This window comes from Rutidosis leptorrhynchoides, chromosome 2, assembly GCF_046630445.1.
Source record: "Rutidosis leptorrhynchoides isolate AG116_Rl617_1_P2 chromosome 2, CSIRO_AGI_Rlap_v1, whole genome shotgun sequence".
In the NCBI taxonomy this organism is placed as follows: Eukaryota; Viridiplantae; Streptophyta; class Magnoliopsida; order Asterales; family Asteraceae; genus Rutidosis; species Rutidosis leptorrhynchoides.
The window spans coordinates 345,513,393-345,585,481 of NC_092334.1; positions in this window are offsets into that span (position 1 = coordinate 345,513,393).

Genomic DNA, 72,089 nt, shown 5'->3' on the forward strand with positions numbered 1-72,089 from the left:
AAGTCAAACTTATTCTTTGTGATTTGTCCATGGCTTCCTTCATAGTTTCGTATAATCCGCTTTTCGGTACAAAATTTTCTATTGAATGTTTCCCAATACTCCATTCTTTATCATCAAACTTTCGACGGTTAAGGTCATGTACAGTTGCCCACAGTTTCTGCTGCTTCATTCAGCTTTTTCAAAGTTCAATGTATTGATTGTTAGGCTGGGTGTTTTTCAAAATTTCAGAATTGAAAGTCGTAATTCTAGGAGATAAATGTTATAATTGTACATATAACTGTTGATGTAGACATGCTGCGAGATTTCAAAATACTGATTGCTGATTCTCGATATTTGGTACGGCAATTCTCGTTATCAGATGTAGATGAGTAGATGATAGGATTTCAATGAATATAATAACTTTTCATAAATTCAAAGATCAATGATGTTGCTGGTAAGTTTACTGCTAATGTAGTGAGATATAAACGGTTTTTCGGTATCGATGACGAAAGGTAACTTATATATCAGGGTTATAATAAGCTAATCTGAGTTAAAAGTCGAAGTTGACTTGTTGGAGCTGTGACAAAATTAGCTAATTTGAAAAGGAAATTTCAAAGTTATTTTGGGTAATAATAACAATAAGGAATTAGCACAACTACGTGTTAAACGTTTATTCAATTTCCGAGAGTTTTTCAAGTGCATTACTATATGCATCAATATTTTCTTCCGTAGATGAAGTGCGGTTGGTTCATCCTTTCTATTGAGGTGTTTTCAAGAATCATGAAATATTTTAAACGCAGATTGTAATTGTCAAGATACAAATGAAGTTTAGGATGAAATCAAGTGGCAGACTTGAAGAATTGTTTAGTTTCATATGTTATAATCAATATTTTAATTCATTTTAATTGTCCAATGTTGGTAGTTCTCAATTGATAGTCCACAGTTAGCAATTCACTAATTCATATATAATATTCGAATTAATTAATACGTATCGTGGCCCGTGTACATGTCTCAGACTCGATCACAACTCAAAGTATATATATTATTATAGAATCAACCTAACCCTGTATAGCTAACTCCCGCATTACTGCATATAGAGTGTCTATGGTTATTCCAAATAATATATATATATGGGTCGATATAATATGTCAAAACGTTGTATACGTGTCCCGATATTTAAAGTGCATAAAATAAATAACAGAAATTAAATGACGATAAATAAAATTGTGAGAATATAAATTGCGATAAATAAACTGCGATAAATAAATTGTGATAAAATAAAATGTAATACAGAATTAACAGTTAGCTAAGAACAGTTAGCTAGGATTTTGTTAGCGTGGATTCTTAACAAAATTTCCCATAGTTAATTAGTCTGTTTCTAACAAATTTTATTTTATCAAATGTTTTCTTCATTATGCCACTTGTTGGATTCTGATAGGCCAAAATCCAAATTTAAAATTGAATGAAAATGGTTATTCTGCGGTGAACGGATACGGATGCCGGTGGATGTAAGTAGGATAGTGAATAACTGTTGAATCAGATTCGAAGAATATACAGTGTAACTTATTAATGTGAAATTTAAATATTTCTCGGGTATTACCTGCCCGTTAAAATATTTTCACCATTAACAGTTTGTACAAAAGAATTTTTAATTACAATCTTTATGAAAACATATATACATATATATTTTCTTCAGATGTAATCATGGATTTAATGAGTCAATATGATATTAAACTCATTTGATTTATCATTAGAACAAGAATATATAATCTCTAACATATTAGAGATTACAAAATCGCCATGTCGAACGAAGATAAATGATGTAGAACGATTCGTAGAACAATAATTATATTCGAGGTACAGAATGAGATGTCGAGGCATGGATTGTTGATGGTACTGGTGTTGTTACTGATGGTTCTGTTGACGCCGATGATGTTGCTGAAGCTGGTAAGTTTTGCACCATGTTCTTCAAATTGATTACTCGAGCGCGAAGCTCGTTGACTTCTTCGATTACCCCGGGATGATTGTCGGTCGGAACGAGCGGATGAATAAGGTTTAGAATCTGAATTATGATATAGTCGTGGCGAGATATTTGGGAAATGAGGGTGAAATGGTGTTACGAACAGGTTCGCCGGTAAGTGCTTCTGGTTCTTCGCCAAAAGGTGAATTCGGTTAGTGGATGGGATCGTCTTCTGCGCGTCTCCATTGATTAAGTTGACTATGAATCCATTAGATGAATTGGGGATGGATGATTGGTTGATTCATTCTGGTGTCGTTGCTTCCGGAGCTTAGATGACTATCCATTCTGAATAACTGTCGGGATAACTATCGGAATAGCTGTCAGAATCTGAGGGACTCGATCTAGTTGAGGGATTCATCTCGTACGATCAGATAAAGGATTTTCGATAAGAAATAGATTATAGGATGTAGATTAGTATCCTGCAATACATAATTTACATATACATATATAATACTAAAATCTCATAAGTTACGGAGGAATCTACGGAAGCTGTCAGGCAAAGATAACAATAACAGATACGCTAAGATATGAATTAGCAGATACCTTAAGATATGAATTTTGTCTATACACTTTTCATGCATTCAATGCAATAAGATGTGTCTAGACTAAGAATAATGAGCAGGTAATTTACTAGGGATGATAAGCAAATGATTTCCGACTAGAAATGATAAGCAAAACTTATGACATGCAGACACGGTCGAAGTCCAGACTCACTAATGCCTCCTAACGACTTATCAGTTAGACACACTAATGCAGACCTGGTTCGCTAAGACCTCTGCTCTGATACCAACTGAAGCGACCCGCCCTAATCCATTCGGACAAAGTCCATATCGATTATAAACGATTCACAATAGTTGATTACATCACGAGGTACTTGACCTCTATATGATACATTTTACAAACATTGCATTCGTTTTTAAAAAGATAATCTTTCATAACATTGAAAGTTGACAGCATGCATACCACTTCTTAATATATTCAACTATAAATGACTTAATACTAATCTTGATGAACTCAACGAATCGAATGCAACGTCTTTTGAAATATGTCATGAATGACTCCAAGTAATATCTCTAATTGAGCAAATGCACAGTGGAAGATTTCTTTTGTACCTGAGAATAATCATGCTTTAAAGTGTCAACTAAAAGGTTGGTGAGTTCATTAGTTTAACGTAAATAATCATTTCATAATTTTAATAGACCACAAGATTTCATATTTCCATTTCTCATAAACATACGTCCTATGCATAGAGACAAAAATATCATTCATATGGATTGAACACCTGTTAACCGACATTCACAATATGCATATAAGAATATCCCCATCATTCCGGGATCCTCCTTCGGACATGATATAAATTTCGAAGTACTAAAGCATCTGGTACTTTGGATGGGGCTTGTTGGGCCCGATAGATCTATCTTTAGAGTTCGCGTCAATTAGGGTGTATGTTCCCTAATTCTTAGATTACCAGACTAAAAAGGGGGCATATTCAGTTTCGATCATTCAACCATAGAACGTAATTTCGATTACTTGTGTCTATTTCGTAAAACAGTTATAAAAATTGCGCATGTATTCTCAGCCAAAAAATATAAAGGGTAAAAAGGTAAATGAAACTCACCTAATGTATTTTGTAGTAAAAATACATATGACTATATTGAACAATGCAGGGCTGGCCTCGGATTCACGAACCTATATCATTTGTATTTATATTAAAACATATTCTTGTAATTGAACAATTATGTATATATTATTATTGGTAATACAACTTTTTATATTAATAACTTATATATATTTCACTATTATTATATATCCATTTTTATATATTAAATATAAATTTTTGTCATGTTATGTGTATTAAATATCTTATATATATATTTCTTTTGTTTGTTAATATAGTAATTATAATAATTCTAAACAATATTAGTAGTGATTAAAATAACAATAATGATAACACTAGTATTAATAATAATGATAATAGTGTTAATGATTCTATAATAATATTAATGTGAGTTTTAATAATAAATCTTATAATAATGATAATAACAATAATTTTTAATAAAATGAAAAATTTATTAGTAATGTTAATGAAAATAATAACTTTTATATTAGTACATAATACTTAATAATAAGCAATATTTATATCAATACTTATGTTAACCGTAATCATAATTTTCATGTTAAATTTCTAAAGTAATATCTAAAACTGCTATAACATCAATTCGTAATCCTAATAATAATAATATTTAGTAATAATACTAGTACTAATAATAATGATATTAATTATTAGTGATAATAACAATAATACTAAATAATAATACTTTGTAAGGATAATAATATTAATAATATTAGTAATAATTATAATAATCCTACTTGTAATTATGATATTAATAATAAATGATAACTAATACATATTTTAGTAATACTAATAAGGATAATAACTATAATACTTATATTAATAACAATTATTAATAATAACAATAATAATAATAATAATCATAATAATAATAATAATAATAATAATAATAATAATAATAATAATAATAATAATAATAATAATAATAATAATAATAATAATAATAATAATAATAATAATAATAATAATAATAATAATAATAAAGAAGAAGATAAAGTGTCACAACCTTGAAGAAAAGCTCAAAAAGAATGCCACCGTCGGGACTCGAACCCGAGACCTCTCGTCCACACAAACACTCACACAACCATTCAGCCATTTTAATTTTTCTGAAAAAATACCCTTCGAATTCTTTATAGCCCGTTTTATGTTTTCCCTTTTTCCTATTATCTTCATAAAACTCTTCCACCAGGCCACATAGAATGATCTTGGCCCAAATAGAAAGATTGAAACATTTCGGCGCAATTACAATTTAATCAAGCCCAACGACATACTTGTATATATTGATCCGGTACCGGGAACAAGAAAAGGAAAAGAAGAAAAAAAAATAAAGTAGATCACGGATTCATCAATCGCTCAACCAGGTCACAAATTCATCAATCGATCTAGCCAGTTATCGATTTAGCAACCACAATTAGAACAGTAACAGTCGAGAGAGAAAAGGAAAATTTGAACTCTCTTTGATGATGCTTATCGACAAGATAGGAGCCGAAGTAGATCGATTAGGGCATCAACACAATCAATCGATCTAGTAGCTGTTGATAATTAAACAGAAAGATAGGAATACCAGGTAACCAGTTTATTGTCTTTTCTTATAACAATAATAATATTTTTAGGTTTTATATTGGTATTGTTGTGTTGGTTTTTAATAGAGGTATATTTAGCAATCGATGATGATAATTGGTGGTTGAAAGGGGTGATTGTTAATGGTTGTCTTTGATTGTCGAACAGTTGAACAAGTAATTGAGATGGGGTGTTGGGTGTTCTCGGCCATAGTGGTTAGTCGAAGGTGATTGCAGGGTGTTTGGTTGTTATTCAATCGAAACAGAAACAGGTGGGGCTGTGGTGGTGTTTATTGGTAAAAGTTAGTGATTCTTGGGTGGTTAAATGGGTGCTAGCTCATAACTTAACATTAGAAATCGAAAGTGTTCTAACTTGATAGTTTGCAGGTGTAGCAGCAGCATAACAGTTTGCAGAGGTGATGGTTGTCGTGGTAGACTGGAACAGGATGACTATTGCAGTAGCAGCAAAGAACTAGGAGGATGTTTTAAACAACGGTGTGTGACTGTTTGAATTTCTGATGGTTATTGAATAATAGAAATGGAACAAGGTGATGGTAGGGTTAGGAATGATCATGGTTGTCTTGTGGTGTATGCCAGAGATGGTGTGGTCCGGTTGATTGAGCTGTGAACGGTGGTTGGTTCATGGTTCTGAGCTAACTACAAAATAGAAGTGCAGCAGTAGCAACAACCGTGATAGTAGCAGGTTTGACGGTTCTCAATTGTGGTAGTGGTATTGTGTTTGTGTAGAATAAGGTGTTTGATTAAACTTGCATTATGTGTATGTATATAATATAATAAAGAATATATAGATGGAAGAAACACCACACAACTCTCGTGATATCAATTTTGTATGGGTGTGGCTAAAGTAGTAACAACTTGATATAAATAATAATACATATTATATAAATGTGGGAATATGTAAATCATTTAAGCAGCCTTTTAACTTATTGACATAATTAAATAAGTAAATATAATAACAATAACTAATGAGATCAAGAAAGGCTCTTTTTTTTAAAAAAAAAAGAAAGGAAATGACGTGTGTGGGTTTCAAGTTGTTAATTAGGTGGGGTTTGACACAATGACTCCCGTAATATAAGGAATTAATGTTTCGTGTCCAAAACTGATTAATCAAGTATATCATATTATTATTAAAGTTTCATATATTATATATATTAATTGTGACGGTGAAAATGAAATCGTGAACCATATCTATCTGCAATTCATTTTAGATAGCTATTGATAATCAATGATATTACTTAATAACTAGTGTTAATTTGTGATCATATTATTTAAATGATCGCAATTATAAATTAGACTTTTAATTTAAATTTTGTGATATTACAAATTATCATTATATATATATATATATATATATATATATATATATATATATATTTAAGTATATACATTTCTATTCACAAATAAACGTTCGTGAATCCTCGGGAATGGTCGAAGGTCAATTGAATATATATAAAACAGTTCAAAATTTTAAGATTCAACATTACAGACTTTGCTTAACATGTCGAAACCATTTAAAGATTAAGTTTAAATTTGGTCGGAAATTCCCGGGTCGTCACACACAAATGGGGCCCAACCACACCATTTTGGTCGTCCATATCCCATATCCATCCCCATTTCATTTTTTAATTCATTTTATTCATTTACACTTTAATTTCCCTAAAAACCTAAAACTAGCAAGTCATATTTTTCTCTTCCTCTTTTTTTTTTCCTTTTTGGCCGTCACCCTCATCACCAACATCATCATCATTCTTAATCAATTATTGCTTGGATTTTAGGGCTTTCAACATAATCGGATTCATCTCTTCGATCTCTACGCGTTCATACTAATCAATTCTTGATTAGGGTATAAACCCTAACCCTAGCTTTTTAATTTTTTTCATTTATTTTTCTATTTTTATGTGATATTATGATAGTATGATGCTTATATGTTATTGTATTATTGATTGTATGCGTAGAAATGCTCGATTATATATGTTTTCGGTTTGATTGTTTTGGGACAGCGGTTTGTTTGTTATTTTCTGAGAACATAACTGATATAAAAGTGAAATTAAAGTGTTTAGATGAGTTCCTCTCATCAAGACATTAATTTTAGACTCCGGATTCATGTTATTTCGATTCCCGGAGCTATAGATATGATTAAAATGGTGTTTAATTGAAATTAAAATGTAAGAACGAATTGGTACAGGTATGGTCCGACTTTGTGACCACTTTTGGAGTCTTTAGGGTGTACTACTGTGTTAGGATTGATGATTGGATGAACTTTCATGTTCGGGTCATCGAAATCCGAGCCACGGATCACCCGTTATGGCTAAAACATGTTTTTGAATGGATTAAAGCTCCAAGTTGAATAATGGCTGTAGGTCACGACTTGGTGGCTGTTCTTGGGGTGTTCTTGAGCACACTAATGTGTCAGGTGGGTTGGTTAGGCGAAGATATATATAAGACTCGCCGAAAACTGATTCCCGGAGCTCAAGTTATGACCCGATGAACTTTTAATTAAAACTTATGGTTATTAAATAAGACTTATGATATAAATAATGAATTTCATTATTAATAAATTACTTATGATATAAAAAGTAATTATTTAATTTAATACTTATGCTATATATATTTATTATATCATTTATTAATTACTTATAATTTAATTAAACATTTAATTAAACTTATGACTAATAATACTTTTATTATTAATGAAAAATACTTATGGTAAGTATTAAACTTATATTATGAGATTATTATAATAAGACTTATAATAAGGAATAATTAATCATTTAATTATTATAAGGCTTAGTTATTATTTAATTATTAAATACTTATGAGTTAATAATTTTAATTAGAAACTTGTGATATTATTAATAATTCATTATTAATTAATAATACTTATGATATGATTTAAAATCTATTATTAATTAATAATACTTATATTATGACTAATATTTAATTAATTAATTAAATACTTATGCTATATTAATTATATCATTTAAACTTATGTTAGCTTTAATAATCTATTTAATTTAATTAAACTTATGTTATGACATAGTTATACATATATGACTTTAATTAACATTATAACCTATATTATTAATATAACTTATACTTTTAAAATTAACGTTGACTATGTTTGACCAAGGTTGACTTTTAAGTTGACTTTCGGTTGACTTTGACTTTTAGTTGACTTTTGTTGACTTTCTAATTAAGGAAACTTTCCTAACTTATAAACTTTCCAAAAATAGCAACTTTCTAAATATGGAAACTTTCTAAATTTGGAAACTTTCCAAAAATAGAAACTTTCCTAAACTAGAAACTTTTCAAAAATAGAAACTTTCCTAAAATAGAAATTTTCCAAAAATAGAAACTTTTCTAAAATAGAAACTTTCCTAAAATAGAAACTTTCCCAATATGGAAACCTGCTAAAAATATAAACTTTCAAAAAATAGAAAGTGTGTGTCCGTACGATGTTCTGATCAAACCGATGCATGTTGAGTATTGTTCTATGTCTACTTGCAACATGTACCATAGCTATCATATAAAGACTTGACCTAATTTAGTTATTTATATCGATCTGCTTTATTTATAGGTCGGCGTTGTGATCATCCCTGATCACTTTACTTCGTTTGCTGTTCGCATTTTTGTGTGGTTACTTCATTTGCTTTAAGGTGAGTTATAGTCCCATTTTTCTATTTTAAATCTTTCGGGATGAGAATACATGCATTTTATTTTTACGTATTGGACACAAGTGGAAGTTAGTTTAAATTATTTATTGTGAGTCGAACAAAAATATTCCCTAATCTGGTAATTTTAATCACTGGTTTCTACTGGTGAACGCGAATCCGATGGATAGATCTATCGGGTTTGACAACCCCATTTCGAGCTAGTCGCGCTAGCAATTTATAATCAGAATGCTTAGTACTTCGTATTTAGTTGAAGATACACTTGTTCGGTGTATATTATTTATTGTGTTTGGCAAGGGTAAATAAATGGTTAAGTGGTTACCAGGTGGCACACGGAAAATGGAATAATATTTTTATGTGTTTTCTAGCATATAATTTTGTGGTCCAAAAAGGGAGTTTTTATGTTTTCAAACATAAATTTTTATGGTTTAAATTAAATATTGTTTGCAATATTAAACCTGTAATTCACTCAACATTTTTGTTGACAGTTACTCGCATGTTTTATTCTCAGATTCATGATTGATTGCTTCCGCTGTGCTTAGAGAGTCTACATATTTATGATGGCAGCTTTTGTTAAACATTAACTTGCATTCTATTTTGATACATTTAATAGTGGATGTTGTTGACTTGTTTTGATCAACTTTTGGTTAAGTAATAATGTATGGTTTTTCTAAACTTACACATTTTGGTAGGTTTCCTTTATAGGAAATCGTTTTTAAATAAAGAATGCAAGGTTATTTATCAAATTCATATAGAGATTGATCAAGTTGTGGGACCAAGATAACGATGGTCGTCAAGTGTACTTTGACTGGTCGTTTTAGTTGGTATCAGAGCGTTGGTTGTAGGGAATTAGGCTGCATTGATGTCGTTACCCGAGTCAATAGGGTGCATTAGTGAGTCTAGTCTACAGCCCGGCCTATAATATATTATTATATGTTATTATTTGTATCGTATTGGTATGTATATTGTTATATTGTTATCATACATACATCTCTATTATATTCTGAATTCGGGAGGAACTCCCATTCCGATTTAAACGTATTCTCCGACTCATGCGAACTATCCTTATAAGAACACCTCGGGTAGTGAAACCGAGGGATGTCATTCTTGACTTCTAAATGCTCAGCATTTCAATGTCAGCTATTATGTTTAGGTATATAACATTCTTGTTATATTACGTGCCTTTGTGCCGTTGTGCCTATGTGCTTTGGTTTTTGAACCAAAAAACGTCATTCTTGACTTTTAGAGATTTTTGGTACTTCGAAGACATTTCTATGTCATCGTTACTCCTATTCGTTACTTATGGTGTTTTGTCTCTTGTGCTATCCTTAGCACATTGTTTAAGAAATTGATTTAGAGAAATTGTGTGGAAATCTGAGGTTGATCGCGTGTCCTGACCTCATGTAGTGCTATTGGAATGGAACTATGAATTAGTGAAATATAATGGCGTCATGCCAACGTGATTATATTACGTTAATTCATAAAGAAGTCCCAATATTGTGACACGAGCAATAGAAAGCGAGACAAAGAAAAATTTTACACTTCTCATTCAGAAGTTCCGATGTATTACATAGATAGGGAAAATATTCATTATCTTATTTGTTGATATACGAGAAGCTCGTTCAAACCAGATTATCTATCTCATGCTCTATCCTTCATAACTCGCTTGTTAGCAACAGCTTCCCTCGGGAACAGTTTTGGCCCAAGGACTTATGTCCTGATAATAGTCAAAACAACATTTAACTCATTGGTTTTCATGACCTCGTAACATTTGTTGGTTAAAGGTCGCACGACGATTCAAGTCCTTTACTCGATCTTCCACGATCTTACTTCAACTTGTAACCTCTACAACACAGATACTCTGTTTATCATCGGGAGTTTTACACATTTGTTTAATTGGGCGGTTCTCACGAGATTTATGGGCAAATAGAAGTAATGAAATATTTTGTCATGTATACAATTTATAAAATCATATATGTATGTATGAATTCAAATGAATAAATTTACCCTTACCTATTTTGGCTAGTATATACTAAATTATACCTTCAAAATTATTTTAAGACCACTCATTTATTGAGCTGTTTGACTAAGTCAATTTGTTTTACATAAAATGGTACACGTTGTACATACTTCTAAATTTACTAAGAACTTCGTTCCGTTTATGTTGTCACATCAAACGTTTAAAGCTTTTTTTTCAAAACTCCTTTCATTGATTTTATCAAATTTTCGCATTACTCTACAGAATGTTTAGATCACAGTTCTTCTCATCCTCCGTTTAAGGATGAAACTTACCATTAAGTTCATTGATAGAAACTCTTACACCACTTTGGATTCCGGTTTTATAAAATTTGTTGGAAAGTCTTTGCGCTCATAAAATTTTCCCTCTTATGGTTGGACATGGCTGAAACGCGGACCGATAAACCAATTTTCTAGGGTACACTCGGTGGTCACCCTATTGTAGAAAAGGCGGGTTTCTACCCCAACTGTTGTTATAGTGGGTATCATGGATATATATTACACTAGACCGTTTGAGGAGTTTCTACTCTCAATATTCACTGTCAACCGCAACACCCTCGTAAATATCAATCCTAGGATTCAATACTTTGAGGTACACAAAATTATTTTTGGAGATTCATCTCACCTGGAGTCGACCATTCTTTATAAACCATGATTCGCGTTCTTTTCATCCGCACATAAATTTAAGAATATGGATGAATCCTAGATTTCCTCGCTCATTGTACAAGGAAGTTCACTCTCATTGAAATATCACACCTTTCGTACGTCATCCTTTCGAAAATGTAATGAAAATTTACTTTGAAGTCCATGATCCTCGTTATCTCCTTGGAGAGAATTGCCTTATATATCTATGCCACCGATGTGACTACTCCATATATTTCTTCCTTCATTATTGCAACTATATTTCATTCGTCCCAGTCCGTCCCCTTGGGGAGCTCCTGTTTTGTTCGTTAAGAAGAAAGGTGGTTCGTTTCGATTGTGTATTGATTATCGCGAGTTGAACAAGCTTACGGTTAAGAACCGTTACCCTCTTCTGAGAATCGATGATCTGTTCGATCAACTTTAAGGTTCGTCCGTTTATTCTAAGATTGATCTTCGTTCCGGTTATCACCAACTGCGGGCTAAAGATACTGATATTCCGAAAACCGCTTTCTGTACCCGTTATGGTCACTGCGAATTTCTTTTTATGCCGTCCGGATTGACTAATGCACCTGCTGTGTTCATGGAACTCATGAATCGTGTGTGTAGACCTTATATGGACAAGTTCGTTATCGTTTTCATCGGTGATATTCTTATCTATTCCAAGAGTGATCAAGAACGTGAAGAACATTTGAAGTCGGTCCTTGATTTGTTGAGGATGGAAGAGCTGTACGCTAAGTTCTCTAAGTGTGCATTCTGGTTGAAAGAAGTTCAATTCCTTGGACACGTTGTTGGTAAGAAGGGAATTCAAGTTGATCCTGCTAAGAATGAGGCGATTGAAAAGTGGGAAATTTCAAAAACTCCTACTCAGATTCATCAGTTCCTAGGTTTGGCAGGCTACTATAGAAGGTTCATTCAAGATTTCTCTCGTATAGCGAAACCTCTGACTGCTTTAACGCACAAGGGGAAAAGTATGAGTGGAAGGATGAACAAGAGACTGCTTTTCAAACTCTGAGGAAGGAGTTGACTACTGTACCGATATTGTCGCTACCTGAGGGTAATGATGATTTTGTCGTCAATTGTGATGCATCGTGTCAGGGCTTTGGTTGTGTTTTGATGCAACGAAAGAAAGTTATTGTGTACGCGTCATGTCAGATGAACATTCACGAGCAGAATTATACAACCCATGATTTAGAGTTGGGAGCTGTTGTGTTTGCGCTTAAGATTTGGAGATGTTATCTTTATGGGGTCAAAAGTACATTGTACACTGATCACAAAAGTCTTCAACATGTTCTTGATCAAAAACAGCTAATTTGAGATAGTGAAGATGGATTGAGTTATTGAACGATTATTATTGTGAACTCCTCCATCATCCGGGAAGGGCCAATGTTGTGGCCGATGCTTTAAGTCGAAAATAGAGAGTTAAACCTCGTAGGTTTAGAACCTTGAGTATGACCATTTGAACTAACCTCGCTAGGCAGATTCTTGAGGTACAACAAGAAGCCTTGAAGGAGGAGAACTTCGTAACGGAAAGGTCCGGGGCTTGAGTAAACAGTTTGAGGTACAAACCGATGATACTCGATTTTGAAGTTTGGTGATCTGCGACAACTTGTTTTGGATGAGGTTTATAAGTCCAGGTACTCTATTCATCCTAGTTCAGGAAAGATGTATCATGATTTTAAGGAGCTGTATTGGTGGCATAATTTGAACGCTGATGTGGCTACGTATGCGGCCAAGAGTTTGACCTGTGCTAAGTTTAAAGCTGAACATCAGAAACCGTCTGGACTTTTGGTGCAACCTGAGATTCCCGAGTGGAAGTGGGAAGGTATTACGATGGATTTTATTACGAAGTTACCGAGAACTGTGGGTAGTTATGATACCATTTGCGTGATTGTTGACTGACTCACAAAGTCCGCTCATTTCTTGCCGATTAAGGAAACCGATTCGATGGAGAAGCTTACTCGTTTGTACTTGAAGGAAATTGTTTCTAGACATGGTGTTCCTATATCTATTATTTCAGACTGGGACAGACGATTTATATCGAGGTTTTGGCAATCCTTACAGGAAGCTTTGGGAACTAAGTTGGATATGAGCACCGCTTATCATCCACAGACGGATGGTCAGAGTGAAAGGACCATTCAAACGTTAGAAGACATGTTACGAGCGTATGTCATTGATTTTGGTAATGGGTGGGATAGATATTTTCCGCTAGTTGAGTTTTCTTATAATAACAGCTATCATGCAAGTATTAAAGCCGCACCGTTTGAAGCCCTATATGGTAGAAAGTGTAGGTCTCCTGTCTGTTGGAATGGGGTTGGGGATGCTCAACTCACAGGTCCAGAAATTATTCATGAGACTACCGAGAAGATCATACAGATTAAGGAAATATTGAGAACTGCCAGAAGTTGGCAAAAGAGCTATGCTGATAAGAGGAGGAACGATATTCAATTTCAGGTCGATGATCGTGTTATGTTGAAGGTATCACCTAGGAAGGGCGTGATACGTTTTGGTAAAAGGGGAAAGTTGAATCCTCATTTTGTTGGACCATTTGAGATTACAGAAAGAGTTGGACCCGTGGCTTATCGTTTGAAATTGCCACAAGAACTCGGTGCTGCTCATAACGTTTTTCATATATCGAATTTAAAGAAGTGTTTGGCTGAAGCTGATGAAAATATTCCTCTTGAGGAGCTGCATGTTGATAAGCAACTTCATTTTATTGAGGAACCTGTTGAGATTATGGATCGGGAAGTTAAGACACTCAAGCAGAGTATAATCCCTATCGTCCGAGTTAGATGGAACGCCAGACGCGGTCTCGAGTTCACTTGGGAGCGTGAAGGTCAGATGAAGCATAAGTACCCGCATTTGTTCCCAGATGCTGAGTCAACCCTTGCACCTGCTTAAATTTCGGGACAAAATTTCCATAACGGGAAGGTACTGTAACGACCCTACTTTTTTCGTTATCTTTTACCGTTAATCATTTAACGACCATTAACTGTCATTCATGTCACGTCATTTCCATGACCTATATTATTATTTTAGTATTAATATATTATGTATTATGTGTTAAATGAACATTTTTATTCATATTTTAAGTTATACGTTTCTACGTGTCGCGGATTTCTATCCGGCAAATCTTTTCGGTTTTCAAACCAACGGTCAAACTTTTGGGATTTTTAAATCCAAATTATTTTTATTATGATATTTTTATATCATATGATTATATAAAGTATTACTATATTTTATTTTTCGCGTGTGCGTAATTCCTCCGAAGATTTAATAGCGTAACAGCGTTTTCGCGTTTCGGGCTTCGTTCAGGCGTTCGGGCTAAAATCTATTAGTTTTTGTATCATTTTGGCCCACAAATGGGGCCCACCCACACCATTTTGGTCATCCATATCCCATATCCATCCCCATTTCATTTTCCAATTCATTTTATTCATTTACACTTTAATTTCCCTAAAAACCTAAAACTAGCAAGTCATATTTTTCTCTTCCTCTTCTTTTTTTTTTCTTTTTGGCCGTCACCCTCATCACCAACATCATCATCATTCTTCATCAATTATTGCTTGGATTTTAGGGCTTTCAACATAATCGAATTCATCTCTTCGATCTCTACGCGTTCATACTAATCAATTCTTGATTAGGGTATAAACCCTAACCCTAGCATTTTAATTTTTTTCATTTATTTTTCTGTTTTTATGTGATATTATGATAGTATGATGCTTATATGTTATTGTATTATTGATTGTATGCATAGAAATGCTCGATTATATATGTTTTCGGTTTGATTGTTTTGGGACAGCGGTTTGTTTGTTATTTTATGAGAACATAACTGATATAAAAGTGAAATTAAAGTGTTTAGATGAGTTCCTCTCATCAATACATTAATTTTAGACTCCGGGTTCATGTTATTTCGATTCCCGGAGCTATAGATATGATTAAAATGGTGTTTAATTGAAATTAAAATGTAAGAACGAATTGGTACAGGTATGGTCCAACTTTGTGACCACTTTTGGAGTCTTTAGGGTGTAATACTTTGTTAGGATTGATGATTTGATGAACTTTCATGTTCGGGTCATCGAAATCCGAGCCACGGATCACCCGTTATGGCTAAAACATGTTTTTGAACGGATTAAAGCTCCAAGTTGAATAATGGCTGTAGGTCACGACTTGGTGGCTGTTCTTGGGGTGTTCTTGAGCACACTAATGTGTCGGGTGGGTTGTTTAGGCAAAGATATATATAAGACTCGCCGAAAACTGATTCCCGGGGCTCAAGTTATGACCCGATGAACTTTTAATTAAAACTTATGGTTATTAAATAAGGCTTATGACATAAATAATGAATTTCATTATTAATAAATTACTTATGATATAAAAAGTAATTATTTAATTTAAGACTTATGCTATATATATTTATTATATCATTTATTAATTACTTATGATTTAATTAAACATTTAATTAAACTTATGATTAATAATACTTGTATTATTAATGAATAATACTTATGGTAAGTATTAAACTTATATTATGAGATTATTATAATAAGACTTATAATAAGGAATAATTAATCATTTAATTATTATAAGGCTGAGTTATTATTTAATTATTAAATACTTATGATTTAATAATTTTAATTAGAAACTTATGATATTATTAATAATTCATTATTAATTAATAATACTTATGATATGATTTAAAATCTATTATTAATTAATAATACTTATATTATGACTAATATTTAATTAATTAATTAAATACTTATGTTATATTAATTATATCATTTAAACTCATGTTAGCTTTAATAATCCATTTAATTTAATTAAACTTATGTTATGACATAGTTATACATATATGACTTTAATTAACATTATAACCTATATTATTAATATAACTTATACTTTTAAAATTAACGTTGACTATGTTTGACCAAGGTTGACTTTTGAGTTCACTTTGACTTTTAGTTGACTTTTGTTGACTTTCTAATTAAGAAAACTTTCCTAACTTATAAACTTTCCAAAAATAGCAACTTTCTAAGTATGAAAACTTTCTAAATTTGGAAACTTTCCAAAAATAGAAACTTTCCTAAACTAGAAACTTTTCAAAAATAGAAACTTTCCAAAAATAGAAACTTTTCTAAAATAGAAACTTTCCTAAAATAGAAACTTTCCCAATATGGAAACCTGCTAAAAATATAAACTTTCAAAAAATAGAAAGTGTGTGTCCGTACGATGTTCTGATCAAACCGATGCATGTTGAGTATTGTTCTATGTCTACTTGCAACATGTACCATAGCTATCATATAAAGACTTGACCTAAGTTAGTTATTTATATCGACCTGCTTTATTTATAGTTCGGCGTTGTGATCATCCCTGATCACTTTACTTCGTTTGTTGTTCGCATTTTTGTGTGGTTACTTCATTTGCTTTAAGGTGAGTTATAGTCCCATTTTTCTATTTTAAATCTTTTGGGATGAGAATACATGCATTTTGTTTTTACGTATTGGACACAAGTGGAAGTTGGTTTAAATTATTCATTGTGAGACGAACAAAAATATTCCCTAATCTGGTAATTGTAATCGCTGGTTTCTACTGGTGAACATGAATCCTATGGATAGATCTATCGGGTTTGACAACCCCATTTCGAGCTAGTCGCGCTAGCAATTTATAATCGAAATGTTTAGTACTTCGTATTTAGTTGAAGATACACTTGTTCGGTATATATTATTTATTGTGTTTGGCAAGGGTAAATAAATGGTTAAGTGGTTACCAGGTGGCTCACGAAAAATGGAATAATATTTTTATATGTTTTCTAGCATATAATTTTGTGGTCCAAAAAGGGAGTTTTTATGTTTTCAAACATAAATTTTTATGGTTTAAATTAAATATTGTTTGCAATATTAAACCTATAATTCACTCAACATTTTTGTTGATAGTTACTCGCATGTTTTATTCTCAGGTTCATGATTGATTGCTTCCGCTGTGCTTAGAGAGTCTGCATATTTATGATGGCAGCTTTTGTTAAACATTAACTTGCATTCTATTTTGATACATTTAATAGTGGATGTTGTTGACTTGTTTTGATCAACTTTTAGTTAAGCAATAATGTATGATTTTTCTAAACTTACAGATTTTGGTAGGTTTCCTTTATAGGAAATCGTTTTTAAATAAAGAATGCAAGGTTATTTATCAAATTCATATAGAGATTGATCAAGTTGTGGGACCAAGATAACGATGGTCATCAAGTGTACTTTGACGGGTCGTTTCACCGACCCAAAACCCTTAATGGTTGAAATGTGACCCATTTCACGACTTTTACCATTCACCCATTCGACTCAGCCCAAACTTGCCCAAAAGACCCACTCCTTAAGGTCTACACGTATGAACAAAAAGACCCAAAATCAAACCCCTATTCAAATCACCTCTTTACTAGAAGAGTTCAATCACACTTAAACATCAGTCTCTCTTTATTTCCTCAATTTGTAACAAGAACACCACCAAATGTCCAATTTACCGAAAGTCCCAAATTGACTTAAGAATCCTAATTTCACTATACCTTTAAATTTTCAACATTTAGACTTTAACACAAAGGTTAGACACCATCTTAAGGTTACACAACACCCAATTTCAACCAAAACCCTAATCCTTAATTTAATCACAAACAAAGATTAGAGTTCTTACCAAAATGAGTATCAAATGTTGAAGTTGCAGATGCACTTAAGTATGATGATGATGAACACCCACAAGTTGCATGTACCCACTTAATGTCTTCCAATTTCTCCTCAAGATCTTCTCCTTCTTGACTCTAAAAAGCCTAGATCACTCACTTGGCTCCTCTCTCTAAAACCTGGAATAGATGGAGTGAAATGAGAGAAAAATGCCGAACATACTCAGCTTATATGGTTATAACACGAAAATACTTTTTTACCATTAAAATCCCTTAAATTTACAACCCTTACCCTTGTGTACACCTACGCCCATATAGAGTACACGCGGCATGTACTTAGGGTATCCAAATAAGACAGAGCCCCATTTAATTACAGTTTTTCTTAACAACAATGTTTTGGTAAATTATTTTAGAAAACATACAAACTATTTGAATATACTTAACGTCTTTTTAGTAAAAAGTTCTTTGGTCTAGATGGTGGAAGAAAATAGAGTTCAATGTCTTGAACTGTTTAGTTATATATGTACACAACTAAAAAACCTCCTTTTCAATCAAGCTGTTTGTCTCAACCACTACAACCATCGAGGTCCTTCCGTATTTATATAAATATAATTACTTCAATCTCACCGAGATGTTAACCAAGATAATTACCGAGTTTAAGAAGAATTTTTTCATTTAAAGCTTCAGTAATCCATCAACCACACAAACATCTGGAAAGGGTAATCGTGAACCAAAATTTTAGTTGATTAACGTTATGTATACAAAATAATTTCTGATAGTTTTCTTAAGTTTATAGTTCATACTTTAAAAGATATATTAATAATTTTATTATTTAATAGATATATATGTAATATTCAATAGTGAATATTACATGATAGTTTTTATAAAATTTACGATAGCAATATATTAATAATTATTATAATTATAAAGTCAGATTATCGCAATATAAAATCAATGTAGTAATAGAATAGCTTACAAGTGATTATAGACGATCCATGCAATGCTTTCTATCACCGTGATTCACTTATGTATTATTCATAAACAAATATTACATAAGACTCAACTCCAACTCTTATTTTAAGAAGTATAGAATGCTTCTTAGAAGCTTACAAGACTCACACTAATTTATACTAAATTAGCCTAAGCTTGCTGATTTGTGTTGTGAGAGAGAAAGAATGGTGAAAACTTGGGGGGAGAGAGAGAGAGAGAGAGAGAGAGAGCTCTGAGTTTTCTGAATGAAAATTATGAATGTCTAATCCTCTATTTATTGTAGAACTGGGTCGCCAGTTTTGATACTGGATCGCCAGTTGCTTAACCACGAGTCGCCTGTTGTTAACCACGAGTCGCCAGTTTCCTTAACTGGGTTACCAATATTGGAATCTGGGTTGCCAGTTTCCAAATTTGGGTCACCAGTTTTGGAATCTATGTTGCCATTTTCCATTTCTAGGTCGCCGGTATTCATTTTTGATTCAAAAGTTTAGAATCCTGAGTCGCCAGTTATCAAAACGGGTCGCCAATTGTTGTAACTCGGTTGAAAATTTTGGTAATTGGGTCAGTAGTTTCACCAAATGGGTCGCCAGTTGGTGTAACTGGTTGGCCAGTTGTGCATTTGTGCTCCGTGATTGTCGTGTACGGATTCCTGATAGTTCGGAATTTAAGCATCGACATACGTTTTGGCTTGAAATTCAGCAAATGCATATTCTTGGGGTTTCTCAGACTTATATTAGTCACAAACAATCCCCTTAATCACCTCTGGATGTTCCTTGTGGTTGAATTTGAAGTATTGTGTAATTAGAGTTTTGTGTGTGCTTTTAGTGTGTGTAAGTCTTGAAACCTCTTAATCTTTGTATATGAATCAGATGGGCTTCTTGGTTCTTGATAGATCTTCATATACATGTCTTGAATAAGTGTTGGCATATCTGATTAGTGATCTTGAACTCTTGTGATTGTCTTCTAGGTCAATTCTCTGAAATTAAGGTTAGAAAACCCTAATTTAGGCTCTTTTTATAGCTTTTTCGCAAAGTGAGCTTTTAAAATGATGTCTAGAAAAACTTGGTGGATTGGTGCATTAATGAACTATTTTGGTTGATAACATGTAGAATATGAGTAGATATCGTTAGTAAGAACATGACTTTTTTACACGGTATCAAAATCCAAAGACACTACTCCGAATATTTTTGAAGAATCGGTGACAAAATCATGCAAAGTTGGAAAATATCAACTTTCGTTACCTTTCGTTAATTATTTCCTACTAGTCCATCATAAAGTTAACTGAATTTGTTAACTTCTATTAACTTTGCATCACCAGTCCATGTCAGTAAGTTTTACACTGGATGTCCTTGTAAACCTTTTTCACCTGATGAGGTAAAACCATACCTAAAATTATTGCACTAAACTAAATTACTTTATCACATGAATCAAGCAACTAATCCTGATCAAATCAGTAAAGATTTAGCAAGTACAGATTTGATCCACAGAAAGTAGTTGTTTAAGATTATTAACTAATAATTATTCTAATGTAAAAACTATAATAGTGGGAGTTTTGGAATTAAACTAATGATAAAAAGTAAATGAAATTCAGGTGTTAAAGAGTAATGTTCACTTGGATGCTTCACAATTATGGTGGATTGTCTCTAACAATTAAAGCCGATTAAATGTCCAACAATTATAATTCAATCTCTCAAACATGACTAACTCACATTAATCTTGTTCCAATGATCAATTATATAATGATTAATCACTAACACTATATCTGTATTATAATCACTAAATATTCTAATCACAAAGATCACTCAATCCAATTATCACGATTATGAAGTTAAACTAACATTCAATCACCAATTACACTCACATGCAATTGTCTAGATCACATACATGTTGAATTACAACCTGTTTATCACCAATTATCTCACAACTAGTCAACAAGTCATATACTTGAATTCAAGCAATAAACTTTCATAAGAATGGATCAATGATAGAACTTAATAACAAAATTAATCAATTAAACATCATAATCCATAATATGAGATAATCCAACTCATAAAATTTTCACAACCAAGCAAACATTAAAGGTTTAGCTAAACATATTCATGAAAGAAACAATCAAAATCATAAATACAAAAGAATTCATAATAATCTCACAAAAAGTGATGAAAACTTGAGTACCAATCTTGATAGATGACTGAATCTTCAATCCTAGATGAAAAGCCCTTCAGATTTGGTGAAGAATGGCTTTTGAATGGCCAAAGTCACCCAATTCTAGTTCCTGTTCCATAAAAATTAGGCTATATATTTAAAACTGAATCGTAAAGCTGAAATTTATAGTTGTGGTCTAGCCAATGTAGGCTCGCGATCGCGAGCCATCTTTTGTGTATTTCCTCGCGATCGTGAGGACTGAGAAACATAGTCTCACAGTCACTTTTCTCTTTCTCGGTTCGCGAACTTTCCTTTGACTTGCACCTCGCAACTGGTGACCAAAACCTCACGACTGGTGACCAAAACCTTGCGATAGCGAGACCTGAAACTCCATTTTTAGCTTGAAAAATCACTTTAACTTTTGGTGTTAACCCCGGTTCAAAACTGGAACTTTATACTCGATATTTTAGCCCGGAAACACTCTAAAATCACAAAAAATCAGCATCTAACACCATGGTGCAATAAGGCGTTAATCTTCAACTATAATCATCATAAAATCTTCAATCTGTAACATTAATCTAATGAAATGGAACCCGATATTGCGATATAATATAGTGTAAACCGACCAATATCAATTCCCCCATACTTGAACTATGCTTGTTCTCAAGTTAGTCTATCATCAAATAATATCAACCAATGAAAAGTAAATGTACCCGAAGCGTGTCTTCAACAGTCATAGAACCAATATGCACCAATATTATCATCATGAACAATTAAAACCAATATGTGTGATCTTCAACGATCATTCGAAAAGTTCAAGTCTTTAATTTTTTTCATGTATAATCATCAATGAGCACATGACAAGAGAACCTGGTACAAATTACAAACTACACTCTAGTTGTATAACTAGAAATGTTACCGTCAAATCCTGGGTGAAATATAGTTAAACTGGTGGGTGTGCCAAGATGGTTGTCCCTGTGTTTTAGAAAAATGGTACTCATCAAGTGCCCCAACAACCACTCGAGTGACTCTAGAGCAGGGTGAACACTTGAAGGAGGGTCGTGGAAATTAAGTCACATGTAACTTAAAATGAGATAGGCTAGTTTCCGAAAAATTTGATCCTAGGGAACACAAGACCTTATGAAAAAATTTTATCATTTGAAAGGGATAAACAAGCTAGCTTTTACACTTATCAGTTTTCCGGAATTTGAACTTACAAGGTCATGTGCACTTAAAGTCATTCTTTTGTACTGTTGTACAACCGTACGGAAAACGTACCACCACCGTAGACAAACCTTCTCGATAATAGAGTTAGCGATGGGGTAGCACTTGTCAATTGTGAGTGTTTAAATGTCATCCACAGCCAACCTGGTAATGATCAGCGACATGGAATAAGTAACAAACCCTAACAAAATCACTTCGGTGTTGAAGTAGTAAGATGGGAATGATACACGGCAGTTTTAAAAGTTTAAGACTTTCTCTTCTCATAGTACTTTTTCATCTTAAAAATATGTTAGTATGAAATTGTATAGTTTATGAAGATGCTATATGTAACACCCCATTTTTCGTAACGTGCTGCTTGTGGTAGTGTTTAGGTTCCTAGACACGAAGTTGGGTTTGTAAAACGCTAAAACTTAAACGTCATTTGAGTTACAAGGTATGTAATCGTATCTTTTAACCCCAAATAAAGTTTGAGTTAATGTCTTAAAACCTTACCATTGGAAAGTAGAACTTATTATGTTTCAAATGATATTTGATTCATCAAAAATGAAGTTACGGTCTGAAAGTTACGACAAAAACAAGTTACCTGTTCTGGAGGGTAATCCCGGTCGCGATTCAGGCATCATGATCGCGATTCAGTGCCAGTCAGCAACCCTTTTTAGCTTGTTTTTGGGAGTTTTAAAGGCGTGTTTTGGTCCTTTCACTTTGAGGACGGGATTTTGGCCACAAAACTGATCCAAGGCTCTTTCAAGCCTCATTTCACCCGCTCAAACTCTCTCATCTTATCTAGAGAGAGAAACCCCATTTTAGAGTGAGAAAGCTCAAATCAAGGAAGAAGAAGAGTGAATCGGGTGAAGGTGCAAGTGTTAAAGTTACTCATCTCGTTCCTAGCTACGTTGTGGTAGTGGTGGTAAGTTCTAACTCCGAATTTCAATTGTCTGCTTTGATGTTCGTGTTAGGATTTGACCTTGTAAGTTCTTGAGAAAACCACCTAGCTCATTAATGGAAGTTTGAAGCTAGTAATTGGTGTTGTTGACCCTTGTTGGTGGGATTTGGGGTGGAAAACGATTTGACCATGTTAGTGTTAGTAATTTGAAGTATAATCACTATGATTAGTGATTATGGAAGTGTTGGAACCCATTTGGGTGTATTTGGAAGACTAATTTTGAAATGGGTCAAAATTAGGGTTTATGGGTTAAATTGGGGAAGACAAGCATTTAATGCTTGTGTTTTGGTTTAATTGGCGTTATAAGACCATTTTCACTAGCGTTAAGTGATTATTGGTTAGTTTGGGCATTGGTTGTGCTTGGAAGTGCATTTGGGTCAAAATTGCACTAAGTGTCATATTGGGTTGGTTTGTAATCCACCCTAATTATGTTGTTTGTTATGTGATAAATGGAATAGGTACTTTCCATTGGCGGTTTGCGGATTTGGCTTTGCATTCATGAAGGAACTAAGGTGAGTGTAAATATATTATATGCGTATGTATGCATAGGATGGGTGTGGATGGGGGTAGAGTGATCCTTGTGCGTTCGGGTTTACTTTACATGTGCGTGGGATGATGGACTCTATGAGTTTTGGGTATATGTGGCACGTTTGTGCGATTTGGGTTACCACCTGTGGGGTAATGAATCTCGTGAGTTTCGGATTCACATTGACAAGTAGGTCAACCCTGTTGATGTTGTTGAGGTGAATTGGGTAGTGATTCTCGTATAGTTCGGCTTCACTAGTGAATCTCATGTAGTTCGGATTCACAATGTCGCGTGTAGTTTGAACATTCCCATTGTTTTCGTTGCGGCCTAGGGTGGTGATTCTCGTGTAGTTCGGCTTCACTAGTGAATCTCGTGTAGTATGGATTGACAATGTCTCGTATAGTTCAGACATCCCTATTGTCGTGCGGTTTGAGGTAGTGTATCGCGTGAGTTTTCGGATACACTAGGGCGCGTGAGTTCTCAGCCAACTTTCATGCGTTTAAGGTTAAGGGGTTAACCTTGGGATTTTTAAGTATTGCGTATATCTATATATTGTTGTGTTGTAGCCAATCTTGTAGATTGACATGGTGGTACGTAATGTGTAGCTTGTTTAGTTATATGTGGATGCGATATGTGCTTAATACTTGCTATTTGGTTTTACGTATTCATTTTATGCATATGTATGTATATAGTATGTTTATCCGCACTAAGCTTTATAGCTTACCCTCTCGTTGTTTATATTTTTATAGATTCGCGTGGAAGAGGTGGCAAGGGTAAGCGCGAGGATTATTAGACTATTGCGGGTTGTTTTAAAAGACTTTGCTTATGGATTCGATTTAGGATTGGGTAGTGTTTTCCAAATCACCATGTTCGGTCTTATGTTGGAGATAAACGCTTTGGATCGAAAGTGTCTTTTGTTGTTTCAAACGGGTCTTGGGTTGTTATGCCCATTTTGACACCTAAACTTGTGTATTGTATAACTCAAAGTTGTTTAAACTTGTTAAATATTGGAAATGTTGTGAACATAACTATGGTGTCATTGTTATCGATATTAATGCGTTAGATAAAAGAAAAAAAAATTCCCAAGTTGGTATAATAACGGGTTGGGTTGTTTCACTATACCAAGTGGAACGAAACTTGAAAGACTTTACTTTCAAGTTTCAAATGAAACAACTTTTAATTCCTTTGAACATGCACACATACGCACACAAACACAAAAGAAAGTACCAAACATCAAACATCATTGAGGTACCTGCACAATTCAACTCACAATAGTGATAACACCTGCTCAATAAAATAGCTAAACTTGGCTTTTAAAATTTTCAGAAATTTAAAAAATTCTCAAATTTTTCAACAATTGACTCAAAAATAAAACAAAATCAAAACGTATAATATCCACGAGAATTTATATCTCTCCCCCTACACTTAAGATCATGAAATGCCCTCATTTACGTGAAATTGGATAAACTAAATAAGAGGACAATAGAGTGAATGGAAAAGACATAACCCGGATGTAGAGCATAATAATCGTGAAATGAGTGACAGACTACTCTGCACTGACGGCCATTCCTCGATTTGTCATCACATAATGTAGTACCTGTAATGATTAAAGAAAAACACAAAACACACAAAAAGAAAAATATTTTTGGATTTTTAAAATTTGCAAATTTTTGGGATTTATGATTTTAAAACACACGCATTATACAAAATATACAAGGATATGTGTGCAAGTTCATTAACGAGTCGTGTACTAGACTCCAGCTCATTCTCAACTGATGCCTGGATGGCATGCGATTCTATCCTTCAACCCAGCAGAACCTTTACCCGAATCTCAAAAACCAATCTAATTCAATAACCAAATATCTGCAACCTTTAAATCCTCAACCAACTCTCTCAACTTTTTCTTTTTTTCGTAGACAAATTAGACACTAACCTTTGTTTCAAAACTTAACCTTTTCAGACTTAGAATTTCTAACCCGATTATATAATTTCCTCATTGACTTATCAACAACACTATCCTCAAGTGGTTTATCAATAAGTTATCCTCTACCTTTCCCCCACACTTATTTTTCTTACTAGTTTTAGTTTTATCCTTAACAATTTCAAATAGTAATCACATGCACAGAACTTACAGGTGTGGGTGGTGGCTTAACGGGATACTTAGTCTGAAAACTTAAGCTTTTACCTATACCCCTTAAAACCAATTTCCCAGTTTTCCAGTCAGTTAACGTACCTATAGTTGCTAAAAAGGCCTATCTAAGATAATCGGTACAACCTTATCCGCAATCATATCAACAACTACAAAATCTGCGGGAAACTCTAATTCACCAACTTTAATAACCAAATTTTCAATAATCCCTAAGGGTTTACTCACTGATTAGTCTATCAATCTAACCACTGAAATAGTAGGTTTAACTTCACCTAAGTTCAAACGCGAATAAATAGAATAATGCATATTTATACTCGCACCTGAATTAGTTAAACATCTAAAAAGCTCGGAACCATCAATCCTACAGGGCACTATAAATGGTCCGGGATCACCTAACTTTGGTGGCAACTGATTCTTACGAGCTATAGCAGCACATTCTGTGTCATGAAACGCGGATGATGATGCTCATGCTCTCCCTTCCTAACCATCAAATCCTTTAAAAATATCTCATAGTTAGGCATACCTACAAGAACATCAACGAAGGAACATTCACACATACATTATCGGTATTTAAAGACTTACAAACATTCTATTTTGGAATTTCAGATCTGATTGCTTTTGGGTACGAAATAGGTGGCTTGTACTCCTTCACTTCCGGCGCAAATAAATTTCACTCCTTCTTCAATTTTAGACCCAAGAGACTCGGTAGTCTCCAACTTCTTCAACTCCAACTTGAGAACATCTAAAGTCTCACCCGTCATCAATGACATTAAATAGATACCATACTCGGGCGTTGTATCACCAATTTGAATCCCCTCATCTTCACCAGATGTCACACTCTTCACGCTTTCTACACGCACCCCATCAATACTCTTATATGGAGTGTAATCCCTCATGTCAGAATAATCTGAAAAAATAACATCACCAAACTCAGTATGAACTATACGAACCTTCATCTCATCCTCGAACTCATCCTCATCATCTTCATATCCCAAAGTATAGATTGGGTTAAACCCAATGAAGTCATAATCCTCATAATTATATTTGAGAAACCTGGGGTTCCTTCTTCTTTTGAGGACCATGTGAAGTACTATCATTCTATTTTCCAACGACATGATGCTTTGGGTTGACTTTGGTATTGGATGGTAAAGTACCCGGCGGTCTCTCCTTTAGCAACTAAGAATCTGAATAGATGACTGCCAATTCCACATTTTTTGTTTCATCATCTCTTCTCTTTCCTCATTTTTAACCATCTAGCTCCTAATCAAATTCTACAAACCATATTTGTTTACCTGTGACTGGTTGTTCTGCTGATATTGAGTTTGGTTAAATGGTTGTTGGTAGTTTTTGATGTAGATACCCGGTGGTCCATTCCTTTGATAACCCCAACTACCCTGAAACTGATTTTTCGCATAATGATCAATCATTAACCTATCATTAATATCACAGTCTTTTGTCAACTGGGGCCAATTGCATCTTTCACACCCCACTTGTATAGCAACTACCTTCTTGTTCAACTTCTCAAACTCTCAACCAAAAGTCTTCAACTGATTTGACAACGAATCAAGAGTTGATGTGTTAAAAGTGTGTGCAGTAGTGCTTAACTTATCTTTCAACTTTAAAATTTATAAAACCTTTATTTAATACACTTTAACACCCTAATGAGCAACAAGACCCGGTCAGAGGTAGTATTTTAGGTTATCGTCCCAAGATAGCGTAGATGCGGATAAGAGTTGTTTTATAATATAATTTAATTCTTATTAAAGAATTAAAGATAGATTTTTATGTCTTTTTATAGGATAGATTCTTATCTCTTAGGAAAGAGATGATTTAAAGATAAACAAAACAATTGAAATAATAAATAATTGAAAATTCAAAATAAATAATTATAAATAAAAGCAGTTACATGAACGAATAACTTATAAAGGAATCATATTAGACAAGTTTCATGACTTATATTAACACAAAGAAAGATAATAATCATAGACCAACTATTATCTCTTAATAGGCTAAGCTAAGTGTTGCATATCATTCAATAGGCAGGACTTAAAGCATATGCTAGATATGTGATGTGCATAACTAACATCTCAATTCTTCATGTTCAATTCAATTACATGATACATATCAAACTTATGATGCGGATCAACATGCAAATAGACTGACAAATTATATAAGCTATTAAACACCAAGTAGATCAACTCAAGTTACTAGCTGAAAGTCAATTACTACTAAGTTTTCATGCAATCATTAATTAAACAAATTCAAACAAAGGATCTTCGATTAAGCCTAACAATATCAACTTCTATTATATAAGCGTAAGTCAAATTCAACATATTTATCACTATTATGTTGATTAACCTAGTTGCATGCAATTTAATTTAACAAGTTTGATGGACTAGATCTAAACAAGTTGCATAAATCGAATAATAGATCATCGAATTAAGTATTAACCAACCCTAAAATCATGTTATCTAATCATTAAGCATGACAAACAAGTATATTAAAGCATAACAGATTCAAAACAGTTTAAATATAATTACAGAAACTCAAACATACAGATCTGGGAAAGAACCAGATGCTGTACGGATTAAAGCACGAAGCCGGCAGCTTTGTTCCAGTCAAGCCGACGTCTTGGACTGGTGAAGACGGCGGCTTCATCTGATTCCCAGACGAAGCTTAATTTTCATTCAAGTAACCACTACGAACGTTTAGTTCATAGTGTAATACAAACAGAAACAATTAAAGTAAATAAAACAGAATAAATGATAAAATAAAGATAGAATCATACCTCAAAAGGTAGATGAAAAAAAACTTGAATAATAACTTTGATAATCTTAATTACAATTGAAAGTAAACCTAATCTAAGGGTTTTAGAGAAAACCCTAAAAGAAAAACGAAACTACTATCTAAGTATTGAAGGTACTGTATTGTACATTGAAAACTGAAACATGAGACCTCTATTTATAATTTTAGAATCGGTGGCCAAGCTGGCGGCTTCAGTGTGAAGTCGGCGGCTTCCTTGGATCGGCGACTCCTTTTGCAAGTTTAACTTGGCCACCGATTCTAAAAGGCTTCAGTGTGAAGTCGGTTGCTTCCTTGGGTCGGTGACCCCTTTTGCAAGTTTAACTTGATCCGCAAGCACAAAATGTGTAACCGTCTTAGTTAAGCCGGCGGCTTTGGTGGCAAGCCGGCGGCTTCAAATATCTGGCAATCTTTTTGATTTCGTTTCCATTTTTAATTTGAACTTGGTCGACAAGTCGAGAAACCGTGTAACTTAGGTCGGCAACTCCAGTGTGAAGCCGGCGGCTTTAACTGAATTTTGTTTGGTCAACAAGTTCATCAAATTCTGCGATCCATTCTAGAACTTTTTGGAATATTCTTCTCAAGCCGGCGGCTTCCTTGCATCCATGCCGGCGGCTTCATGGCCTTTTCTGTAATTTTCCTTGTTTTTGATCCTGTTTGATACATAACTTTGATAAAATCATTCGAATTATCTTTTTCCCCATTTTACCCATTTTAGTGTGTTTTAGGATTAAAATGACTTTAAAATGCTGAGATAACTCCTTAAAATGTTATCAAAAAATTGTATAATTTAGGAGTTATCAAGAGTCATACCACTACCATCATCTTCATCATACACAATAGAAACTGTTTTCTTCATTGGAGCACTCCTAGATGATGATGCTGACCATTCAGAAGTATGATGGGAAATATCTTCCAAAAGCTGATACACCTGATTTGGCGTCTTACAAACAAATACTCCTCAAGCTGAAGAGTCAAAGATAATCCGTGTACGCTCATCAATACCTTGATAAAGTATATGAACAATCGGACCAACCTCTAACCCGTGTTTAAGACATTCTCGCAACATCTTCTTCAACATGTTCCATGCATCGTGTAAAGATTTATCAAACGCCTGGAGCAAATGAATTTATCTCAGTTTTCAACCTTACAATCTTAACCGACGAAAAATATCTGTTAATGAACTTGTTACGAAGATCCATGTAGGTAGTAATAGAATTGGATGGTTGAGATTTAACCAATCCCTCGCATCCCCCGTTAAAGAATAAGGAAAAAAATCTCAATTTGAACACATACGTGTTCACATCTTTTTGCTTATACAAACCTCAAAGCTCATCAAACTGTTCAACGTGCTCAAAAGCATTACCGGTTCTTCCATCAAACATATTCTCCCAGACCATATGAATAAATTTAGGCTTAACCTCAAAGTTATCAGCTGTAATATCTGGCCTTCGAATGAGAGGTGGCAGTGCAGGTGGTGCAGTTTTTCTGGCACTCCACATCGGTTGATCATTAGGATCCGTCATCGGTGGCTCTTCTTTAACAAACTGATAAATCCGGAATATAAAAGGGAAGTGCAGCAAAACCCTCTTAAATTTGCGCGTGTGATAAACTCTAGATGGTTCCAGAGTTTAGTTGTACCTAACCTGTGATCACACCACAACAAACACCAACGCGTAAATCCAAATAAAAATAATAGAATAGTAACTTTTGCAAGAATAAAGATCTCACAAAAGGATCGAACAACTAAATTCTTTAAATCTCAAACCAGCACCACTCCATGGGTCAATCTGCAGATTGATTAATAGGATTGGCAGAGCGATACTCGAACCCAGGACTTAGATCTCAAGCCCTACACATAAGGTGTGGGGATATCACTGAGGAAAGCCTACGATAATGGAACCAAAACTTATTACCCAGTATTTTGTTTACAATGTTTAGAGTTTTATGTTAGAAGAGATTGATATTAATTTTGTGACATCACTGGCAAAGAGTTCTGATTCAGTAGATACATAGATCTATATGCGTATATATATCGAGAGACAACTAGAAATTTACGTGTACTATTAGAGAATATTAGAGATGATAATCAAGAGAGGCCTCAAGCTCTCGAGCTCTTCAGCTGGGCATGCAAGCTTATGACGGTCAGTTAGTGTTAAAGTTGTTACTTCCGTGCCCCAATTTAATTATCTTCAAACAAAAAATTTAGTTTAAAAAATATTATATGTAGTTTCTTTTTAGTTTATAACTTTACATGTTACTTTTTTATCCTAAATGAATGAAGTAATGATATAAAAGAACTTTACCTTTTTGTTCTTATCGAAGTGGACAATTAATTTGAAACATTAAAAAAATACTACATATAAATTAGAGACAAATGGAGTATTTCGTGAAGAATATTGTAAGAAACCAAATCCGTGTTTAATTGCTGAAATTATACTATATATAAATTTATATATAGTAATGTCATATACAATTGATGAAATTTTATTGTTTAGTTAAAATCATAAAATAAGTTAATTATCAACCCCTATGTAAAACCCTAGTATTGTGGATATTTTGAAATTAGATATCCTAAAATAAGTGAAATTCAATGTGTTTGTTTGTTATCTCCAATTGATATACGATGCCGAGTGATAGAAAAATATATGTTGAACTCTTTAAAGTTGAAATATTTTCTTAATCATTCAACATTTCTCTTCTTTAATATCATTTTAAATTATATCCAGAACAGTTATTAAACAACTATATCTTTTATGTATTTATGTAAAATGTTAATACGATAATTTGACACCATTCAGAGTACTATTCGCCTAGAATAATTATTGAATGTGTTAATGTAATTCATGATCAAGTTTAATCGTTTAACGCTAAGTTTTTCTATTTTCATTAAACACAATCGAAAATGAAGATTGATACGGGACAAGATCATAAATGAAAAGTCGAGCCAAAGTAAAGAATAAACATACGTGTACACAAAATTTGGCCTTAAACCAAAAAAAAAAAAAAAAAAAATCTATTTGTTAATTTCACCTACTTGTTAAATCAGATATTGTCGGGGTTGATACGTAGAAATATTAACTGAGAGAATTAATTCTATACCGGTAACTTATTTAAGAACTTGTTATGGATACTTTCTTATATTTTAAGCTGGCTTGGTACAGGTCTGAACCGGAAATGGAGCAACTGAAAAGGTAAAAAACAAAAATGAAAACTTGCAGGTGGACTGGGCTATTAACATGGGCTTCATCTGGTCTATATTCACATAGCTATGAAACAATACAAACAACACCCTTTTAACATTATTTAATTAACATTAACATTACTTAACATATTAGTAGAATAAAAAGATTACTTTAATCAATATTTAACTGACAGTTGATTTACTTTAGTGATCAACGAGGGTTGGGTTTGTTGCGCGTTACTGCAGACCTTCCCTTCGTTTGTCGTACAGTGTTTTTACGAATTTTTAAGTATACATGTTTGGTCCGAAACCAACTGTGCTTGGAAGTGCATAATTCTCTTAGATTACGGTATATATTTCGTAATGTTTTAATAACTTATAATTAAAATGCGTCAAAAGTATAAATAAAAGGAGAAATTGAAATATAGTAAAACTACAAAATAAAAGTTGAGGGAAGAAAAATTGATACTAGTATAGATAAAATATTTATATTTATATATAAAAAATGAAATTGAAGAGAGAGAGAGAGAGAGAGAGAGAGAGAGAGGAGCAAAGGAAAAAAAAAAAATTAAAGGTAGAGTGAAAAAATATTTGCTACACTAATTGAACATATAACTGTTGAATAGAAAGAATACATGTTAATTCGCTGGTCTAGACTCTTTTTTATTTATTCTTAAGAAATTTTTATATAACCTGTCAAAATGCTGGTTAATAAAAGAAAAAATAAATATTGTGAAATGATCAAATAGGAACAATGAACAATGGTTCTCTTTTTTGTATAAAGTATAATATAATATAATATAATAAAATATAATATAATATCAATATTATTAAGATTAAGATAATTCGTCATTGAAATAAACCATAATAAGTTGAGCGCGCGAAACAAAACCATCGTGAATTTTGGTGTGAGTGACATTACCTTAGGCTCTGATATTAACTAAAGAGTTTCCTTATTTTTACATTGCTTTGATGCTCTCACTCATAAATTTTCCTTAATCAAGGGAAGAATTTCTTCATACATACATACATACATACATACATACATACATATACATATATATATATATATATATATATATATATATATATATATATATATATATATATATATATATATATATATATATATATATATATATATATATATATATATATATATATATAAAAGCTAGATTTAAAAATAAGTGAAAAATGTTCTACTAAAAAAGGTGTTGGGTGTGAATTTGAGTTGAACAAAAACGCATATCAAAGGATGCTGTTGAAATGGATTTCGCGACCGAGATATAAATTTCGCGCCCGCGAGATTTAGTCAGTAGTCGAGTTGCTAATATTGCTCGGATCTCGACCGCGAGAATTTCATGGTGACGCCGGAAATGCTTCCGATTGGAGTTTGGTTCGATTTAGGATTCTTTGTTTTATTGCAATTCTAACTCGTTTTATTGTATAAATACCCCTGATAATGCTAAAAACGAACATATATTTCATAGCATTATTCCTCAAGAAAGACAAGCTTTTAGTTGCAATTGTTCTATTTACAAGTGATATTCGTTTAAATAATAAAAGGTGAAGACAAAAGACAGATTCGACGAATTGAAGACGCAAACGACCAAAAAGCTCAAAAGTACAAAAGACAATCAAAGAGGTTCCAATTATTGATAAGAAACGTCTCGAAATTACAAGAGTACAAGATTCAAAACGCAAAGTACAAAATATAAAATTGTACGCAAGGACGTTCGAAAATCCGGAACCGGGACATGAGTCAACTCTCAACGCTCGACGCAACGGACTAAAAATTACAAATCAACTATGCACATAAATATAATATAATATTTAAATAATTCTTATAATTATTTAATATATTATATATATTTATAAATCCGTCGGCAAGAAAGACTCCAAACTGATATGAGCTGTAATTTCAAACTCCGCGACTCGCGGAGTTTGAAGGCAAAAATGCCGCGAGTCGCGGAGCCCCAAAAGTCAAAAATCCCTATAAAAGCAACCGAATTCTGATCGCAAATCATCATCTTTTTTCTTCTTCTCCTCATACGTAAAATATATATATATATATATATTTATAATTTATATTTTAATTTTAATTATAATTCTAATAATAAGGGTATGTTAGCGAATGTTGTAAGGGTGTAAGTCGAAATTCTGTCCGTGTAACGCTACGCTATTTTTAATCATTGTAAGTTATGTTCAACCTTTTTACATTAATGTCTCGTAGCTAAGTTATTATTATGCTTATTTAAAACGAAGTAATCATGATGTTGGGCTAATTACTAAAATTGGGTAATTGGGCTTTGTACCATAATTAGGGTTTGGACAAAAGAACGACACTTGTGGAAATTAGACTATGAGCTATTAATGGGCTTTATATTTGTTTAACTAAATGATAGTTTGTTAATGTTAATATAAAGATTTACAATTGGGCGTCCCTATAAATTACCATATACACTCAATCGGACACGATGGGCGGGGTATTTATATGTACGAATAATCGTTCATTTAACCGGACACGAGAATGGATTAATAGCCACTAGAATAATTAAAACAGGGGTGAAATTATGTACAAAGGACACTTGGTATAATTGATAACAAAATATTAAAACCTTGGTTTACATTCAGTCGACAACCTGGTGTAATTATTAAACAAAGTATTAAAATCTTGTTACAGTTTAAATCCCCAATTAGTTGGAATATTTAACTTCGGGTATAAGAATAATTTGACGAGGACACTCGCACTTTATATTTATGACTGATGGACTGTTATGGACAAAAACCAGACGGACATATTAAATAATCCAGGACAAAGGACAATTAACCCATGGGCATAAAACTAAAATCAACACGTCAAACATCATGATTACGGAAGTTTAAATAAGCATAATTCTTTTATTTCATATTTAATTTCCTTTATTTTATATTTAATTGCACTTCTAATTATCGCACTTTTATTTATTGTTATTTAATTGGACTTTTAATTATCGTCCTTTTTAATTATCGCAAGTTTATTTTATCGCACTTTTATTATTCGCAATTTCATTATCGTTATTAACTTTACGCTTAAAATTAAGTCTTGTATTTATTTATTATTTTACATTTGGTTTTAACTGCGACTAAAGTTTTAAAATCGATAAACCGGTCATTAAACGGTAAAAACCCCCTTTATAATAATAATATTACTTATATATATGTTTGTATTTTTATAAAAGTAAACTAATATAGCGTTGAGCTTTGTTTAAAAAAGATTCCCTGTGGAACGAACCGGACTTACTAAAAACTACACTACTGTACGATTAGGTACACTGCCTATAAGTGTTGTAGCAAGGTTTAAGTATATCCATTCTATAAATAAATAAATATCTTGTGTAAAATTGTATCGTATTTAATAGTATTTCCTGCAAAAATTTAATAGTATTTTATACCCCTCCGCTACCGCATCAAGTATTTTTGGCGCCGCTGCCGAGGACTATCTTAAAAGCCGGAAGCGCAACGCTAATATATAAAAATAAAAAAAAAGAGATTTTTTGTTTACTTTTATTAAAATTCGCTTTTGTAAAAATACGTTTTGAATATTCGAAAATAGAAAAAGAAAAACAAAAATTTATATATTTTTAAGAGTTTGTTAAAAGTTTTATAAGTTTCTTTATTTTTATTTTAGTTTATAAAAATATAAGTTTTATTTAAATATCTTTTATTTATATTAAAACAGAAAATTAAAAAAAAAAAAAAACGCGTAAATTTTCTATTCCAGGGTTGAATTTTGGAACCCCGCAACTCGCGGGGTTTGATGTTCGAAATACCGAGACTCGCGGAGCTTTTTCTGACACGCCTGCCAGAAACCCTAACTGCATTTATTACGGAGTAATAATTATTATTATTAATTAATTAAGGTTTAGGTTTTAATTAAATTAATTTTTAATTTTAATTATTTAGTTATATTAAGTTTTAATTAGTTTTATTTATATATTTAAATTAATACTTGTATAAAATAATATAAAAATAATATTTTTATAAAAATTGTAATTTTTACAACTTTTTGTATATTTTTATATTTTGTCCCTTTTTAATCGTTTTAGCGTAACTTTTGTATTTCTAGCTCATATTTAGTTTTAAACTTAGTTTTTGCCATAGTTATTTTTACTTCTAGATTTTTAGGCTTTGCCGTAGAATTCCTTAAGTGCTTTTTCTTTAGACTAAGATTTAGGTACTTTAGAATTTTGCGACGCCTTTTTAAGTTTTAGTTTCTTTTTAAGTTAATTCCATTTGGGATTTAGTTTTTTCTTGTAAGCTTTAATATTTTTAGACGATTTTTACCTATGTATTAATTATCATTCCAATTAGTAATCTCAATTTGCGATTATAATTTTAAGTTAGTTGTAGTAATAAGGTTAGGTTAGTCAAGTATTTTTAAGTTTTTATAAGTTTCTTTTATTTTTCCGTCACCTTTTATTTTTCAACCATTTTTCTTTTTCAACCTTTTTCCGACGAACTCTTTTTCTTTCTTATTTCTCGCTATTCTAGTTTTAGGACATAGATTTTTATTCTACTTCTTATCTAAATTTCTTAAAATTACGAAAAATTTATTTTAAGTAGTTAAATTAATAGACATCAAAATTTTCTGGTTCGTAGTAATAGTTGGATTTGTACGTGGACCGGGTTATTGGAGCCAAACAGTCCTCAATTATATTGAGACCAAACGAATCCTGCCCCTCTGCTGCATCTTTTGGCTATTCGAAACGTGGGCAAAATCAGAAAAGTCTATTGGTTGGATAACTTATTATAATTTTTCTTTCCTTTTAAAAACTAATAGGATATTCAGTGAATGCACCGAGCAAGACGTTCACCACCTTTTGTACATTCACCACCTGTAACTAGATCAAGACATTTAGCAAATATAACCGCCGTTGATTTTTCTTTAGAATCGTCATCCAGTCGACCAAGTACTTCAGTTCAAATTTCCGATAATCCATTTTTTGAACCCGACCTCACAATTGAGAATCCGGAGAATATTCAGGAACGATTCGTAGATCCCGAACCACTAAACTTTCCTCCGAAGCCACCAATCATTCAAACAGAGATTGTTGAGGAACGAACCATTAAATCAGAATCCTCTAGTGATTCCGATTCAACAAATTCAATTATGGAGAATCTGGAACCTTTAAGTATGGAAGACCGAATGAGAACTAAACGCACTGGCCAAGGTCACGCAATTACTCATCCAGACATTAATGCGCCAGATTATGAAATCAAAGGACAAATTTTACACATGGTGACTAATCAATGCCAATTTAGTGGTGCGCCGAAGGAAGATCCAAATGAACATCTACGTACCTTTAATAGGATCTGCACACTATTTAAAATCCGAGAAGTGGAGGATGAACAGATATATCTCATGTTATTTCCCTGGACTTTAAAGGGAGAAGCCAAAGATTGGTTAGAATCGTTACCTGAAGGGGCGATTGATACATGGGATGTTTTAGTTGACAAATTTCTTAAACAATTCTTTCTTGCATCTAAAGCCGTAAGACTTCAAGCAGAAATTGTTACGTTCACACAGAAACCGAATGAAACTCTATATGAGGCATGGACTAGATATGGAAAGTTGTTAAGAGGATGTCCGCAACATGGTTTAGACACCTGTCAAATAGTACAAATATTCTACCAAGGATGCGACATCACTACAAGAAAAGACATAGATATAGCAGCTGGTGGTTCTATTATGAAGAAAACCGAAACTGATGCTTACAAAATTATTGATAGCACTGCTTCCCACTCACATGAGTGGCACCAAGAAAAAGACATCGTTAGATCATCTAAAGCAGCTAGAGCCGATTCTAGCCATGACTTAGATTCCATTTCCGCAAAGATAGATGCTGTGGAGAGACGAATGGAAAAGATGACTAAAGATATTCACTCAATACGAATTAGTTGTGAGCAGTGTGGAGGACCACATTTGACAAAAGATTGTCTCAGTATTGAATTAACAATGGAACAAAGAGAGAATATTTTATACATAAACCAAAGGCCTGGAAATAATTATCAAAATAATTATCAACCGCCAAGACCAATTTACAATCAAAACCAGAATTATAACCGAAATATTCCATACAACAACCAACAAGGTCCTGGCAATCAACAAGTATCCAATAATAATTACAATCAGCAAAGACCGAATTTTCAAAACAAACCACCACAACAAACCGATGATAAAAAGCCGAATTTAGAAGATATGATGACGAAGCTAGTTGAAACTCAAACACAGTTTTTCACATCTCAGAAACAAACCAATGAACAAAATGCTCAAGCATTTAGAAATCAACAAGCTTCTATTCAAAATTTGGAACAAGAAGTAAGTAACCTAGCAAGGTTAATAGGTGAAAGAAAACCGGGAAGTCTACCTAGTGATACAAATGCTAACCCCCAGAATGAAACAGCTAAAGCTATTACCACAAGAAGTGGTACAACACTTAAACCACCGGAAATACCTGTAACTTCTGATGAAACTATTCCTACTCCACAAGAACCACAACCTGATCAAGATAAGGAAAAAGAACCGGTAGTTGAAAAGGTTAATGAAGATAACACAGCTAAGGCTAAACCTTATGTTAAACCATACCAACCACCACTTCCTTACCCGAGTAAAATGAAGAAAGAGAAACTTGAAGCCGAGCAATCCAAATTCTTGGATATGTTTAAACAGATAAATGTAAATCTTCCTTTCATTGATGTGATTTCAGGAATGCCTAGATATGCTAAATTCTTGAAAGATCTAATTTCAAATAGAAAGAAAATGGAAGAACTCTCGGCTGTTACTATGAATGCTAATTGTTCAGCAGTGCTGTTGAATAAGATACCAGAAAAATTATCTGATCCAGGAAGTTTCACAATTCCATGTTTTCTGGGTAGTCTTAGTTCAATAGAAGCATTGGCAGACTTAGGTGCTAGTATAAATCTAATGCCGTATTCACTATACACTAAACTAGACCTTGGAGAATTGAAACCAACCAGAATAAGCATACAACTAGCCGATAGATCAATAAAATATCCTAGAGGGATAATGGAGAACATGCTAGTTAAAGTTCGTACTTTAGTATTTCCAGTAGATTTTGTTGTTCTGGACATGGAAGAAGATTCTCAAGTTCCTCTCGTATTAGGAAGACCATTCTTAAACACGGCTAAAGCAATGATAGACGTGTTCGGTAAGAAACTGACCCTAAGTATAGAGGATGAGAGTGTTACCTTTTCAGTTGATAGAGCAATGCAACAACCACAATCTGCAGATGATACATGTTATTATATTCAAACTATAGATGCACATGCAGAATTATTAGAAGAATTTCCAGAATTACAAGGAACAGGAGAATGTTCTTTAGGAGAAGGTAATGAACCAATTGATGAAGCTGAAATGTTAGCTACACTTATAGCTAATGGATATGAACCAACAACAGAAGAAATTCAAATGCTAAAAGAAGAAGACAGATATCGATACAAATCATCGATAGAAGAACCTCCGAAATTAGAGTTAAAGCCACTTCCAAACCATTTGGAATACGCTTATTTACATGGTGAATCTGAATTACCTGTAATAATATCATCTTCTCTTACTGAAAATGAGAAATCACAACTCATTTCTGTGTTGAAAGCTCATAAACCAGCCATTGCATGGAAGATTCATGATATTAAAGGAATAAGTCCTTCGTATTGCACACATAAAATCCTTATGGAAGAAGGTCATAAAACGTATGTGCAACGCCAACGAAGACTAAATCCTAATATGCAAGATGTAGTTAAGAAAGAGATTATTAAACTGCTAGATGCAGGTTTAATTTATCCAATCTCTGATAGTCCATGGGTAAGCCCAGTTCAATGTGTGCCTAAGAAGGGTGGCATGACTGTCATTACAAATGAGAAAAATGAGCTTATTCCTACTAGAACTGTAACAGGATGGCGTGTGTGTATTGATTATAGAAAATTAAATGACGCCACCAGAAAAGATCACTTTCCCTTACATTTCATAGATCAAATGTTGGAAAGATTAGCCGGAAATAGTTACTATTGTTTTCTAGATGGATTTTCCAGATATTTTCAAATTCCAATAGCACCAGAGGACCAAGAGAAAACCACATTCACGTGCCCTTATGGTACTTTTGCTTACAAACGCATGCCATTTGGACTTTGTAACGCCCCTGCAACCTTTCAAAGGTGTATGATGGCGATTTTTCACGACATGATAGAAGAATGCATGGAAGTATTCATGGATGACTTTTCAGTCTTCGGTGATACATTTGAATCATGTCTAGTTAATCTGGAACGAATGCTCCTTAGATGCGAACAATCAAACCTAGTTCTTAATTGGGAGAAATGCCATTTCATGGTTAAAGAAGGCATCGTTCTTGGACATAAAATTTCAAAAAAAGGAATTGAAGTGGATAGAGCTAAAGTAGATGTAATTGCTAAATTTCCACATCCCACCAATGTTAGAGGAGTTAGGAGTTTTCTAGGGCATGCCGGTTTTTACCGACGTTTCATAAAAGATTTTTCTAAAATTGCCACTCCTATGAATAAACTCCTAGAAAAGGATGCTCCATTCATATTTTCAGATGAGTGTATCAAATCTTTTAATATTCTTAAAGAGAAACTCACTAATGCACCGATCATGATAACACCAAATTGGAATCTACCATTTGAACTAATGTGCGATGCAAGTGATTTTGCAATGGGAGCCGTTTTAGGACAAAGGATTGAAAAACGATTTCAACCTATATATTATGCTAGTAAGACGTTACAAGGAGCACAAACGAACTATACAACTACTGAAAAAGAACTCCTTGCTATTGTCTTTGCTTTTGACAAATTTCGATCATATCTCGTTCTAGCAAAAACGGTGGTCTATACCGACCATTCTGCTCTTAGATACTTATTTTCGAAACAAGATGCTAAACCAAGATTAATCCGTTGGATCTTACTCTTACAAGAGTTTGATATTGAAATCCGAGATAAAAGAGGAGGAGAAAATCTCGCCGCTGATCATCTTTCTCGTCTTGAAAATCCCGAGTTAGAAGTTCTAAATGAATCGGCCATACAAGACAACTTTCGTGATGAATATCTATTGAAGATAGATTATAATGAAATCCCATGGTTTGCAGACTATGCAAACTACTTAGTTTGTGGATTCCTTGAAAAAGGACTATCGTACCAAAGACGAAAGAAATTCTTCAGTGATATAAAACACTATTTCTGGGAAGATCCACATCTGTTTAAAAGTTGTCCTGATGGAATAATACACCGATGTGTATTTGGAGATGAAGCTAGTAAAATTTTAAACCATTGTCACACAGGACCAACAGGAGGGCATTATGGGCCTCAACTAACAGCAAGAAAAGTTTATGAAGCTGGATTCTATTGGCCTACAATTTACAAAGACGCACACCTTCTTTGCAAATCCTGTGATGCATGTCAAAGGGCCGGAAAAATAAGTCAACGTGATGAAATGCCACAAAATGTCATCCAAGTATGTGAAGTATTTGACATTTGGGGTATTGACTTTATGGGTCCATTTCCAAAATCTCATAATAATCTATATATACTCCTAGCCATTGATTATGTATCTAAATGGGCGGAAGCACAAGCTCTCCCAACTAACGATGCACGAGTTGTAGTCAACTTTTTAAAACGTCATTTTGCAAGGTTTGGAACACCGAAAGCTTTAATAAGTGATCGGGGTACTCATTTCTGTAATAATCAACTTGAGAAAGTTCTTAAAAGATATGGAGTAACTCATAAAATCTCCACCGCATATCATCCACAAACAAGTGGACAAGTTGAAAATACCAACCGAGCTTTAAAACGTATTCTAGAGAAAATCGTAGGATCAAATCCGAAGGAATGGTCCATTAAATTGGAGGATGCACTCTGGGCTTTTAGAACAGCCTACAAAACTCCAATTGGAACCACACCTTTTAGACTTGTTTATGGAAAAGCATGTCATCTTCCAGTAGAAATTGAACACAAAGCATTTTGGGCTTTGAAGACATGTAATCTTGATTTACATGAAGCCGGACGTCTACGATTAAGTCAACTAAACGAATTAGAAGAATTAAGACATGAAGCATACGATAATTCGTTAATCTATAAAGAAAGAACGAATAAATTGAATGATAAAAGAATCAGAAGTTCAAAAGAATTTAAAGAAGGAGACAGAGTTCTTCTTTTCAATTCACGATTCAAGCTATTTCCTGGAAAATTGAAATCAAGATGGTCTGGACCATTCATAGTCAAAAGAGTTTTCCCATACGGAACGATAGAATTAATAAATTCAAATGGGATTGAATTTAAAGTTAATGGTCACAGAGTTAAACATTACATACATGGTCCGATGGAAGTCGACAACGAAGTTAATCACAATTTCGACACCACAGCTAACTAAGTGTGGGGAGAATCAAGTCTTTAAAGGATAATATGTATTTCTGTTAGAGTTAGATTGTCTATTTTCGTGTAGTTCTCGAAAATGGAACCCGAATGGTCTTTCCCTAGCAGACCCTAAAGAACTAGTCTTCTCCCCCCATTCTGAATTTTTATTTTTTTAGGTTTTTACGAAATGAAGACTGCCTGTGAACTAAACCATGGTCTAATGCTACACGCTTTGATCACTGATGTGCGAAAAGTGGTATATGAATTATCGTATGGAAAATACCGGTTTTAGAGATTGCTACACACTAACGGGCAGTGTACCCGATCGTGTAGTAGTATAGTAACTGGTTTAGTTCCGTGTATCGTTCCAAGGACAGTTATATCAGTCAAACTAGAATTAGAAACTATATTATGATTAACTAAGTGAATGAAAGTTAAAAGTACAAGTTTTATGTTTTGGTGGCTATTTAACGATTTAGCCAAATCAAAGAAGGTTAAATGTAAAAACAATATTTTTGTCTTTTAAGTTTATGAAATGAGAATAAATGCAAATAAAGAAAGTAAGATAGTTTTGAATTAAATCAAAGAGATGAAATGTTTATCTAGATATTTTACCCTTGGTATTGGATGTATTTTTAGATATTAAGTCCTGATTGAATAATTATGTGTGTAGTTATCTAATAGGTTCACTAAGAGTTCTCTCGGATAAACACGCAAATATAATAACAAGATCAAGGGTTCCCTTTTCACTATGGTTCTTGTATTTGTAATCAAATAACTATAAGCATGCTAATCACCTAAATCGACTCGCCAAGAGTTCTCTTTAGCAAGTACTCAAACTAGAATTACTAAGCGAGGGTTCCCTATTACTTAGACCTTTTCGTTTGTGACTAGTTGATCAACAAGATCAAAGACTTGAATAACAATTGTCTTTGCGTTCGCTCTACACAATTCATTCCTATTTTGTTTAACCGTTTTAATCTAGTTTACCCCCTTGGTCCGGTTTAGCAAACAATCAATCTAAGACAAGTTGATTGTAAATCAATATGATACATCAACAAGAGTTCTCTTTATCAACAACATATCAATTAACTAGATACAAATGATTTTAACAACAATAAGCATGGTTCTTAATTCAAGCTTCAATCTATCACGCATAATACATTCAATCAATAAGATTACATCCAATACCTTGGTTATTAATCTAGACAAACATTATAGAAACTAGCCAACAATCATGGTAACAGACAACAATACAATCAAATTATTAACTGAAATCATTGCTGAGAACAAGTAAATAACCTACAAGAACAAGAGTTCTTGGATGAAGAAGGTTCTGATGGATGATGCCTTGATGTTGAGCCTCTTCAAAGAGGTTGGAGTTCTCCAATTTGCTCCTGAAAATCGCCTCTAAACTCTCTGGTTCGTATTCTGATGAAACAGTCTCTAAAAAAACTGAAGTTTTAAAGTGGAGAGAGTAGGTAAAAAGCCAAAAAGTCGGCTACACCTACTACGGGACGTCGTCCCAAAGGGCAGGACGGCGTCCCGGTATAAAGGGCTAGACGGCGTCCCAATTTCCGAGACGGCGTCCCGATTTGAAAGACAGGACGGCGTCCCACCTTCCAGGACGGCGTCCTGTTGTGCTGATTTTGACTGTTTCGTTTTCTTTTCAATATTACTTCATTTTAGAGTGCTATCTTGACCCTAACTCGTATCGGGATCAACCAAGGTCATAAATCATCAAAATTCTTTGTAAATCATTCTTCCGATACAAATTTGTACATCTTGGCCTATAGCTTGTAGAACACCTTCATCATCTTCGATTCTAGAGCGTTTTTAGTGATATTGCGATAGATATATATGATGTTATTGAGCAATATCAAAACACCCCACACTTAAACCTTGCTTGTCCTCAAGCAATTCTTTCTTTACAAAGTGGAACAATTATCAAATACAATCACACAATATATATTACAAACATTACATGAATCATTCGAAGCACACGAAACACACACGTTGATATGAAACACAACTCACACTATATGAAACACACGCTTTAAGTACAGTACACTTTTATTGAAATCACACGCACGCTATATACACGATGGAAACACACACACACATTTTTGGGAGATTAGAGCCAAGTATCCGAAAAATTTGATCCTAGGGAAATCAGGACCTTGATGAAAACGTTTTATGGTTTTGAAAATATCATGCTAGTTTTTAATACTAGACACGTTTTCCGATTTTGTCGGATTTTCTGAATTTTGAAAAATGAGTGCGGGCTTCCCGCTATTGGTCAAGCCAATCCCTCCCACGGTACCTAACATCGCGAGATGTCGGTAGAAAATAATGTGCTTAGGAGGATACACATTACGTCCGGATATCATCGATAATCATGAGGTAATCATCTAATCCGTTAAGTCAATCATAAAGATTGAAGTTCATCAGGCTTAAAAGCTGATATATTACCTTTCTGGAGGTTATCCTTCCGGAGATCTGATAAATCACTAACATTTTGTGTATACATGGTCCCCCCCCCCCCCCCCGTTTTACTAGTTAATCCCCCTCATTGAGACAAACCTTGACTACCAGTTTCCCTGTTTGACGTTGAGGCCAGGTAGATTTCCAGTCGATGTTAGTAATGACTTTTCAAGAGTTTTTGTCACCCTACAACTGGTCTGGACTACATCTTCTGAATTGAATCAGTAAGTGTGTCATTCGGAAGACTTTACTTCCTTGAGGATGGAATAGATACATCCTATTGGTCATAATAGGTGGTCGGACACAACATTGTCCTTGTTAGGAGAAACAATGAGGATCGTCCTTAAGGTTTTTGATCTGGCGCGAGATCCGGTTTCCGACCACGCTATACAATCACCGCTCTCTCACGGTTTACACTCGTTTTGGTACAAGTGACCTACAAGTTAGCTTACTAAACTAGTAGGATTTTCATTCAAATAATTGAATTATAGAGCAACTTCAAAGACTATTAATAATTTAAAATGCAAAACAACATTTATTTTCTTTTAAAATCACAATGCATATGACATGGTTTTGTTTTTGGACTTTTAATCGTTTTTAAGGCTTACATGAAAATTTTAAAATTTTTATAATAAACGCCAAACGCCTTATTTTAGTGAAACGAGTTCCCGATAAATTTCTACTCCCCACCCCACACTTGAGATCATGCAAGGCCCTCATTGCATGAAATCACAAAAAGGATTAAATTTAGAGGGCAAAGTGATAGGGTGATTGTAGAAATTTTCAATTTTTAACCTGTAAATCGTGGAATATGTAGACGGATGCCGCTGAACTTACTGCCAGCATAAGAGCATCGTCCATTCCTCGATTATTATCATACACATATCATAATATCAAATGCCAGTCTTTGAAGTTTAATCATGCTGCACAAATTAACAAACCACACAAATCGTAATAAAAATAACGGTGTTTTTACAACCACAACCGTTTATCAAACCACACCATTAGTAAATTATTACAAACCAAAATATTGTCTAAAATCACACCACACAAATTAAATTATCTCAAAACAAAGTACAAAATGATCAAAGGCACGCAGGCCTAGTTATCAAACGGCCAAAAATAATTACCCGAACCATCTCTGTACGGGCGTCCCTGTGGATATTGCTGCTCAAATCTGTTCCAAGCATCCTGCAACGCAGCGGTATTATCATAAATCGGGTGAGGCAGAGGTGGGTTTTGAGGATCCGTGTAATATTGGGGTGTCAGACGTGTCGTCCCATAGTACTGCTCGGGGTTGGAATAAAACAACTCTGAGTTATGGTTATTCCAATCAATACCATAACTCATCCATCCCTGATCGTGCACTTGAGCAATCTGTCGTTGCTCCATTCGCTGCTGACTATCCCACATTCGATCGTTGTGCATCCTTTGTTCGTTCGGGCTCAACCTCATGTTATTAACAATACCAACCAAACTGTCCCAACTTGATTGGGACGGATGCCACGGAACCTGTTCACCAACATTAGTCTGTGCCTCCATTTCCGCCTCCTCTTCCTGCCGCTGCTCTTGCTGAACACCACTGCCACTTGCGTCACCTGCACCAACTGCCACAAAAGGCAGCAAATGCCCATTTCTATCTTTCATAATGATTTCAGCATTAATATAAAAAACCTTTTTTAATGGTTTCATTACGCTCGTGTACTCCTGTAATCTACTGAAATCAATGTTAAAATGTCGGGCAATTCGGGTGATGTAGTGGCCTCCCAGAAGTGGCTTCCGTAGCCGTGTCTCAGTCGCAATGGCAAGGAAATAATTACCGATTAGCCCAGGAATGTCGGTATAGGAACCCCGCTTGATTTGATCCATAATCCACAAATCTAATGTTTTCACCTTCTCATTACCCTCAATCCTCGCATTAAACGTGCATGCGATGAGTCGATGAAGCAGCTTATCATCCCGGGCTGCGATTTCGTTGTACCTGTGCTTGCTTGATCTAAAATGTGCAGGCGCAATATTTGGCTTACAAATTCTGCGCCAATAAGAGGTGTCATCAAAAACATGCCGGCCAACGTAATCAGAAGCCCGCAAATATTCACCTAACTGATTATCGGTGAATTCCTCAAAAATTCCCAGAACTCTACAAAGCTGTAAACTGCTTATACCCCTATCTTGGCCCCCGAGACGAAACCGTAGAAACTCATTCGATAAATAATCGCTGACATTGTTAAACCGCATGGTAGAGTAAAATTCTTTAAGCAGCACCGGATAGATTGGTTCATTGATGCTAAAAACCTGTTCCCAAACGTGGGTGACTACTCTACCGTAAGGAATGGCGAGTAAATTAGAAACATGTCGGCGCATGCCCGCTTCTTCCAATGGCCCCCAGAAAAAATACCAAGTGGCATTAATCGGCCTGCGGTTTATTCTCTCAAACGTTTCGGTGTAGTCTTCGTCGTTCTGAACCTGTGTTAACCAAACTCGAGGATCGTTTAGATCCTCCTCCGCTTCTTCTCCGGAAGACGATGATGAATGATGTTGTTGTTGTGGTGGTGGTGGTTGTCGTGGAGGAGCCAAACCTGCTGTCCTTCCTCTTTTTGCCGGTCCTCCTCTGCTTGGTTGTCCCTGCAAAACATTATACACCAAACCAAAAGAACGTAGAAACCGTTGTGTTAATGTTAGCTAAAACATAACCGAGTAGCAGGAGAACTTCATCATTCAATTCCTAGTTCAAAAGCATTATGATTCATTTAAACGAAAGTGCATGTTCACAATTTTAAACCAAAGTCAACCAAAGTCAACATGAATTCGTTAATACACCTTCAAAAAAATTGAAAATCATAACTTCACAATGTAGCACAAACTTAGGACTCAAAGATTCAAGTATGTTGTGTCATAGGTCATAACATTTAACTTTGCATTCTAATCATATTCATCACAAATCATAATACAATTTTCACAATTTTTAGCTCAAATGACCATCTTAACATCATACATTATGGCATTCCATTCCATTAATTTGATTCAACAGGCCCTTACAAATGAAAAACAAGCATACACATTTCATAAATTCATTACAATTCAACAATATGCTTAGAAATTCACTAACATTCAAAAATGACCCGGCCAAGTTGACATCAACATCACCAACACAATCATATACTTCACAAGAATCATAAACTCAACATCATAAATTAAGCATCCCAAATTCGGATTTAATTTCTACAAACCCTAGAATCATGAACAAAACCCTTAAAAGCATGTAATCTTTGCAAAATAAACACATAAGGGCAATTTAAACATCTAAGGCATGTTAATCTTAACAATAATCATGCAAATCAAACACCCCACACTTATCCTTCACCAATTTATAGATATAAACATACAATTCAAGTAATTGATAAAGAAAAGTGTAAAAAATGGAGTATCCATACCAAAAAGTTCATGATTTGAAGCTTGAATTTGAAGAAGAAATCGCGAAATTGAGGTAGAAATTAGGGTATTTGGAGAGTGGTTCGTGTTAGGGCAGAGAGAAATAGAGAAGAGTGTGTTTTGTGGATAAGAAATGAGTGGGTAGGTGTATAAAACGCGTATTATTTTCTGAATCAGGGGTTCAGGACGGCGTCCAGGGTTCCAGGACGGCGTCTAGCTTTTAACATTGGGACGGCGTCTTGACCTTTAGGACGGCGTCTAGATATGTAAAACGGGACGGCGTCTAGAATTTTGGGACGGCGTCCTGTTACACTAAAACCCACTGATCTGTTTTTCTGAATCGCGCGCGTTTAGAGGTCATACGTTAATCATTTTGTACCAAACTAAAATTTATCGTGCACACAATACAAAACTAATTACAATTGTGAACCATTTTTTTACGAGTCGTTCTCCAAACTCGTCCCCATTTAGATTTAGGCATTTTTCTTGAAGTTGAGGCTAACCTCATCCTCAATTTCTAGGGGACCATCAACATAGTGTTTGACCCGGTGGCCATTCACTTTAAAAATATCACCCTTCCCGTTCTCCATTTCGACTGTACCATAAGGGTACACCTTTCTAACAACAAACGGTCCCGTCCATCGGGACTTAAGCTTTCCGGGTGATAACTTGAAACGGGAATTATAAACAAGGACACGATCGCCTTCCATGAATTCCTTTGGACGTTTCAATCTTTTGTCGTGCCATTGTTTGGTTTTTTTCTTGTAAATTAGAGAGTTGTCATAGGCTTCAAGCCTCAACTCGTCTAATTCATTTAGTTGGGTCAAACGTAACCGACCCGCTTCTTGGTAATCCAAATTGCATGCCCTTAGCGCCCAATGTGCTTTATGTTCAATCTCCAACGGGAGATGGCATGCTTTTCCGTATACCATACGGAAAGGAGTTGTTCCAATCGGTGTTTTGTAGGCCGTGCGAAAAGCCCACAATGCATCGTTTAACTTGGTTGACCACTCTTTGGGATTGGCACCAACGGTCTTTTCAAGTATGCGTTTTAATGACCGGTTGGTGTTTTCTACTTGCCCACTCGTTTGGGGATGATAAGATGTCGAAATTTTATGGATTACTCCATATCTTTTCAACACCTTTTCCAATTGCTTATTGCAAAAGTGGGTGCCCCGATCACTTATAAGAGCTTTTGGTGTGCCGAACCTAGAGAAAAGTTCCATCAAAAAGTTTACCACTACTCGGCCATCATTTGTTGGTAGAGGTTTTGCCTCCGCCCATTTAGAAACATAATCTATGGCGACAAGTATGTAGAGGTAAGAATGAGATTTTGGAAAGGGGCCCATAAAGTCAATTCCCCAAACATCGAACACCTCGCATACTTGGATGCTTTGTTGAGGCATTTCATCCCGTTTAGTTATTTGAAAGGCCCGTTGGCACGCGTCACAAGCTTTACAGACAGTGTAGGCATCTTTGAATATGGTAGGCCAATAGAAACCGGCCTCGTAAACTTTCTTCCCCGTGATTTGGGGACCAAAGTGCCCACCTGTTGGACCAAGGTGACAGTCAAGTAGAATTTCGGTGCATTCCTTTCCTGAAACACACCGACGGATTATCCCATCGGGACACTGTTTAAAGAGATATGGGTGTTCCCAAAAATAGTATTTTAAGTCACTAAAGAATTTCTTTCTTTTCTGGTGTGACATACCGGTTTCTAGGAATCCACCCGCAAGATAGTTGGCAATGTCTACAAACCATGGATCATTAATTTTCTCAACTCTCATGAGATTTTCATCAGGAAAATTATCTTGGATAACGGTCTCATGTAGAACCCCAAGATTCGGGTTCTCAAGTCGAGAAAGGTGATCGGCAGCTAGGTTTTCGGCACCCTTTTTATCTTTTATATCGATGTCGAATTCTTGCAAAAGCAAACCCAACGTATTAAACGGGGTTTAGCATCTTGCTTAGAAAGCAAGTACTTTAATGCCGAGTGGTCTGTGTAGACAACCGTCTTTGCTAGCACTAAATAGGATCGGAATTTGTCAAACGAAAAGACGATTGCAAGGAGTTCCTTCTCGGTGGTAGTGTAATTAAGTTGGGCTCCTTGCATTGTCTTACTAGCATAGTAAATGGGCTTGAAATGTTTTTCTATTCTTTGCCCCAAGACGGCACCAATAGCAAAGTCACTGGCGTCACACATAAGTTCGAATGGTATTGACCAATTCGGCGATATGAGAATTGGTGACTGCGTGAGCTTTGCTTTAAGAAGATTAAAGGCGGTAAGACACTCGTCCGTAAAGACAAATGGAGTGTCCTTCTCAAGAAGTTTGTTCATGGGGGTTGCAATTTTGGAAAAATCTTTAATGAACCGCCGGTAAAAACCGGCGTGCCCCAGAAAACTTCTAACACCTTTCACATTCGTTGGTGGTGGTAATTTGGCTATTACTTCCACTTTAGCCCGATCCACCTCAAGACCTGCACAAGAAATTTTATGACCCAATACAATTCCCTCTTTTACCATAAAATGGCATTTTTCCCAGTTTAGTACAAGATTTGATTCTTCACACCTAATCAACATACGCTCAAGATTTTTAAGACATGAGTTAAAAGAATCACCGAAGACTGAGAAGTCATCCATGAATACTTCCATAAAGTCTTCAATCATGTCATGAAAAATAGCTACCATGCACCTTTGGAAGGTAGCAGGAGCATTGCATAAGCCAAAAGGCATACGCCGATAGGAGAAAGTACCATAAGGACATGTAAAGGTCGTTTTCTCTTGGTCCTCGGGTGCTATAGGGATTTGGAAATATCCCGAGAAACCGTCAAGAAAACAATAAAAATTCTTTCCCGCTAATCTTTCCAACATTTGATCAATGTAAGGAAGGGGAAAATGGTCTTTTCGGGTAGCATCATTTAATTTCCTGTAATCAATGCATACCCTCCAACCCGTGATAGTCCTGGTAGAAATTAATTGGTCGTCTTCATTTGTGACAACGGTCATGCCACCCTTTTTGGGCACGCATTGGACCGGACTCACCCAAGGACTATCCGAAATTGGATAAATAAGACCCGCATCTAGGAGTTTTACAATCTCCTTCTTAACAACTTCTTGCATATTGGGGTTGAGTCGCCTTTGTCTTTGTACACACGGCTTATAGTTATCTTCCATTAATATCTTATGTGTACAATAAGAGGGACTTATACCCTTGATGTCATGAATTTTCCATGCTAGAGCCGTTTTATGGGCTTTTAACATGGAAACAAGCTTAGATTTCTCACTTACAGAGAGTTCGGATGAAATGATCACCGGGAGAGTAGAACCTTCTTGTAGGTAAGCATATTCCAAGTGACTTGGAAGTGGCTTTAGTTCCAAAACAGGAGGTTCTTCAATCGATGTTTTACATCGGTATTCATTCCCTAAATCCAACTTTCTGTACTCTTCATCATTTGGCTCATACCCGTTAGCCATCAAAGTGGTCAACATCTCCACTTCTTCCACCATTGCTTCATCATCACCTTCCGCAAAAATGCATTCTCCTGTACCGTGCAATTCTGGAAATTCCTGCAATAACTCCGAATACGTGTCTACGGTTTGCAAATAATAACATTGATCATCAGTAGACTCGGGGTATTGCAAGGCATGGTCAACGGAAAAGGTAACCTTCATATCCTCAATACTAAGGGTCAATTTCTGCCCATGAACATCTATCATAGCTCTAGCGGTATTGAGGAAAGGTCGACCTAATATAAGAGGCACACGTGTGTCCTCCTCCATGTCTAGAATTACAAAATCAGCCGGAAATACTAGGGTACCGACTTTTACTAACATATTCTCTAAAATTCCACGAGGGAATTTAACAGAGCGGTCTGCTAGTTGGATTGCCATTCGAGTAGGTTTCAGTTCCCCGGGGTTTAGCTTAACATATAATGAATAAGGCATTAAATTTATGCTAGCCCCTAAATCCGCTAATGCTTTAATGCATTCCAAATCTCCCAGGAGACATGGTATGGTAAAACTTCCAGGATCAGCTAGCTTTTTCGGTATTTTGTTCATCAAAATTGCTGAACAATTAGCATTCATGGTGACGGATGAAAGTTCCTCCATTTTCTTCCGATTAGTAAGTAAGTCTTTTAAAAACTTAGCATACTTGGGCATACCTGAGATTACATCAATGAAAGGCATGTTTATGTTAATTTGTTTAAACATATCTAGGAATTTTGACCTTTCGGCCTCTAGCCTCTCTTGTTGTTGTTTTCTTGGGTATGGGAGCGGTGGTTGATATGGTTTCACTACGGGTTTTTCCCGTTCTTCCTTTTCAACCACTTTTTCCGGCTCCTTAACCGGTTCATCATTTTGGTTCAATGGAACCCTGAAATCAGAATTTTCGGGCATTTTTGGAGCATCGTATGCTAGACCACTCCGTGTGGTGATAACATTTGCGTGCTCATTTCGTGGGTTTTTACTGGTATCGCCCGGTAAACTACCTGGTTTCCTCTCGCTCAGTAAATTGGCTAAACCACTCATTTGTTTTTCTAAATTTTGAATTGATGCTTGTTGGTTTCTAAATTGATGTTCGTTTTTCTCGTTGGTTTGGTTTATATTTGTGACAAGCTGAGTTTGTGATGTAATTAACTTTTCCAACATACTCTCTAAATTTGACTTTTTCTCTTCCTGTTGGGGTTTTTGGTAAAAACCCGGAGTTTGTTGTTGGAACCCACTACCTGACCCTTGTTGAAAATTGGAAGTTTGACCTTGAGGGTTGTAGGGGTTGTTAAAGTTCCGGTTAAATTGGGCTCTTCCCTGAAACTGGTTATTATTTCTTTGGCTTATGAAAGCCACTTCTTCTTTTTGAGCCATGGTTAACCCGGCATCACAATCTTTTCCTAAGTGGAGACCTCCACAGTATTCACAACCTACTTTCATACTATGGATTTCCTTGGTGATTTTGTCCATGTTTCGGACAACACCATCTATTTTTACACCTAGGGAGCTTAAGTCATCATAAGCACCGGCGCTTTGGACTTGAGCATTTCGAGTAATTGGGCGTTCTTGATGCCACTCGTGAGAATAATCGGCTAGTTTCTCGATTATCTCATAAGCCTCTTGCTCGGTTTTGTCCATAAGAGAACCACCGGCCGCTTGGTCAATTGAAATTCGGGTTGCTACATCACAACCTTTGTAAAAGATTTGGACCTTTTGAAAGGTATCCAAACCATGGTTTGGACAACCTCTTAGCATTTTGGAAAATCGATTCCATGCTTCGTACAGGGTTTCCATCGGCTTTTGACAGAATTGGGTAATTTCGTGTTGGAGTCTCGCGGACTTGGATGCTGGAAAATATTTCTTAAGAAATTTTTCCAACATACCATCCCACGTTTCTATCGTAGCCTCGGCCAATGAATCTAACCAACTTCGTGCTTCCCCTTGGAGTGTCCAAGGGAAAAGTCTTAATAATATGGCCTGGTCAGTTTCTGGTTTAAGTTTAAATAGAAGACATATCTCTTGAAAGAGACGAATATGTTCGTTTGCATCTTCATTCGGACCACCACCAAATTGACACCTGTTATTAATCATTTGAAGAATAGGTCCTTTTATTTCAAAAGTTACCTCACCAGTAGGTGGAGTAATAGCACTACCTTGTCCGGTCCGGGTTGCTTTCATCTTTGCTGCCATTGATTGTCGTGGTACCAACGGTCTTTCTCCTTCCATTTCAAAATTTGGGGGTTGAATGGGTTTACCAAAGTCTGAATATCGAGGCTTGGTCATACTTGATTCTGAATCAAAGGTTTCTTGCTTTGATGAAGATTCAAAAATTTCAAGTACTTCTTTTGAAATCCTACCAAGCTTTCTATCAGGTTCTGTAAACGGTGTAAGTAATGGAGATTCTGAACTTCGGGTATGTGGCATATGCGACCTATAAACTGTCAATCACACAACTAACAAAAATTATTAAACATACCGATTCTATAAGTTTAAAAATCAAAGATTATTAAAAATTTAAAATAATTAAGAAACTACTTAATCACAAATCAGTTAATAATTCTATTTTGACACAAAACTGTCCCCGGCAGCGGCGCCAAAAACTTGATGTGCGAAAAGTGGTATATGAATTATCGTATGGAAAATACCGGTTTTAGAGATTGCTACACACTAACGGGCAGTGTACCCGATCGTGTAGTAGTATAGTAACTGGTTTAGTTCCGTGTATCGTTCCAAGGACAGTTATATCAGTCAAACTAGAATTAGAAACTATATTATGATTAACTAAGTGAATGAAAGTTAAAAGTACAAGTTTTATGTTTTGGTGGCTATTTAACGATTTAGCCAAATCAAAGAAGGTTAAATGTAAAAACAATATTTTTGTCTTTTAAGTTTATGAAATGAGAATAAATGCAAATAAAGCAAGTAAGATAGTTTTGAATTAAATCAAAGAGATGAAATGTTTATCTAGATATTTTACCCTCGGTATTGGATGTATTTTTAGATATTAAGTCCTGATTGAATAATTATGTGTGTAGTTATCTAATAGGTTCACTAAGAGTTCTCTCGGATAAACACGCAAATACAATAACAAGATCAAGGGTTCCCTTTTCACTATGGTTCTTGTATTTGTAATCAAATAACTATAAGCATGCTAATCACCTAAATCGACTCGCCAAGAGTTCTCTTTAGCAAGTACTCAAACTAGAATTACTAAGCGAGGGTTCCCTATTACTTAGACCTTTTCGTTTGTGACTAGTTGATCAACAAGATCAAAGACTTGAATAACAATTGTCTTTGCGTTCGCTCTACACAATTCATTCCTATTTTGTTTAACCGTTTTAATCTAGTTTACCCCCTTGGTCCGGTTTAGCAAACAATCAATCTAAGACAAGTTGATTGTAAATCAATATGATACATCAACAAGAGTTCTCTTTATCAACAACATATCAATTAACTAGATACAAATGATTTTAACAACAATAAGCATGGTTCTTAATTCAAGCTTCAATCTATCACGCATAATACATTCAATCAATAAGATTACATCCAATACCTTGGTTATTAATCTAGACAAACATTATAGAAACTAGCCAACAATCATGGTAACAGACAACAATACAATCAAATTATTAACTGAAATCATTGCTGAGAATAAGTAAATAACCTACAAGAACAAGAGTTCTTGGATGAAGAAGGTTCTGATGGATGATGCCTTGATGTTGAGCCTCTTCAAAGAGGTTGGAGTTCTCCAATTTGCTCCTGAAAATCGCCTCTAAACTCTCTGGTTCGTATTCTGATGAAACAGTCTCTAAAAAAACTGAAGTTTTAAAGTGGAGAGAGTAGGTAAAAAGCCAAAAAGTCGGCTACACCTACTACGGGACGTCGTCCCAAAGGGCAGGACGGTGTCCCGGTATAAAGGGCTAGACGGCGTCCCAATTTCTGAGACGGCGTCCCAATTTGAAAGACAGGACGGCGTCCCACCTTCCAGGACGGCGTCCTGTTGTGCTGATTTTGACTGTTTCGTTTTCTTTTCAATATTACTTCATTTTAGAGTGCTATCTTGACCCTAACTCGTATCGGGATCAACCAAGGTCATAAATCATCAAAATTCTTTGTAAATCATTCTTCCGATACAAATTTGTACATCTTGGCCTATAGCTTGTAGAACACCTTCATCATCTTCGATTCTAGAGCGTTTTTAGTGATATTGCGATAGATATATATGATGTTATTGAGCAATATCAATCACTAAACGTATTAATGACATACTACCGAGTGAATTAGAATCAGTAATCAGAGAAAGAATGGACGGAGTTAGAAAAGAATCCAGATGCGAAGATAATAAGTTACAATTTGGTAAAGGAAAATCAAAATCCGCAGCGAAAAGAAGAGCACGACACCTAGAAAGATGTCACAAATGCGGAAAATGGTCACATGGAGGTAAATGTTCAAATAATCAAACCTATTCAAACACTGAATTTGTTACTTTATGCAGAGACGGACCGTTCATATGTTTAGAAGAAAAGACACTGAATGCTCGAGGTTACGCCTATGTAGCCATGGAAAACCAATTAAACCGACTATCTTATGAATGGGATAGATCATATAACTAAGAAATCTATTTCACAGGTATGTCTGTACAGTTTTTATTTTTATTTTTATTTTTAACCTTTTGATAATAAACGCTAATTTGTTCGCTAAAAAGTATTAAATTGGTATTGAATAAAATTAGGTTTGGCGACCGAAATTATTGATATCATACAAAAATTTATTACATCACTGCGAAATTTAACGTTTATTCTTAAGGTATAAATATCTTTAAACAATCAACACAAAATATTTCAAAAATTCGTCATGAGTTAAATTAGGTTTTGGAACCGAAATTACTTTACCGAAAAGAGGGGCGCATATTTTTGATAATATTTGATTGATTAAAGTGGGATAAAAAGCCAAAAAGATTTTTAAACTTTGTAAAAACAATATATTTAAAATTGTAAATATTTGAAAAATTAATATAAGTTTGGTGTGAATTTATAATATGAATTTTTAAATTAAGTTTGGTGTGAATTTTTAATTTTTAAAATATAAATTTTTAATTTTATGCATTTCAAATTTTAAGTTTGGTGTAAATTTTTAATATTAATTTTGAATTTTATATTTAAGTTATGTGAATTTAAAAACAAAAATTTACTTTATCTCATTAAGTTAAAAATATGATTTTTAAAATTCGTCGTAAGTTGAAGACTAGGTCTTTGAACCGAAATTGCTTTACCCGAGAGAGGGACGAGAACTTTTATTATCATTATTTTTAATCTCATTGAATTAAAGTATGCCAAAAACATTAAAAAACCCCAAAAATCTTAGCTTTTAAAACAATCGCTACAAAAAGACAAATTTTAAATTTTGTCGAGGGACGGACTAGGACATCGATCCGAAACGACCTCGTCCTAAATAACAAGGGAAACAAAATTTTAAAATTAAGTACTTAATTGTTTTATAAGTTAAAAAAAAAAAAAAAAAAAAAAAAAAAAAAAAAAAAACCAAACTCCGCGACTCGCGGAGTTTGAAGGGTCCAAACACCGCGAGTCGCGGAGGGACCAAAACCCAGAAAAAAATAAAACGTAAAAAACAGAGCAGTTCACTCCCCCACCTAAAAATACTGCGAAGAACAGCGAAAAAACCCACGAAAAACCCGAAAAAAACCCCCAAAATCACAATTTTTAACCGTTAATCACCAAATTTTTTACTAAAATCATGTTGAGAAGGATGCTATCTAGGAATTACTCAAGAAAAACGGTAAATTTCTACACCTAAACACCATTTAATCCGAAATTTGGTGTTCTTGAGCAATTTTTTCCCCAATTTGATTTTGATGCTTTTTAGTGTAATTAGGCTTAAATTGTTTATGTATTATGCTTGTATAACCTAGATTGATGCTGTTTAACATGATTAGAAGCCTTAAAATTCAAATTTTGAGTAATCTAGGGTTTGTGTTCTTGAGCAAATTTGGGGCTTTTTGATATAAACAGGTTATGGCCGATTTTTGTCATGAATTGTTGCTAAATTAAGTAGTGTAACATGTCTAGGTAGTTAAATGATCCAAACTTTGAGCCTAAACATGATTTTGAGAATTAAAGTAGACTTTTTTAAGTCTAAAATTCATGAACTTGATTTTTGAAAGATAATGCCATTTGAGACTTGTTTAATTGCTAGTAATGATTATTTTGACATGTTATTTGAGTTGCATGCTTATGAACTTGGCGAACATTTTCGTATATGCTTATTTGAAAAAGTATAGATTTGATGAAAATATGAAAATGAGCTTAAGTTTGATATAAATTGATCATGTCATTGTAATTATTTTGATTGATGATTTTGCTGACACTAATGCATATTTGGATGCACAAAAATTGTGTTTGATGTGTTTTGCAGACTGAAAGGGGTGAATCTTCATCCCAAGCTCGCAATGCTCCTGCTGAGAATGCGGAACAACAGGAGGTGGATAACTACTACAAGCAGGATATACCTCATCCAGTCATGACCTTTTCCGATATGCACTTGGAAGAGTTGCACCCGAACCTGAGATTTGACAGACTTTGGATAGATTATCCAAAATATCAAAGGGGTTTGCATACTCTTCATTCTAAGGTTGTTGAGGTACCGAGGGTCATAGAATGGGGACCCTTAGAACCTGTAGAATTGGCCGGGCCAATTAGGGAATTACTTGTACAGAGGTATGGTAATTCTACTTTTAATGACTGGGTACGTTTATTCACCATGCGTAGACCTGTATATAAAGTATGGTGTGAAGAATTGTTGTGTAGTATAGAGTTGAATGATCGGGTAGCTAGTTTAACCGATCGTTCTTTTATTAGATTTTTGTTAGGCGGTTCGATGCGCCACATGTCTTTACTAGACATGGCTCAGGCTTTACGTATATATACGCCTGAGGAGTTAGCATCTGCCGATTGTAGAGGGTTGATACTAAACGGTAGAAAGATAGATGAAAATTTTGATACACACGGTGTGTGGAGTCAAATGACAAGCCATCACCGTTTTAAAGGGGGAAATTACTCTTATTTGGATATAGATAGAGCCGAATTAAGAGTGATTCATAGGTTTTTAGCCAATTCGATTACACAAAGGGGTAAGAACAAGGAAAAAGTAAATGAACAGGATTTGTTTTACCATATGTGTGTTCGAGACCCACAAAGCGCTGTAAGTATACCATATTGTGTGGGTTATTATTTATCAGCTATGGTTCGGGGGATGCGACTGCATAGCATAATAGGAGGTGGTATTTTTATTACTTTGATTGGTGAATATCTCGGTGTGGATATAAGTCGGGGGGATTATTAGTAGAAGAACCGGAACCCTGCGATACTAAAGGTTTAAATGTATACCATGGTGCGAAAGTTTTGAAGAGGCGAAATAACGCCGCAGTACCATACCATGGTAGACATCCACAGGTTGAGAGAAACCAACAGCAAGGTAATGTAGGAGGGGGGAATGAGATGCAAGAAATGCAAAGGTTTATAGCTTCTCAGGAATACGAAAATGCTAGACAGAGAGCATTTGAAGATTGGCAAGTTCATCAGAACCAAATCATAGCTCATTGCCAACATATAGGTAGAAACTATATTCCTACACCGAAACCCATCTTCCCTCCCTGGTCTATAGAGATGCAGCCACCATATCCTACGTATAACCCTGCCGAAGCATTCTATAGCACCTATGGTTATGCCTGGAACCCCTATTGGTACCAGTATCATCCCTAGTATACTTATTTTATTTTATTTTTTTGTAATTTGTAATTATTGATACGTTTAATACTTTTGTTAATATTGTAATAGTTTTTATAATTGTCTAACTTTTATTCTTAGATTTTAATAATTTTTGAATGTGGGGTAATATACCAAACTTCAAAAATATGTATATATGTTTGCAGTTTATCTTATGTACACAACAGGGTAAAACAACGCATTTTCAAAGACTGGCATTAAGTTCAGCAAAAGCAACTAATTTTGACGACAAGATGCAAAATATATGTGAAATAACAACAAGACGGAATGAACAAATGATGTGCACCATTTATCATTCAGCAAACAAACGCCAATATATTTGGAAACTTTGGTAAAAATTTAATCATTTTCACACAAATCACCCTCAATAATTTAAATTATTACTGATTTCTTGCAAATGAGGGCATTGCAAGATCTTAAGTGTGGGAAGGGGTTAAATTCTTTCGGATTTTAAAATTTTTTACTTTATACACTTGGTTACCATTAAAAATACTAGTAAAGCAGTAGTTGTATTAGAATCTAGTGCTCTCTGATAATAAAGAACAGCCCTAGTCTTATATACTGACTACCCAATTCTAGTAAAATTTTTCAAAATTTTCAATTAAATGAACTCAAAATCATGTTTATACATATTTATGAACGATAAAACTAGGTTTTAACACCGAAATTATTGTTACCTCGGAAAGGACATAAATTGAGAAACAAACCAAAATGTTAAAATTCATTTAAAATGGAATAGAGGACGATAAAAAGGAAAATAAAAGCCAAGTGTGGGAAAATTTACCAAGTTATCTTAAACATATGTCACATATATCTGTAACAAATAACTGAAAATACTTTTGCTTTGGACTAAACTAAACTGTTTTACCCGATGAAAGAAAAGAAGAGATGGATCTACACGATGAATCAATTCCATCATTAAAAGGAAGTAAAGTCTTCCGAAAAAGAAACGCGCTTCTTGATTTAGGTCATGAAGTTGTCGTCCAGACCAGCTGTAGGTTGACGAAAAATCTAGAAAAGTCATCACTAAAATCAGCAGGAAATCCACGGACCTCAGCATTAAACAGGGTCGCCAAGTGGTCAGATTTATCCTAACCATGAGAAGGATTTATCTCGTACAATGGGGGGCACCATGCAAATTAGCTGGATAAGACTAATGAATCAGATCCCCAGAAAGGATAATCTCCTTAAAGATTAAAAATCAGCTTTTAAGACTGATATTACTCAATCCTAGAGATTGACCTTAAAGATTGAGAATTCAAACTCATGGAATTCAATGATATCTAATGTAATGACCCGAAATTTTCTGACCAAATTATACTTATGAGATTAATATTTACATAAATTAAACCATACCAACATGATAAGCAATCCAAATTGTTGAGACTTGTGTTTTTGAAAAGAGTTTTACACAACGTTTGACCGTCCAATATGACCGATGATATCACGAACTATATAACATACGATAATTATACGTTTGTGTATATATATGTATTTATATATATTTAACATGATCTAAGGATGGTTTAACATCTCATTGTGTACTAATGACAATGAGTTATAAGTATATTTTGAAACTACTAACTTAAGTTTTCAAAACGATAACTATACGTAACATTCTTTGATATATATACTTATAATCTATAATGCTTATACATGTATCGTATATATAATGTATTTAATCACTTTTTAAGGACTTAAATACATAAAACAATATAAGTATATTAACAAAAGATAGCTATATTTGAATTCTCGTTCCGTTTCCTCAAGATTTCTATACGTATATCTAGGGTATATGTACCCGTATCATACCCAGCTTCTATATTTATTTACTATTGGTATATACACATCAAATCAACATCCTAATCAACATTATTACTGCCCTAGATATGAGGTAACTAGAATTTGTCAAGTAGTATGAATTATTAGTAAGAAAACAAAATTAGGAATCCTTTTCTTTCTTTATAAACTAAAAATGTTTTTATAAATGAACACCATTTCTTCACTCCATTTTCTCATACCTATACCCTCATTTCTCTCTCAAAATACTCCTAACTTCATACTTGATCATCTCCAAGCATTTTCCCCATCATTTAGCTTCAATTACAAGCCTTAAACACCATAAGAAAACTCTTTCAAGAACATATCAAAATAACCACCCATTTGAAGAAGTTTACTTCCAACCTTTTGATCTAACTCCACCACTCTTTGATTCCAAGATTATTTCTTATCTTTTGCAGTAACTTTGTCCAAGTAACTTGAGGTAGTAACCTTGTTCATAATCTTATTCAATTCATATTCATATAGCTATCTTATTTTGTGGTATAAAATTTTAACAATAAGAACATAGTTTGAATGATTTCAAACTTGTTCGCAAACTAAATAGATCCTTCTAACTTGACTTTTAAAACACTTCAAGACCTATAATATATCATAATGATATGCTAACCTAACAAGATATAACTTGGTTTTACAAAGAACATCTTAAAAACTGAATCTACGTCGTCGGAGTGCAACCGGGGGCTGTTTTGGGTTGGATAATTAAAAACCATCTTGAACTTTGAATTGGAAGTTCATGTTCTGGAAAAATGATATTTCTTATGAATATGTTAACACATAAAAATTTCATGGTTTAACTCAAAGTGTAAGTATTTTTAGAAAAATGATCATTAAATGTTGTTTTTATGATGGAAAATGATCATTTTCATAAGTTTCACCAAAGTTTGACCTATAACCTATGATTTTGAATACAAACTAAGGTATTTTCAGTTCATATTCTTAAAATTTGACTCGATCCAAGGAAGTGGCAAGTTGAACCAACAAAAACGGAGTTGTAATGAAGAAACTACGACTAAAACAAGATTGGGTATCCGAAGCTAGTTTAGCTACGAAAATATTTGGAGAAAAAGTAAATTAATCATATCTTTTCTAATTAATATGATATTTTATATATAATTACTTATGATTTGATTTTATATATTTCAGGACCACCAGTAAACAACACGAGAAGATTAATCATAAGACCTCATGATTGTACGCAACACGTCATTTGACAACAAGGTACTTTATGTACGCAACACGTCATTTGACAACATGGTACCATGGGTCGAGATTAATTCTGATCAATACGAATACGATGGGGTCTTTATTTATTTTATTTAAGCAACTAATTGTGGACCACTAACATCAGACTGCTAACTACAGACTAAGAAAATATTAAAAGTATTAAAAGTATATATATATGTAACGATTACTTAAAAAGAAAATATGTTGATATATTATATATATGGTTAGGTTCGTGATATCTATCGGAGACCAAGTCGAATTAAATACCTTCAAGGCAAAAGTGAGTTTCATTTGCTCCCTTTTTAATTGCTTTTGCAATATATATTTTTGGGCTGAGAATACATGCGCTGCTTTTATAAATGTTTACAAAATAGACACAAGTACTTAAAAATATATTCTACGTTGAGTTGTACCACTGGCATATTTCCCTGTAGCTTGGTAACTACTATTTACATGGGTATTGTAAACGCGAATCCTGTTGATAGATCTATCGGGCCTGACAACCCCAACTGGACTGGATGACCAGTATTCAACGGTTGCACAGTACTTCGTTTTGGTGACTACACTTGGTACGGTGTAGTGAGATTTCATAATAAAGGGAATATGCGACGTTTATTAAATGTTAAGTATGGTTACCAAGTGCTCAACCACTTAGAATGCTTTACATACACTTGCGAGTGTATTATGTTTATGATTATGAAATCTTGTGGTCTATTAACATATTGAAATGATTGTTATGATAAACCTATGAACTCACCAACCTTTTGGTTGACACTTTAAAGCATGTTTATTCTCAGGTACGAATTAAGTCTTCCGCTGTGCATTTGCTCAATATAAGGACATTACTTGGAGCCGATCATCGCAATGGGACCAAATATTGATGACTTCGTCCAGGTGGATTAGGACGGGTCCTTTCAGTTGGTATCAGAGCGGTGGTCGTAGCGAACCAGGTCTTGCATTAGTGTATCTAACTAGTAGTTGTTAGGATGCATTAATGAATCTGGACTTCGACCGTGTCTACATGTCAAAAGTTTTGCTTATCATTTCTAGTCGGAAATTATCTGCTTATCATCCTTAGGAAATTACCTGCTTATCATTCATAAGTCTAGACACGTTTTACTGCATTTACTGCATTGATAGTGTATAGACGAATTCTTATCTTAGCATATCTATTATTGCAAACTTTGACTGATATCTTTTCAAAGATTCTCCGTAATTTACGGGATTTTGGTATTATATATACATATGTAAATTATGTATTAAAGAGTACCAAATCTAACTCCTATAATCTATTCCATACCAAAAATTCATTTTCCCCATTATACAAGATGGATTCCGCATCTAGTTCGAATTCTTCAGATTCCGACAGTTATGTCGATATGGATTTCCATTCGGGCTCCGAAAGCAGTGTCACCGGAATGGATCAACCAATTTCCCATCATCTATTCTGGATGAATTGGGGATGGGTTCGTAATATACTAAATCACTGGAGACAAGAAGAAGGTGATCCATTCCATCTACCAAATTGCCCTCTTGGCGATGAACCTGAAGCACTTACCGGCGAACCTATTCGAAACACCATTTTCTCTCTCATTTCTAGAGTATCTCGTCACGATTATATAATATCCCATATTACAAATCTTGTTCATTCACTCGCTCCAACCGCCAATCATCCCGGTGTACTAGCAGAAGTTAACGAACTTCGCACTCGCGTGACGGCTTTGGAGAACATGGTGCGAAGGTTGCAAACACCAGCAGCAACACCAGCAGCGTAATCAGCACCACCATCAATAACATCAACAATACCATCATCACCACTAACAAACAACATCCGCATCACACGCACCATAGATACCAAGGAGTACCAACAATAATGAACGATGAAGTATTGATCCATAACTTCATTGATATTCTACGAAGAATATGTGGTTTCAAAAAGGTTTAGAGATTTCTTATTCTAGCTCAAACCGAAAAGCAAATGAGATTAATATCATATTAACTCATTAAATTCATGATTTCATCTAAAGAAAATATATATGTATATATGTTTTCATAAAGATTGTAATTAAAAGTTCTTTTGTACAAAATATTAATGGTGAAATTTTTTTTTTAACGGGTAGGTAATACCCGAGGAATAATTAGATTTCATCTTAAGAGGTTACATTGTATATTCGTCGAAGTTGATTCAACAGTCATTTACTATCCTACTTACAACCACCGATATACGTATCCGTTCACCGCAGAATAACCATTTTCATTCAATTTCATATTTGGATTTTGACTTCCCAGAATCCAACAAGTGGCATATGAAGAAAACATATGACAAAATAAAATCTGTTAGAAACAAACAAATTAACTATGAAAAATTTTGTTAAGAATCCACGCTAACTGTTCCAGCTAACTGTTCCTAACTAACTGATTACATTTTATTTATCACAGTTTATTTATCGCAATTTAATTATCGCACTTTTATTTATCGTCATTTAATTTCTGTAATTATTTTACGCACTTTAAATATCGGAACACGTATACAATGTTTTGACATATCATATCGACGCATCTATATATATTATCTGGAATCACCATAGACACTCTATATGCAGTAATGATCGAATTCTCTATACAGAGTTGAGGTTGATTCTACAATAATATATATAGTTTGAGTTGTGATCTAGTCTGAGAGGTATACGGGTCACGACACGTATTAATTAATTCGTATATTATATATTAAACTATATATGAATTATTGGACTGTTACTGTGGACTATCGACTGTGGACTAATGACATTGGACAATTAAAATGAATTAAAATATTGACTATAACATATGAAACTAAACATTTCTTCAAGATTGCCACTTGATTTCATCTTAAACCTCATTGTATCTCGACGATTACAATCAGCGTTCAAATCTATCATGATTCTTAAAAACACCTCAATCGAGAGGATAAACCAACCGCACTTCATCTACGGAAGAAAAGATTGATGCATATAGTTATGCACCTGAAAAACCCTCGGAAACTAAGTAAACGTTTGACACATATCTGTTCTAGTTCCTTTGACATTGTTATTACCGAAGATCGTTTTGCAATCCCTTTTCAAAGTAGCTAATTTTGTCACAGCTCCAGCAAGTCAACTCCGACTTTTCATCTGAAACAACTTTATTATAACCGCGATATATATGCGTACTCTTTATTGTTACTAGGGAACCTTTTATATTCCACAATATTACCATCAGCGATTAATCATTCTAAAAACACAATTCTCCTGAAACTACCTCGGTTTGATAACCGATGACCCAGATCAGTTAACTTTGAAAATGCTGACGAAGCAGCATGTTGTAGATAATCTTAATGGCCAAAAGTTTGATGATAAAGAAAGGAGTGTTAGGAACGCTCGATAGAAAATTTAGTACCGAAAAGCGGATTATGTGAAACTATGAAGAAAGCCGTGGACAAATCACTAAGAATAAGTTTGCCTTCAAAGAATCCAAATGATTCTGTGCCTGCTGAAATCGTTAGCAAACATCTTATTTCTCATTCTAAACCTTCACAGACAAATCTTCTTCATCATCCATTGATATTAGAAATTCTAAGATATTCTCGTATGTTCTATTATAAATATCCTCCATATTTCTGGCGATATTTTCACAACTATTCTTATCTGAGATCATTTATCTCTCCGTAATATCTGCAACATAAAAGAAACTGTGTTAGTTTCTAAATTCTGAAACCTTCGAGTTTAAAATATGAATGTTTTGAAGTAGTGTTGGGAACTGAAGCATGGATTAGTATAATATAATGACACTTGATCAACGTCATTATATTACAGTAAGTCATGCTGAGTTTCTAATGAAGCATGATGATTCACAGTACCGTCATCATGTGCCATTTACACGACTCTTACATTCTATCTAATCTCTAAACATATCAAGAGAATATTTTTCTAGATGACTCGGTCTTCTCTAGGGTATTCTGGTAATTTAACAAATCAAAATCGTTCTATTACCATTTTCTTCTTAGAGCATTAGCTATGTTCATTCTGAATTTCATATCTACGAATTCCGGACCATTACTCGCTTGACTCGAAGTCGGGAAGAGAAAACGAAAGCATGAAGCTCCGAAAAATAATGAAGAATATAAACTTCGATAATAACCCCGAAATTACAAACCATGTATATCGATGCAGATAGCAATATAGAGACACGGGAGAATTAGAAACACTATAAACACAAGAGTATAGTAGAAGTAAATAGATTCTTCTGGTGGTAGATGAAAAAGAAGAATGACAGATATAAAAGTTAGGAGTATATCAAGAATTAGGACTGGATGGAGCATATTGATGAATGCTTTAAAGTAAGAATCAAGGGAGAAAGAATAGAAGGTGTGAGTCGTGGAAAATAAGGAAACGAAGGGGTGAATTTATAGTGAAATATACGACAGAGCAATCGAAACAGATTATTGCATATAATCAAAGAAGATCCCGATTTCCTTAATCACCAAAGAACCAAATCTTATTACGTAAGATTCTCTTTAAATCCCTTAAATCCCGGAAATCAATCATAACTACGTCATCGGTTAAGACGAATATATTTTACTCATCTCACTCTTTTACGATAGTCTCATTTATATTCTTCGCATAATCGAATCGTTTTATCTACATTACTCAATGATGATAAAACTCCATTATCACCTTATATTTGTCATGAAAACCTTCTTATTGTTATCCATAACAACCTCTATCAAATTTCGGGGACGAAATTTCTTTAACGGGTAGGTACTGTAATGACCCGGAATTTTCTGACCAAATTATACTTATGAGATTAATATTTACATAAATTAAACCATACCAACATGATAAGCAATCCAAATTGTTGAGACTTGTGTTTTTGAAAAGAGTTTTACACAACGTTTGACCGTCCAATATGACCGATGATATCACGAACTATATAACATACGATAATTATACGTTTGTGTATATATATGTATTTATATATATTTAACATGATCTAAGGATGGTTTAACATCTCATTGTGTACTAATGACAATGAGTTATAAGTATATTTTGAAACTACTAACTTAAGTTTTCAAAACGATAACTATACGTAACATTCTTTGATATATATACTTATAATCTATAATGCTTATACATGTATCGTATATATAATGTATTTAATCACTTTTTAAGGACTTAAATACATAAAACAATATAAGTATATTAACAAAAGATAGCTATATTTGAATTCTCGTTCCGTTTCCTCAAGATTTCTATACGTATATCTAGGGTATATGTACCCGTATCATACCCAGCTTCTATATTTATTTACTATTGGTATATACACATCAAATCAACATTCTAATCAACATTATTACTGCCCTAGATATGAGGTAACTATAATTTGTCAAGTAGTATGAATTATTAGTAAGAAAACAAAATTAGGAATCCTTTTCTTTCTTTATAAACTAAAAACGTTTTTATAAATGAACACCATTTCTTCACTCCATTTTCTCATACCTATACCCTCATTTCTCTCTCAAAATACTCCTAACTTCATAATTGATCATCTCCAAGCATTTTCCCCATCATTTAGCTTCAATTACAAGCCTTAAACACCATAAGAAAACTCTTTCAAGAACATATCAAAATAACCACCCATTTGAAGAAGTTTACTTCCAACCTTTTGATCTAACTCCACCACTCTTTGATTCCAAGATTATTTCTTATCTTTTGCAGTAACTTTGTCCAAGTAACTTGAGGTAGTAACCTTGTTCATAATCTTATTCAATTCATATTCATATAGCTATCTTATTTTGTGGTATAAAATTTTAACAATAAGAACATAGTTTGAATGATTTCAAACTTGTTCGCAAACTAAATAGATCCTTCTAACTTGACTTTTAAAACACTTCAAGACCTATAATATATCATAATGATATGTTAACCTAACAAGATATAACTTGGTTTTACAAAGAACATCTTAAAAACTGAATCTACGTCGTCGGAGTGCAACCGGGGGCTGTTTTGGGTTGGATAATTAAAAACCATCTTGAACTTTGAATTGGAAGTTCATGTTCTGAAAAAATGATATTTCTTATGAATATGTTAACACATAAAAATTTCATGGTTTAACTCAAAGTGTAAGTATTTTTAGAAAAATGATCATTAAATGTTGTTTTTATGATGGAAAATGATCACTTTCATAAGTTTCACCCAAGTTTGACCTATAACCTATGATTTTGAATACAAACTAAGGTATTTTCAGTTCATATTCTTAAAATTTGACTCGATCCAAGGAAGTGGCAAGTTGAACCAACAAAAACGGAGTTGTAATGAAGAAACTACGACTAAAACAAGATTGGGTATCCGAAGCTAGTTTAGCTACGAAAATATTTGGAGAAAAAGTAAATTAATCATATCTTTTCTAATTAATATGATATTTTATATATAATTACTTATCATTTGATTTTATATATTTCAGGACCACCAGTAAACAACACGAGAAGATTAATCATAAGACCTCATGATTGTACGAAACACGTCATTTGACAACACGGTACTTTATGTACGCAACACGTCATTTGACAACATGGTACCATGGGTCGAGATTAATTCTGATCAATACGAATACGATGGGGTCTTTATTTATTTTATTTAAGCAACTAATTGTGGACCACTAACATCAGACTGCTAACTACGGACTAAGAAAATATTAAAAGTATATATATATGTAACGATTACTTAAAAAGAAAATATGTTGATATATTATATATATGGTTAGGTTCGTGATATCTATCGGAGACCAAGTCGAATTAAATACCTTCAAGGCAAAAGTGAGTTTTATTTGCTCCCTTTTTAATTGCTTTTGCAATATATATTTTTGGGCTGAGAATACATGCGCTGCTTTTATAAATGTTTACAAAATAGACACAAGTACTTAAAAATATATTCTACGTTGAGTTGTACCACTGGCATATTTCCCTGTAGCTTGGTAACTACTATTTACATGGGTATTGTAAACGCGAATCCTGTTGATAGATCTATCGGGCCTGACAACCCCAACTGGACTGGACGACCAGTATTCAACGGTTGCACAGTACTTCGTTTTGGTGACTACACTTGGTACGGTGTAGTGAGATTTCATAATAAAGTGAATATGCGACGTTTATTAAATGTTAAGTATGGTTACCAAGTGCTCAACCACTTAGAATGCTTTACATACACTTGCGAGTGTATTATGTTTATGATTATGAAATCTTGTGGTCTATTAACATATTGAAATGATTGTTATGATAAACCTATGAACTCACCAACCTTTTGGTTGACACTTTAAAGCATGTTTATTCTCAGGTACGAATTAAGTCTTCCGCTGTGCATTTGCTCAATATAAGGACATTACTTGGAGCCGATCATCGCAATGGGACCAAATGTTGATGACTTCGTCCAGGTGGATTAGGACGGGTCCTTTCATCTAAACTCGAGCTTGAACGAGAAAATATTTTGATCAAAATTACAAACCGATTTGTTTTTTGAAAACCCTATTTTCAATGCGTTCATTACCATTGAACGTAAAATCCTAGGAATTCACCTGGAATTCATTAGGTCACCTGAACCAAATCGGGTGTCAACCGTAAGAACGGTGGTTGCATAGTGGTCAAAGACAGGACCTTGTGCCATACCGAAAAATCATAAGGGTGAGCTTTACTATTGCTCCTACCAAGGATAGTAATTGCGTCCGACACGTTATAGACCATAATTAAAAGCATGTCAGGGGATATTGCCTTAACAGTTGCTTGTTCAACGCTTTCCTTTACAACCGAACGGTAGTTTACCGAAAGGTAATATACGGGACAAGTAAACTGGACGTGTTGCTTTCCAAATACAAGGTTAGCAAGTGGGTGACACAAAACCGCAAGTTTTGAGCTAAAATTTTCAAATCTGAAACCCACCAAACCCACAAAAATATTTTGCAAACACCGGTAAAGGGTTATTCCGGAAAACTTATCTAGGGTAAAAACTAGATTTAATTTTCAAAAGATCAAATGTTTTCATAAAGATCCAATTTCCTTAATGGATCTAAATTTTTATAGTCATGTGGAACTGTAAACCATATCGTTACTACCATTGTTTATACCGCCGTATAGAAATCACTGATGTACAAAGTGTGAAGAATAAAGAAGTGATTCTAGTATTTCAAGACGATATTGCTTGAGGACAAGCAACGCTCAAGTGTGGGAATATTTGATAATGCTAAAAACGAACATATATTTCATAGCATTATTCCTCAAGAAAGACAAGCTTTTAGTTGCAATTGTTCTATTTACAAGTGATATTCGTTTAAATAATAAAAGGTGAAGACAAAAGACAGATTCGACGAATTGAAGACGCAAACGACCAAAAAGCTCAAAAGTACAAAAGACAATCAAAGAGGTTCCAATTATTGATAAGAAACGTCTCGAAATTACAAGAGTACAAGATTCAAAACGCAAAGTACAAAATATAAAATTGTACGCAAGGACGTTCGAAAATCCGGAACTGGGACATGAGTCAACTCTCAACGCTCGACGCAACGGACTAAAAATTACAAATCAACTATGCACATAAATATAATATAATATTTAAATAATTCTTATAATTATTTAATATATTATATATATTTATAAATCCGTCGGCAAGAAAGACTCCAAACTGATATGAGCTGTAATTTCAAACTCCGCGACTAGCGGAGTTTGAAGGCAAAAATGCCGCTAGTCGCGGAGCCTCAAAAGTCAAAAATCCCTATAAAAGCAACCGAATTCTGATCGCAAATCATCATCTTTTTTCTTCTTCTCCTCATACGTAAAATATATATATATATTTATAATTTATATTTTAATTTTAATTATAATTCTAATAATAAGGGTATGTTAGCGAATGTTGTAAGGGTGTAAGTCGAAATTCTGTCCGTGTAACGCTACGCTATTTTTAATCATTGTAAGTTATGTTCAACCTTTTTACATTAATGTCTCGTAGCTAAGTTATTATTATGCTTATTTAAAACGAAGTAATCATGATGTTGGGCTAATTACTAAAATTGGGTAATTGGGCTTTGTACCATAATTAGGGTTTGGACAAAAGAACGACACTTGTGGAAATTAGACTATGAGCTATTAATGGGCTTTATATTTGTTTAACTAAATGATAGTTTGTTAATGTTAATATAAAGATTTACAATTGGGCGTCCCTATAAATT